At 36.5% G+C, this 72,089-nt stretch overlaps 2 protein-coding genes across 2 annotated transcripts; one reads left to right on the top strand and one right to left on the bottom strand.

Moving 5' to 3' along the window:
- Nucleotides 1-17,278: 17,278 nt before the first annotated feature.
- Nucleotides 17,279-33,409, bottom strand: LOC145823640 (uncharacterized). Its single transcript, XM_082923127.1, has 8 exons — nucleotides 33,395-33,409; nucleotides 33,116-33,297; nucleotides 25,000-25,036; nucleotides 24,793-24,862; nucleotides 24,609-24,713; nucleotides 24,265-24,415; nucleotides 23,100-23,191; nucleotides 17,279-17,367 (listed from the first exon to the last, which is right to left on the bottom strand). Exons 1-8 carry the CDS (start codon nucleotides 33,407-33,409, stop codon nucleotides 17,279-17,281), a joined length of 741 nt encoding a protein of 246 aa, XP_082779253.1.
- Nucleotides 33,410-63,162: 29,753 nt separating this feature from the next.
- On the top strand, nucleotides 63,163-67,457 carry LOC114266514 (anthocyanidin 3-O-galactosyltransferase F3GT1-like). Its single transcript, XM_082924455.1, has 2 exons — nucleotides 63,163-63,924; nucleotides 66,306-67,457. Exons 1-2 carry the CDS (start codon nucleotides 63,435-63,437, stop codon nucleotides 67,181-67,183), a joined length of 1,368 nt encoding a protein of 455 aa, XP_082780581.1. The 5' UTR covers nucleotides 63,163-63,434; the 3' UTR covers nucleotides 67,184-67,457.
- Nucleotides 67,458-72,089: the final 4,632 nt, after the last annotated feature.

Raw genomic sequence — 72,089 nt, 5'->3', positions numbered from 1 at the left:
AAAGTATTAGTGTTCTACTGTGCAACAGAGGCTCTCTGGAAGCAAAACAATGGCTTTTTTGGTGGAAATCGAGCATGTGCATGATCATTCCCCATTTCCGGAGATGGAATAATTAGAATAGCTAACTTAGCGCTTATTTCATGTTGCATTCATTAGTTCGTTTTGATTTGTAATTGTAATTTATTAATTAGTTAGCTAGATTAGTTAATTAATTAGTTTATTCGGTTTGTAATAATTAGTTAAGTAGTTTATCTATTTATTCATTTCATTTTGTAATAGTTAATTAATTAGATTAGTTTATCTAATTAGTTAGTTCATTTGGACTCTCATTCGTGAGAGCGTGTTGTAATAATGTGTATATCTTCTGACCCCACGTCTTTCTCCCTTTTATTTACTAGCTTACGATGGTTAGTTTAGGGACATCACGTTTGGTTTAACATTCTTCATGTTTGCATCCATTTGTATTGCATGCACCGAGGCTCGGTTCATCATTCTACCTGCATTGTTGTTAATTATACTTCTTTGAATATGTGCTTAGACCGCATGCTATTTAATTGATCCATATGCCATGTTAAGTAGCCTAGCCTAAGTAATTGTATATTGTATGTGTTGTATTAGTCATATCGCATAGTTAGGAATCATGCATTTTTCTAACTCATTACTCTTTTGGTTTGGACTACTAGGTGAGCCTTTACTCACTTTAGCATAATTGCATGAATGTTGATGTTGCCATGTTTAGCATGCTTGCCATGAGGCTAAGTGCTTAATTGCTATAACTGTTTGAATGCCTGTAGATGAAGGCTTGTTGCCTGAATTGGAATAATTTGAGCAATGTTCATATGCTATCACTTTTTCAAGTGTACATATTTCGAAATAATTTTCAAAACAAACATGAGATCATATGCTCTAATTCTTGCAAAATTAGTCTATACTTGTGTGTGTGCGCATCACATAGTAATGCTAGCCTAACAAACCAGAATAAGAACATATAATGTAAATAAGATTCTTATCATAATTAGTAGAGACCGATCTTTGATCGGGCGAGCGAAGGTGCTCAATTCATTCATGACCTTCCCTTCTCGTACCTAAGTGCCCGAGCCGAGACAATTTTGGTGATGACGGACACATAGCCTTTGGCACGAGTCATGGGTTTGCTAAATTTTCCCAAAACAAAATATTTAGGTGGCGACTCTGTATCTGGCAAAGCAGTTCATTTTTGGCAATTTGATTCAAAATCGATTTTCCAAAAGATTTGTCGAATTTGGACTATTTGGTGTTTATCTATTTCACATTGCACTTGTAAGATTAGATTTAGAACCGTAGGAGTCTGAATTGTAGGGCTTATTTCGAACTTCCGAAAGAGGGGGCGAAAATGTCGAGCAATAGTAGCTTAAGGAAAAAAGGACGTTTATGCCAAAATCGTTGAAATTTACCTTTTCCGTACTATCCAAAGTAACCATCCAATCCTTGGGCCTCTCAATAAGAAAAATCTCCATTTTCAGAGAAAACAAGCAAAAAGATGATGTTCTGTCAAAGAAACAACAAGAGAAGACCTTTGTAGAAGATAAAGATGTGTGAGTGGCTGACAGCTGTTGCTAGTTGTCCAGCCGCAGGTCTTGGCCGACTGGCCACTTCACCAGCTGGCTGTACATTTCATTGGCCGGCTAGCCAAGTATGCCGAGCAAATAGCATGGCAACAATATTATGTCTGCCTTTTTTTGTTTTGAGTCTTTTGTTTTAGTAAGTGTGAATAGATGTTTTTAGGTTGTTTTATTTTTGTTTTTCTTTTGTTGAGTTGTTTTTGTATTTTGGTCAGTTGTAGGCCCAATATCCAATTAAGAATTCATTCAAATACAAGCATTCTCTGTTTCAAATTCAGAAATACAATCTTTTTTATGCAAGTGTTGTGCCATTCTCAAGACGCTATGTAAAACAAAAAATTCTTTCTTTTATAAACTACAGAGCCCAACCCCAATCATAGTTTTTATAAAAGAGAAAATACAAGTTTTAATAAGCAAAAAGTAAAAGAAATTATCTGAAGCTACACAATTTTTGTACTACAAAGCAAAAGAGAAGTCCAAAATTAGTGTCAGTCAAGTCAGGTGCGTCGGGAAGCCCTCTTCGCCCTCTTTTAAGGAGGAGACTCAGGATCACTGTTGTCATCAGCACCGCTCTCACTGGAAGAATGTGACTCTGAGCTAGAATCATTATCTCCATCCTCGGACTCAGAGCACTCACTGGTGATCTCCTCAGTGTCTCTGGTCTCAATATCATCGCCGGTTAAGGTCCTCTCTGTAGATGAAGAAACCCCCTAAACCTGGGACTCACTGTCTCTACTCTAACTCTGGCTTCGACTATAGGTATCCCTACCTCTACCTCTACCTCTACCTCTACCTTTACCTCTGCCCTCCCCCCTGCCACATGGGGGGGCCCATTTGTCTCTCCTCCCTACAGTTGGAGGGGGTGCCACAGGTGCCGCTGGTATAGGTAGAGACTGAAAGTGTTTGCAAGAAACGGAGTATCAGAATAGTTTGCTGTAAGAACAGTATGAATATAGTTCAAGGAAATCAATGCATGTTAGATAAGAAAAATGAGATACCTGATGCCCGTGGTAAGCGAGCAATGCCTCTCTCCTCTGCACCATGTGGACTAAGGAGTCGACCAATTGAAGGAAGCCATCAACGTAATCTACTAGCACCTGCAAGTGAGTTTGCATATCAGTATACAAAAAAGGGAATGTGAAATAAAAATAGAAGGACAAAGTGCATACCTGCTAGACGTCAGGGTCCTTGACATACTCATGCTCCTCTGGTTGCTCGATCAAAATCTGGTGAGCTGTCCCGTTCAGCTACTAGTACGTGATCGTAATTGGGATTATGCGGAGACCGACTACATAAACGGCGGGGGCAGCACCTCCAACATCAGGCCCAACCACTAGAGCGGCGCCTCTAGTGTCAGGTACATCTGTAGCGCCACCTGGATGAGCTCTGGTTAGAGGAGGCATAAGATAGGCACCAATTGAAGGAAGCCATCAACTCCAAGAAATAGATCAGCATCCTGCCCCACCATGAATTGAATGATAGCCTTAACAAGAAGGCTATCAGCGGTCTTTATGAGGGGAAGCAGGAACAACAAGGTCGGGCAGGCCCAGTGTCTAGCATACGAAACGCTCCCCTAGGTACCAGGTTCAATAGAAGAGACCCTCTAGTAGAATCCGCAATCAGGAGGTATCCTAGGAACCGGTATACTAGTCCCTCGTCCTGGCGGGCATGACCACCCACGGCTACCACATAACCTACAAACAGAGGATTCACAGTTGTCAGTTGTCTTAGTTGTTAGAGTATGGAATGGAAGCAATAGAGATGGAATAGATTATGTATGAGTTTCGGATTACCTCGTGTGCCATCACTGTATCAAAGAAACGATGATAGTAGGTGAAGGTGGTGACACTGCGGCGATGAGGATAACACCTGCCATCATATAACCTCGAGTGAGGCAGAGCCGTTGCCACCTCATCTCTCGGAACTGGGGTAAGAGTGAGAAAGTAGGTATATACCTAAAGTTGCAAGAAGAGAACCGTTTGTAAGTTAACAGGTTACAAACAGAAATAAAGGTAGAAAATGCAAAGCATAAAACATGGTTTATAACATAAATTAAAATAAAAATACAAGACATACCTCCCAGGCTCTCTAGTAGCCACCAACCATGTTTTCGTTCTTACGGGAACCGGTGCTCTTGTAGCTGTATAGGGTGGCAAGGCTAGCACCACCCCAGTCATAGTAGCGCACCCGCGACAATACCACTAGGGCGCTTAGAAGATACAGACCCACGGTGTTCCACCTGTTCACAAACAAGGTGGTGCCGAGAAGGTAGATCAGGAATCCACGGATGTATTGCTCTATTTGCTCCTCAATCTCCGGCTGGTTCCCGTGAAAGTGGTTGTAAAACCAGCTGTACCTCACCATGGATAGCCTATACAATGGAGGCCGTGCTCCGAGAAAATGGACCTAGGTGGCCCACCACCGGCCCATGTCTAGGTCAAAGAGGATTGGATCATCCCCTACTCATAGCACCGTGATCATAGAGAAGTCGTAGGGTGTTATCGTTATCTCCCCAGTAGTGGAGAAGTGGAAGGAGTTGGTGGTGTCCCACCACCTCTCTTCCAAGGCACCGAGCAAAGGTTGGCTCGCTTGTAGTCGTGAGAGCTCAGAGCAGAATAGGCCGAAGCTTGCCTCGTCAACTATCTCTCAGACTCTAGCGGGGACCTCCTGATACCAGTCCTTCGATGTTATCGCGCCATAACCCCTCTAGGCATAGGTGTCACCCTGTGTTGAAAGAGGAATTTGTTAAGTGCATGGCAAGATGAAAAATTGTAACGAATGTCAAAACAATCAAAGTACATAAAAAGGAGCAAAGATTCTTACCTTAGAAGCATCAAGGTAGAGGTGCGAGGTGCACTCTCGCAAGAGAAAATCCTCAGGCACACCTCAGCAAAGTCCTCAAATCTCAACATACCAACCGGGGCCATCGTGGGTGTACGTGGGTGGTATGTGGCCTGGTCAAATGGCCTCACTCTCACCGGTGGTAACTCGGGCTCGGGCTCAAGCTTTGGAGGGTAAATCTCCTTCGCGATGATCTCAGCAGCAATATCCTCTGTCGCCCCGTCTGCCTCTTCTATCATCGAGTTCTCTACATCCACGACAGACGGAGGAATAAGTGCCTCGAGAGGGGCATCATCATGTTGAATATCATCGGCCATGGAGAATGTGATAGGTGATTAGAGAAAAGCACGAAAAATAAGGGAAATAGGTGAAAAATCCCAAAACCAAACCCTAGGAGAGAGAAAATATGGGACAAAGTGAAAACTTGTGAGTGAGTGCACGAAAACCAAGAAAAAAACCCATGAAAAGCAAGCTAAAAGCAATGAGAAACCCAAGAAGTCAACCAAATCAAAATCTAATCTGTTCAAAATGTAGAGGGCCAAAAGGGTTTTACGAAAAAAAGTCGCGTGGGTCGTTGGACAAATCAAATGGAGTAAAAATCTTGAGAAAGAGAGAGAGAGAGAGAGCCTAGAGAGAGAGAGAGAGAGAGAGGGTTTTCGGGTTGCATGTGTGTGAAATAAGGAGCCAAAAGTATGTTTTAAAGAGCCTCAGGTGTAAAAACCTGTAACTACCTCTGACTTTGGCACGATTGGCCGACCGGCCAAACTGTTATACAGCTGGCTCATCTTTTGGCCGACCAATTGTCAGGGTGTTTTGCTAGATTTTTGCTTAATTTGTGGGCATGGTTGTTCTTGTATTCATCTAAAAAATAAAAAATTGAAGTGTTTGAGTTTGCTTCAGTTGTAAAAAATTTCGAGATTCCATTCTGGATGCGTTGTTCTAAGTCTCTCCGAAGTGTGATTGTGCCTTGACCTCGAGCTCAAGCAGGTTTTACCCTCTTTCATTGTGAGTTGAAGGTAGAAATTTGACAAATAGAAACAGAAGAGGAAGATCCCCTGCAAACAAGGTTGTTCGTCGCCACTTCCCTCTATGAGGTGTTTTCAAAACCATCGCTTTTTGTTTATCTTTTTATGTTGCATAGAACATGCATTGCATTGTATTTCACATCAATTATAGCAATTATCTTGCATTTATCTGCAGTGTGCCTTTCACTTTATTGCATCCACCCTTATCACCGGACGATGTGATTTGGCCCGTTACATGCATTAGGCTTGCTCACCCTTTCTGTGTGAAATGTAGCTTGGTTTGCATCTCTCACCCTCTCTGCGTGAAACGTAGTTAGGCTTGCATCTTTCAGCCTCTCTGCGTGAAACATAGTTTGGTTTGCATCTCTCACCCTCTCTGTATAAAACGTAGTTTGGCTTGCATCTTTTCACCCTCTCTATGTGAAACGTAGTTTGGCTTAAACCTTTATCCCCCTTTCTCGTTAAATGTGTCAGGATTTGAAATTTACCTAGCTAAGACCTTTCCTCTCTCCGTGTGAGATATGGCTAGATACGCTTATTGGTTACACCACCTTTGTACCCCTTTCACGTGAAACGCGTTAGGATGTTGACTTACCTAGTTACAACCTTCCATCTCTCCATATGAGATGCGGTTAAATACGCCTGTTGGTTGCACCACCCTTCTCTTCTTTCGCGTGAAACATATTAGGATGATAATTTGAAGTTGGTTAAAACCTTTCCTCTCTCCATATGAGATATGGTTAGATACGCCTGTTGGTTACACCATATTTCCTCCTTTCGCATGAAATGTGTTTGGAATTGACCTTTGCTTACTCCTTTCTGTATAAAACGCGGTTGGACCTATTTTGATTTAAGCTTGCGGCTTGTTTCATATGTTGTTATCTTGCTTATTGCATATACAGTTATCTTGTTATTACTCATTGTAGTGAACTGCACAATTATGAACTCTCAAAAAATAATTGGCTTCGTGAAGTCTGTAAGTCAAATTTCTGAGTGCATTTTTAACACGTCATTTGCATCTTGCCCTTGAACTACACTGGTTTGATTCCTTTCAAATGGATACATAGGCAACTTTCGAGTTTAACTAATTGGATTTATATTTTGTTTGTTTGCCCAAGTCTTACGACCTTGTCAAATGGGTTGTCTTCAGTCTTTGACAATCACTCAAGTCATGAAATGATTACGAGCTCTGTCAAAGAGGGGCAACTGTAGACACCTCATTTTGACAGCCCTTAAGACTTGGGTGCCTCACTCTAAACACTTGATGATGAAATATTATGCTGTGCAATCGTTTGAATTTTCAGCAAAATGATTCGGTTTCAAGCTTTAAAACCTAAACCTTATTTTTTCCAGCCTGACCACTCAGAGAACAACTGGCCAGCAGATGGCCGACAAACCATTTTCATTGGGTCAGCAGTACATCCTCATGGCCAGCCGGCCATGTTCAACGTAGTAGATATTTTGACAGCTACCAACTGCTCTCATGCACATGCTTTGGACCAGTTGTATCTTTTACATATATTTTTGACGTGAGAAGTAGTTTTCTATAAATACAACACTTCCCTCATGGTTTGGCGTTAGAAAAATTCTCCAAGAGCCTATAGCTTATTCAATACATCTTCTCTACCCTCTTGCAATGTAGATACACAATAGATACACCATACAAGCTTAAACTTGAAGGTTTTGCTGAGATTTTTTAACATAATTTCATAAACTTGAGAGTGTTGATAGTAAGGTTTATCAACTAAGAAGCTCACTCTCTCTTTCAAGAGGTGAATTTTGAACTTTTTCACGATCTTTTCACTCTCTCTCTCTCTCTCTCTCTCTCTCTCTCTCTCTTCTCTATCTTTACATATTGATTTCAGAGCTATTTTAAGCTTAAAATGTGATTAAAACTTTGTTAAAAGTGAGTAAGCTAGCCACCATTTCATTGGCTAGCTCACTAGTTGTGCACCCTTTTGTTTTCTTTCATTTTTTTTTTTTTTTGCTTTCTTTTCACTTCATTTGGTTAAATTTCAGTACCTCTTAGCACTTTTTTTATAATCTTTTTGTGTGATATAAAATGAATATGGGCTTATAAAAGGGTTCTAGTTCTCCCCGCTACATGTGCTCTTACTTCTTATGCTTCGAATATCATATTTGTGTTGTTGTAAGTCCTCTCAAATTTGGCGTGTTTAGGATATAGCGGTCAATCCGTTGAGTTGATCATTTTAGCTTTCCTTATGTAACTTGGAACCTTGTGGTCATGGGAGGATTAGAGCTTAGGCTGAGCTACCCCACCACAAATTTGTTTAACTAGTGTAAATTTCTTGTTTTCATATTATTGTTGTCCACCTTGAAGCTAGGTAGTAGCTTCCATGTTCAAAGTATTGAAAAACTCTTTTATCAATCATTTTTTACACATAGAAATGAATGTCTCATCCTTGTTCCATGAATAAAGAGGAGTTGTTAACAATTTTGGCAAGTTGTGTGTTTAAGCTTAAATAGATAGCTTACTTGTTTTGTTGCTCCTAAAGAGCTTTTTATTCATAAGTATTAAAAACTCTCCTAGTTTCACTTTGAAGCATGGAAATTGAGGTTTCATACTTATTCCATGAGTAGGGAGATGAGTTGACAACAGTTTTTGAGTTGTTACTTCCTTTTTCTCTTTTTTTTTTTTCATTTCAGTTGCTCTATGATCAGCACGTACTATCTCGTGACTTGATGATTTGTGAGTGAAGCATGTCTACCTCTTCATTGATTAAGTTCATGATAGGGAGGAGGTAAGGAGCATAGCACCTTTGTTTGTGTCTAGCTAAGTCTTTTCGTATTACTTTCAAGATCATTATGCAACAAATTTGTGATGGTTGATGATTTGGGAAGCAAACCTACACCCTTCTTGACAATTTGCATGGCAGGAGGGAATATGAAGGATGAACATATTTTGGAAACCCTTTATTTTGCTCTATGCCAATTCTGCTGCAGTAGGGGATTCCTCAGAAACAATGGCCAGCCGACCATTACTCTGTACGGCCGACCATCTCATCAGGCTGGCCGACCAAGAATGTTGTATGGCAGTGGTGATTTTACAACAGAACAAAATAGATCCTGAGGCCAAAATGGAACTATTTTCTGGCTGTAAACAAGGTAGGTTCTGGCAGTAAACAGAGAGGTTTCTGGAGGACATTCTTGGTTGTGCTCATGCGATTCCCCGCCTTTCATTTAATTCCTTTAGATTAGCTCATTTGTAATTAATTAGTTACTTTCATTCAGACTTGTAATAATTAATTAGTTTATTCATTTGTATTTGTAATAATTAGGTAATTAGGCCATTTGGACCCTCTTGTGTGAGGGCAAATTTGTAATATTTGTATGTCTTCCAATCCTCATTTTTTTCTCCCTTACATGCTTATTGTGGTTGTATATAGCATCATGTTTTCGCTTCATATCATTACCATGCTTTGTATCCATTTTTTAATACACAAAGCTTCGGTTCATCATTCTTGCAAATCATTGTCATTTCCTACTTGTTTGAATACGTGTGTTATAATATTTTTTGAGTTAATCCATATGACATGTTAATAAGTTGAACCTAGTAGTTGCATTTTGTATGTGTTGCATTAGTCATGTACATCATTAGGGTCATGCATTTTCTAATTGTTTTCTTTCCTTTGGCTTGCCTCGGAGTACTAAGTGAGCGTTTTTTTTTTTTTTTTTGCTTTAGCATTACATGTGTGTTCGTGTTACCATGACAAGCATACTGCCACGAGGCTACGTGCTTATTTGAAATACCTCTTTGAATGCCTGTGGGTGAAGGCTATTTCGCTTAAGTTGGAATGACTTTGATTATTGTACATACGAGCTAGCTTTTTCTTTAAGTTGCACATATTCAAAAAAATTTCAAAAACGCATGAAATCAGAAGCATTCTAAAGTAAGTGGCGTAATCTATACTTGTTTGCTTCACATAGTAATGTTAGTATAATTAATAATTAGAAGATGAACATATAATATCTATAAAATTCATATCATGATTAGTAGAGGTTGATCTTTGATCGGATGAGTGAGGTACTTAATTTAAGACCTTTCCTTTTCATACCTAAGTTCTCCAACTGAGGCACTTTGGTTATGACAAATAAGTGGCCTTTGGCACGAGTCATGGGTTTCCTAAATTTTCCAAAAATATTTAGGTGGTGACTCTGAAATCTGGCAATACAGTCCATTTTTGGCATCTCTGATGATTAATAGATTTTCAAGGATTTGCCTAATTTGGACTCTCATTCATTTTTTTTGTTTCACATTGCACTTGTGAAACCAGATTCAGAACCGCGGGAGTCCGAACTGTAGGGCAATCGTATCCGAGGAGACTAAATCCCTCTGAGGAGCGCAAAACCAACTACAGAGTGAGACTACTCAACAACAATTATTCGAATTTAGAGTTTTTGATTCAATCTCATCTAACCACTATGGTAACACCTCAACCAATGCTCAAATATCGACTAAGAAGGTTCGCAATCATGATAATCACAGAGTCAAATATAATTCCATTATATCAAGAAGCAGAATGTGCGAAAACCTCCCCACCTTAGGAAATTTCTTTCTCGAAATTAAAAATACACGAAAGACAAGGCAAATCGATCACAAAAGAAGTACAACCACCAATCCAAGTCTAGATCCATACTTTGGATAATTTTCCGGATCCCGATCTAACACCTCAAGGCCATAAAGACACCCGAACCACAAGAATACAAGAAAGAGGTCATGAAAGATTCTTCGGCCCACATGATTCATTGGGGTCTACGAGACGAGAAAATGAACAATGGGCTCTACGTACAGCCCAAAGACGTCAACCACCACTGAGCACTTAACACCTAAGCACTAAGGAAAAGAAAACCAGCCTCATAACAAAACTCTTGGTCAACCCTCACAAAAGAAGAGGACTTACTACTAAAACACGACCCAAAAGACAAGGCTTCGATACAAAAAGCTCCAACAATGCCAAACCCTCCTCAAAACAAAACCCCTAAACACACAACTAGCAATCCAAGCTATTACACAAACCAACCATGAAAGGTGAACATAATTCACAACACATCCATGTTTCAAAAAAATAAATAAATAAATAAATAATTCGTCATTTTCTTTGAAAATCTCTCTTGTATATATATATATTTTCTAAAAAGGTGCTCAAACTTGCACCGCCTACAACCAAAATGCATTTTCAATTTCCACATAAAACTTAAAATTTTGCAACCATCCTTCGAAAACTACATAAAGTGTTATTCATAACACATAATCATTCACATTTTCATGATTTGTTGAATTTAGCTTTTATTAAATCAAATAAACTGCACATCGAAATCCTTTATCACCATTTAGATTAAATCCATAACATTATAGTTCAACACAACACAAGGAAAAATTCATTTTCTGAATTCGTTTCTCAACATAAAACAACTAGTGAATCTCAACCGTCACCTAACAACACCCATCACTCTTATAGTGATGCGATAACACTAAAAACAACATTTCTATAAAGGAAAGTACAAATAAAGTTTACATATTCATGGAAGCCTTATCCCATCACTATCTATCAGTCATAAAATGGCGTAAAAGCGCTCACAACATAAAGGCCTCAACATGTAACCCCAACCTGGTTACTACCAGCTCACACCAACTTCACATTTGACTACACGAGACTTAACAGTCATAAGTCCACACTATAGCACTTCTCAACCTTACAACCCTTTTGTTCAATTCCAAGCTACTCTCGACGTGACTATATATCAACCCACTCCCGACGACAACTAACCGACTAACCAACTCAACAATCCTCAACACTCGGCACCAAAAACCAACATGTTACCCATCACTAATTACTCCAAAATGGAGTTTCACATGTAAATCCACGTACACACATATTTCTTGAATCACATCGAATTCCTTGAGACTAGACCACACCACTCTTGCTCCCCAAACAAACTACCATTTAGAACCTCTCTCTCCCCACGTACGAAAGACCGATAAGGTTAACGACCATTCACATAACCTCATGTACACAAAACAATCATCACCAACACTACACTCATTACCTAAGAACACAACTCTTGCATCTAACAAAAAATTCCACCTTATATAGCAACGCCACCCAACACCTAAGCATCACACTCAAATTGCATCTAGACACAACTACCAAGTCTTAATGAACCACGAATAAACATTACCCTCATCATTAAGAGGCACGAGGCTCACACTCCCTCCAAATACTTTCACAATCCACTAGGTAACTCCTACCCATCTCACAAAACCCTAAGGTATCACACCACCCCAAAACAATCAAGACTAGTCAAAACAATAAACAAATCTCTGCTTCTTAAAGGCAACTCTAAATCAATCCAAGACATCACAATCTAACACCTACTTAACTTAAGAAAATAATACAAGATAATAAAACTAGGTTTTCCAATCCTTACAACATTGTTTAACACATTACAAGCAAGTTTAAGATTAATTACATACCCATACCATTTGGGTTCACAACAACACATACATACATATGCAACATATGTAGGCATAAAGCCCTAAATAAAATAACATCACATTACATTACAAAATAATAAAACTTCATTACACCATAACATCACTACCATTCCCGCTTAGACTACTGAAACTGGTTCTGCCCACGTAGATGGCAATGACGCTGAATATGGCCTGACCAACCACACCTAGAATAAGTAGGTGGTCCTATATTCCGCGATTGAAAGAAGCCTAAGTCTGATTATACCTCCCAAAAGATGAGTCTGAAGATACAAAAGTAGATTGAGGCGACGACTGCGCCTGTGCCTGAAATCTCGCCATTCTCCAATTCTTACTAGGTCTAGCAGCTCCCCGAACAGTCGAAATTACAGATATAGCCTCCTCCTCCCCATCCTGACCAACCTCAAGAATAACGGCTTCCATGTGAGCCTTTGCCTCTACAAGTGTGTGATAATCTCTATACACAGTCTCGACAACTTTTTTCCTGATATCATCACACAACCTTTCCTTAAACCCAACACAATGACGCTCCTCTATTGCGACCAACTTTAGAGCAAACCTCGACAAACCTCAAATTATGCCAAAGAAGTGTCATCCTGGCATAACTCAACAAACTATTTCCTCAATATTTCCTGAGCGGAATGAGAAAAATACTTAGCTAACAAGGCTTTAGTGAAAGCAACCCAAGCGGTGCCCAGAAAAGTCCTCACAGACTTCCACTAATAACCAGTGTCTCCCTTCAATTAGAAACTAGCTAAAACAACCATCAACTCCTCGCCCTTAACTATGAGCATTCAAGAGTCTTGGTAATTTGTTCTAACTAATATTATGCCTTCAACGATTTAGGCTCTTCCAAAAACTCAAGTGGATTGGAGCGGAGAAACTCCTTGGTAAGCTTGAGGGTACAACCATGGTCCCCCTCATTGTGAGCTAGAGCATCTCTCACTGCTTTTACAATCTCGAATGCAACTTCCTTGCCCATAGCTGATGTTGTAAAGGCAGCTGCTAACGGAGTTGCTATGCCCTTACTGACACTTCTACTCCTAACACGACCTCTACTCCTTTGTATAGACATCCTATAAACCAAAAACAAAACCAAACCTAGTGCACAACACAACGGCCTTCCCCAAGGCACACACTCACCATCGCAAAGCTACAAAACACACTAAACACCAAAATCACACAATCCTATTCACATAAAGAATTAAACATTTAATCACATAATCAAATCAAGTCCATAATGATAGCTACTCGTCCCAGAATTCTTAAGGAATTCTCATTAGAATCCATGTTGATCAAGCGTGCTTCCAATAAGACTTCAAAGCAAGTTCACCAGCTACTAGTACTATCCATGAAACTTAATCACATGCTTACATAAATGCAACACATACAGTCCTAACACTTATCCTAACTACATGTAAACGTTCTCACCAAGCATAATAAACCCATTGTAGTAAAAACCACTTCCCACGAACCCAAGGTATTCAAACTCGATTAGCGCTGATACCAAGTTGTCATGCCCTGCTTTTTATTACCCGAATAACATTACCATGTCCATTAAAATAAATCCATTTCCATTACGAACAAACAGAATTATACATATATTACCTCCATAAACAAATGGAAGTCCTCTCAGTTGTATATATATGGAATGCACCAGAAATTATATTTAAAAAAAATGCCCGTAGGCTTACATTTTTACATTAAAAGTAAGGGTTTAACCTTTTACAACAATGGTGTTCCACCAACAAGTATAGGTCCCGTGGCCAACAGTTAAGGAAGATCATCGATCTTGAATCATCTTTCAACTTACACCTGAAAATGAATAGCAACGCCGGATGAATATAAAGTTCAGTAGAGATCCCAACATGATCCTAAACACACTACAACAAAAAGAGTCACTAATGATGAAAATAAATTTTGTCACCAAAGACGAACCTTTTAGTAAAGAAAATAATATTTTGTCTCCAAATGTACCATTTTTAAAGAGAAAAATAAAATTTCGTCACCAATCTACATACATAATAAAAAAATTAGGTAACAAAATTATTTTTCGTCATTATTTTTATTTTTTTGTCACCAAAGATTTTCCTGCTAATTTTTTTGGATGGTGCCAAAATTTTGAGACTTTTGGTGAGAAAAAAATTGGTCACCAATTATAAAATTATTAGTGATGAATATATTTCGTCATCAATAATTTTTAATATTTTAATATTATTTAGTGAGAAAACTATTTTCGCGGTTAATAATTTTGTCTTTTGGTGAGAAAATAACTTTGTCACAGATTTTGGAGGGAAAATTAAGCAGTAACGAAAAACAAAATAGGCTACTAATTCTTTAATAGAACCATATGGCTTCGGAACATAGAAATTTGTAAGTCATCAAGGTATCTTACGAATTATCGAATTTAGTGCAAAATGGAAGTCATCAACTAAAAAAAAATTATCGAATTTAGTGCAAAATGGAAGTCATCAAGGTATCTTACGAGGTTCTTTACAGAAAATAAGCAAACAATGCTTCAATGGAAGCTGCGTAAATGGCCAAATTCCATAACCCCAATACACAATCTTCTTCGCTCAACACAAATTCAGTCATTAGGCCTATTTTCCAAAGGTAAGATCATATTAACACGAACAAGGAAGCAAACCCACTAAAAAGCAAGGCAAACCCAGAATTGGCAATACAACACCAATTGAATATTTGGCTTTCACAAGCCCTTACTAGCACAAATCAACCCAACAAGAAGAAAATCAAGACATGTGAATCCAAAAGAATAGTTATAAAACCCTAATAAAAAATAGCAAACAGAGATATGACAAAGCTAAACAAACATTCAGAGAGAATGAAATTCGAGTATCAAATCAGAAATTGAGAAAGGGTTTGTACCTGTGGAGAGACCAACTGAAATGGGAAAAATCTAGAGAGAGAAAGAGAGAGGTGGGGGAAAGCATGGGGCGTGTTTGGGTAGGAGTTTAGAACCATTCAAACCATTTCCACTTTGAAAGAATAAGTACCAGAATTTGATATATTAGTGATATAGTTAGATTGTATATTATTTTTCCCTTGATTAGACCTTGTAGATTCCATGAGACTTTGAAGTTATACATTATACTTGTAGTAAAAAGTACAAATTTGATTTTTTTTTTTTTTTATTTGGTAAACTGTGCATGCTAGACACCTCCTAGAGAAAAAGAAGGGTAAGTACAGACCAATCTCATTAGAAATTTAAATGAGTCATGACCTACCTACTTATACCTATTTAAAATGAATCTTTCAAAAAAAAATTGAATCTTTCATGGTGGCTAAGCACTAAACTGCCAAATAATTATCCATTAGATAACCTAACCCAACTTATTTGTTTTTTGTTCTTTGAGTCAACCCAACTATGCAGTCACCACCACTTACCTTGCCACAACCACTTCTCTACTGTCGTCATTGCCCCATCACCCTCATAGCCACTGCACCTGCATCCCAACCCAACCCATTTATAACTCGCCCAAACCTACCCAAACATGTCTATTTGAATGTGTAGTATGTGGATTCTTATGGAATGAGGGTTAATCTTGAATCATTTGGTCTCATATATATATATATATATATATGTATAGATATCTATGACCATGAATTCACCATGACGTACAATATAAATAATGTGATATTTTAATATTCAAAATATACTTATATAAGTACATTTTCTCCAAAAACATCCATTTGAACACTACAAGGTATAAAACCATTTGTTTTTCTTTCCAATTATCCAGTTTAGTTCCAAAACAATACAACCTTGGTTATTTAAACCTCCATGTTAATATAAAAGAATTTCATCTCCACATTTGTTTTGAAAGCATGTTCATAGATACAAGTCATAACCCAATCTCATAACTCAACTCACTGCACACACTTATGTAACAACACATCTATTATTTTCCCTGGCCATAGGCCCTGGGGCAATGAACACCCATAACAGAAATACCGAGAAACATATATTTCTAAATATAATTAACTAAACATAATACATACTTCTATTTCCACCAGCCAACGGCATGGATGGCAAATAATACAACCCACAAAATACATAATGCTTTACTGGCCTCACCTAGAAGGGAACAACTCCAAGGTCACACTTTACTGGGAGAAAATCGGAAGGAAGAAGAACCTATCTCAAGGGGCCATGCTTTACCGACCTCACAGAGAGAAACATACCTCAATTTCACACTTTATTGAGAGCAAACCAGAATGAAGAGGAATCTCTAGCAAGGCGTCACGCTTTACTGGCTTGACTGGAGAGAAACGGACCTCCTAAACAACATCTAAGCAATAACACAACATGATAAAATACATAAATACCGTACAAGTGCAAGGTTATGAACTACCAATCGAACCTGTTCCCTCTTTGAAGGCCTGTTTGTCATTCTGGCTGCCTTTGCCCTCCATCTAGCAACGAAGTCGATAAAGGGTTCCTTGGGATTTTGAGAGGTTGCCTCAAGTTCGTTGATCGTTACCTCTATTTGAGTATTGTAGGAATACTGATTAACAAATCTCTCAGATAGTTCTTCTTAGTTCCGCTTGGTCAAGTCTTCTAGTTTGGCATACCAGGTAGCTGCCACTTTTGATAAGGTTCTTCTGAATAATGACAATTTCTAGGCCCACGTCAAGCACATTGGTTTCAAGATATTCGATAAGAGACGGACGTAGACGATAAGATCTCCGTTTCCATCAAATTTGTCAACGTACAGCATTTTGAATTTCTCTGGTAATCTTACAGAAGCCTCACTATAACCGTCTTCATTGTCAGGGATGGAATTGAAGCCTTGAGATTTCTTAAGCATCTTCTCCAGCTTGGTGATTTTTATCATGGCAGGATCGATGTCATTGGTGTCGAAGGGAAGAAGCCCTCTGTAAGGCTATGTCGAAGGCCTGAAAGCTTGAGCTTGTGTTACCACTTCTTGGGGATCCGAAACTTGCAGGTTTTCAGCTAGTGAAGGTAGATCAAGATTTGGCTGGGTAGCCGGGACTAGATGTGTAGTAGATGCTGATGCCCCAGATGGGCTTTTCATTTCAACAATGGTCTGATTTTGCACAGCTATCCTTTAGTTCAGTGTATCCATGGCCTATTGGAATGCTGTCATCATAGTTGTAACTTCTTCCGCACCTTGCGCCATTATAGATCTAGGCAAGTCAGATACCAGTGAACTGAGCTGGTGGAAATGAACAGGTGACTAATAAGTGCTCTGTATTGGTGATACTTGTCTGGTTCTTTTCCTTCGAACAACTGGTGGAAGAGAGACTAACACTGCCTAACCGTCAACTAGATCTCGGATTTTGCAAAGCCTACCGCCATGAGTCCACAAAACATGGAGGTCTAAAACTATGATTTCCAGACTACCTAGAAAAAGAAATAAAGAAAAAGAAAATCAATAATTAAAAATCGAACAGCACTTTGGCCCAAATTTGCAACAGATATGATTGCAGCTGTATGACCGTGCTCCCTACTGATAAAACTAAATTTTGCCCCACAAACTGATACTGAACCGGTAATCTGAATTCAAAACCCCTGTATAGACGCAGAGTATAGCACATAGTGGGTAAAGAGAGCCAAAACTCCCCTATGAGGGGGTAGGGTTACCCTGTCCTAGTTTTGGCATAATCTAGAGTTTCACTACTTCAAACAAGTGGTTTTACAATATCCTAAATACGGGTGAGCATCATGTCCTATGTTGGAACATTCACTAGAGTTTTACTATATGCGTTAGGCCAATTGGTCAAAAGGGTACCTCAGCAAGGTTACCTAATATATCTCTCACATCTAACATCGAAAAGTGAAAGGAGGATCAAGTGGTACAGTGGTAACCCAAATCCAAGGGTTGTGTTCCCAACGTGACATTGCCTACGTCCGATCAGCCTTTTGGCAAACTTTTGACAAGCCTCCGGCAAATTGTCCAGGATATCAGATGGTAAACACAGTGACTTAAGAGTACCATGCAAATGCAATGCAAAGAACATATATAAGTAGATAAAATTTCACATCATAAAGTCTAATTCAAGTTCTCTAAATCCCCAGTAGAGTTGCCAAAAACTGTAGCTAGCTTTTTGTGCTCCTCGGAGGGGTTTAGTCTCCTCAGGTACAATAACCCTACCATTCGAACTCCCGTGGTTCTGAATCTGGTTTCACAAGTGCAATGTGAATTAGAAAATAAATGAGAGTCCAAATCCAGCAAATCCTAGAAAATACATTAATCATCAGAGATGCCAAAAATGGACTGCACTGCCAGATTTCAGAGTCGCCATCTAAATATTTTTGAAAAATTGAAAAAACCTATAGCTCGTGCCAAAGGCCACTTTTCCGTCATAACCAAAGTTGTCTCGGTTCAGGAACTTAGGCATGAGAGGAGAAGGTCATAGATTGAGCACCCCCTTACCCGATCAAAGATCAACCTCTACTAATCATGATGTGATTTTTATCAACATTGTATGCTCTTGTTCTAATTTTATTATGCTAACTTACTATGTGAGGCACACAAGTATAGACTATTTCACTTGCCTTAGAAATGACTTGATTTTATGTAATTTGTTTTTTTAAAAAAGAGTTTTAGGGGTGTGCACAACTCAAAAGGAAAGAAATGAGCTCGTACATACATTTGTTCAAAATCATCCCTAATGCAAGTAAAATAACCTTCATCCACAGGCATTCAAACAGTTTATTTCAAGTAAGCACATAGTCTTATGGTAAGATACTAAACATGGCAACAATTACACATATGAATATGCTAAAGCAAAAAATGTTCACCTAGTACTCCGAGGTAAGCCAAAGGAAAAAAGAAAGCAATTAGAAAAATGAAGGATCCTAACAATGCACATGACTAATGCAACACATACAAGAATGCGACTATTAGGTTCGACTTATTAACATGTCATATGGATTAACTCAAAGCATGCGATAACACACATATTCAAAAAAGTAGAAAATGACAACGATATTCAAAAATGACGAACTGAACCTTAATGCATGCAAAAATGGGTGCAAAGCATAGCAATGAGATTAAACAAAAATATGATACTACATACAACCACAATAAGCATGTAAATAAAAGGGAGAAAGGAATGGGGATTGGAAGACATACAAATATTACAAATTTTCCCTCGCACAAGAGGGTCTGAATGACCTAATTAACTAATTATTATAAACACTAATGAATGAACTAATTAATTATTACAAGTCTGAATGAAAGCAACTAATTAATTAAATAATATTGATCTTGAGGCTAATCTAATGGACTTGAATGAAAGGTGAGTCGCATGTGCATAAGCGAGAACATCCTCCTAGAACCTCTCCATTTGCTGCCAGAAATTGCCCTATTTACAGTCAGAAAATTATTTTGTTTTGTTCTAAAAAATCTGCTCTGTTTTGCTAAAAAACACCATTGTTGTACAAAATGCTTGGCCGGCCAGCCGACCTGATCAAGTGGTCGGCCGTACAGAATCATGGCTGGCTGGCCTGATTAAGTGGTTAGTCGTACAAAATAATGGCCAGCCGGCCACTGTTTATGGAGAATATCTTGCTACAGCAGAACTGAAACAGAACAAGATAAAGGGTTTTCAAAAGCTGTTCATCCTTCCTGCTCCCTCCTATCATGAGGACTTTCAAGGAGGGAGTACGTTTGTTTTCCTAGTCATCAATCATTACAAATTTGTTTCATGATGATCTTTAAAAGAAAAAGGGAAAGACTTGACTAAACACAAAACAAAGTTATTCTCCCTACTCATGGAATAAGGATAAAACATCCCTTTCCATGCTTCAAAGTGGAACTAGGAGAGAGTTTTCAACACTTCTCAATAAAGAGCTCTCTAGGAGTTACAAAGCAAGTTAAAAAAAAAAAAAAAAAAAAGGAAAGAAAGAAAAAGAGCCAAGAAAGCAAGCTATCTATCAAAGCTTAAACACACAACTAGCCAAAATTGTTGACAACTCCTCTTTTCATGGAATAAGGATGAGACATCCATTTCCATGTTTTGAAAATGATCGATAAGAGAGTTTTTCAACACTTTGAACACGGAAGTCACTACCTAGCTTCAATGTGGACAACAATAATATGAAAGCAAGAAATTTACACAAGATAAGTGAACTTGTGGCGGGGTAGCTAAGCCTAAGCTCTAATCCTTCCATGACGATAGGGTTCCAAGAGACATAATGAAAGCTAAAAAATGATCAACTCAACGGATTGGCCACTATGTCCTAAACACACCAAATTCGAGAGGACTTTCAACAACACAAATATGATATTTAAAGCATATGAACTAAGAGCACATGTAGCAGGAAGGACTAGGACCCTTTTATAAGCCCATAATGAAGTCATATCACACAAGAAAAACCTAAAACCAATGCTAAAAGCTACTAAAATTGAACCAAATGAAGTGAAAAGAAAGTAAAAAAAAAAAAAAAAAAAAAAAAAAAAAAAAAAAAAAAGAGTGCACAACAAGTGATTTAGCTAATGAAAGGGTGGCTAGCTCACTCATTTTTAGCAAATTTTTAACTACATTTTAAGCTTAAAAGAAACTCTGAAATCAGTATGAAACTACAAGAAAAAGAGAGAGAAAAGATGGTTGAAGAGTTCAAAAATCACCTCTTGAAAGAGAGGATGTTCTTCTTAGTTCACAAACCACAAGCTCAATACTCTCAAGGAGCTGGAATTGTATTCAAGAATCTCAACAAAAGCTTCAAGTTTAAGCTCGTAAGGTGTATGTATTGCGTATCTATATTGCAAGAGGGTAGAGAAGATGGTTGTGTATCTATATTGTAAGAGGGTAAAGAAGATGGTTGGGCAAGCTATAGGCATTTGGGGAATTTTTCTAACCCCAAACCATGAAGAGAGGTGTTGTATTTATAGAAAAACAGCTTCTCACATCAGAAATATCTATAAAGAAGACAGCTGGTCCAAAGCATGTGCATGAAAGCACCTGGCAGCTATCAAAATATCTGCTACGCTGAACATAGTCGGCCGGTCATAAGGATGTACGGCTAGCCCAATGAAAATGGCCTACAGGCCATTTGCTGGCCAGTTGTTCTCTAAGTGGCCGAGCTAGAAAAAATAAGGCTTTGGTGCAAAGGGGGTGCAAGGTTTAGATTTTAAAGCTTGAAACCAAATCCTTTTATTGAAGATTTTGAACGATTGCACAACGTAACATTTTATCATCCAGTGTTCAGAGTGAAGCGTCCAAGTCTTAAGAGCAGTCAAAATGGTGTGTCTACAACTATAAAAAATTTCCGCACTGTGACTATATTTTCATAGCAGTCATGTTTATGTTTAATAGCACTTTAAAAACATTGTAATATAATGCACAATTCAAACGTTTAAGCTTACATCATAAACAAACACTACTACAAATACAGATAAAGATCACACTTTTTTTGTGTGATGTATGCTTTTTAATCATACCTTTTAAGTTTTATTAAAGTGTAGTCTTTGGGAGTGTGATTAAAAGGGGTTATTTTTAATCACACTTTTTAAGTGTCATTAAAAAATGCTTTCATCACATTTTTTTAAGTGTGATTAATAATATTTAGATCACACCTTAGATCATATCTTTTAAGTGTGATTAATAACTAATAAAACCTATGATAAAAAAAAAGAATTCGACATATTTGAATAATAATCAATATTATTTTTGTACGCGCATTTGAAGAATATAATACACACTATATACTATATTTTGAATCACAACCATATATTAAATGGAATAACGTCATATATTTCATAAATGAAAGTTAAATGTTCAAAAGTATATACAAAAAAATTAATAAAAAGTTTTTAACTGTGATTACACATATTAAAAAAAAAAAAACTTGAAAAAACTAAGTTCTTGAATTCTTTGACCATATTTTGCATCTCTCCAAGAAATTTCTGACCTGAAAAATAAAAAACAAATTAATTCAGAAACCACTAGAAAATAAAAAAACACAATATTACTTTAAACCATTCTAATAAAATAAAAAACACAATATCTACCAAACTGCATTTAAAAATTGAAGGATTTTACCTCCAGATTCCTGCTGCAACATGCAAAGTCATAAAACAGAAACAACCCTGTCTAGATTCCAGCAAGACCAAATACCAGGGCAGTAACAAGTAAGAACACCGAAAAGACAATTCCAACTAGTACATGCTTAACCCACATAATAAGCTGCGAAAGAAATAGATAAAGTGAAATAATGAAAGTATCTTATACATAGGCAGAAAGAAGTACCATTTATTTGGTTATGAATTTTGAAAAAAAATTTTGAGTTGTATTTTGAAATTTTTTAGATTTACTTTTTTAAATATTTAAAAATTTTCTTAATTTTATTTTTTTAGGGTAAATATTTTATATTTTAAATATTTATTTATTATTTTAATATGCACTATATTTGATACATTTGTGTGCTGTATTTTTTAAAACATATTTTTAAAATATTAAAAATTTTACAAAAATTATTTTTTTTTAACTATATAATTTTTTATAAATATTTAATTTTATTTTATAAATATATTTTTAAATATTTTAATTTTTTTTGTTATGTGTTTAGTTACAATTTGAGTGTGGAGTTTCGAGTTATGTGTTTGGTTATGAATTTTCAAAACTCATAACAAAACAAATATTCCTTTTTAAAAACTCAACTCACAATTTCACAGTTAAATCATAACTTTACACGCAAATCATAATTCCAAAACTAAACCAAACGGAGCGTTTTTAAAGGGATTTTAATGCTCACGTAGGTTTCCAATGACAGGTTGAGAAGGATCCTCGGGAATAAAATTTTCATGTATATAATTCTACAAACTATGAATTATCAGTGAATAGGAACAACAAGCTGGTAATTACAGTAGATGTCCCAATACCAAAAAAATAGCAAATTGAAGACTCAAATTTTAAGAGCAACAGTAGAGCACTCAAAAGTTTGAGTGTACTACCAGCTTGTTGGTAATTACAGTATAATGTGTGCACCTTATAGTGCTCTTCAAAAAGTTTTCTCAAATTTTAAGCTATATGCATGAAGTTGAACAACATGTGAGAAAAGAACTTTATCATTCCCAAGAAAACTTTTTTTTTTAAAAAAAAAGGGAGTCCAAAATGCAATGTACATACAGATTCCGTGACAGAGCAAAATGGGCAAAGATGCATCACGCCTTGCAGCCTCCGGTGATCCTTCTATCTTGTTCCTCAACGTCGTGCATAAACTTGCCGTTAACTAATAAGCATGGTAATATTTTGAAGAGCACTATAAGGTGCACACATTACATCTTTACTTGCGAAAAGATTTATGAATCAACAATGAGTGAGTCCAACCTGAGATGACACTGTACAAAACTTATTAGCTATTTTGGTCACCTTGGAACTCGATATAATATTAGTTTGAAAACAATTCCAAACACTACGCCAAAACAGGGCATTAACGGCGGTTTTTTTAACGACGGTTCCGTTACCGCCGTTTAAAGATACTATTAACGGCGGCAACGAAACCGCTGTTAATACCGCCGTTAATGTATCTTTAACGGCGGTTTTTGTTACCGCCGTTAACAAAACCGCCGGTAATGACCCTTTAACAGCGGTAATGAAACCGCCGCTAAAGCCATTTTTAAACGGCGGTAATGAAACCGCATCTAAAGCCCTCTCATTACCGCCGTTAATGACGGCGATCTTTGTCGGCCAAGCTCCAGCCGAGCTCCGATAAGTGGTGACCATGTGCGGCTAAGGTTGAACATGACCATCTACAATAAAGTAAAAGTAATGTTTAAATATTTATTTAGGAAATATATTTCATGAAGAGTGGCTATGGTGGAGTGGTTGGTGTGGGTGGATGAGAGGTTGAGGGTTCAAGACTTGGGGAGTGCAAGAAGAAAGAATTATTTTTCGAAAAATTTGAACCTATTTACGGCGGTAAAGAACCGCCGTTTTTGGTCTTATATTACCGCCGTTTTTGGTCGACTTTTAACGACGATAATTTACCTTTTTATGACGGTTATACTTTTTCTGACACGCGCATAAACAGCGGTAACGAAACCGCCGTTAATACCGCCGTTAAAGGCTTTAATGGCAGTTTTACAGCCTTTAACGGCGGTAAAAAACTGCCGCTGAAGCCCAATTTTGGTGTAGTGAAATATGGCCAGAGGGAGCTATCAAATGAGATATTTCAGAATCATCTCATAAAAATCTTATTTTATTTGGTAAATTGGTTATTTTCAACATGGGAAAACAGTACATATAACAGAGGAACAAAGAGGAAATGAGAAGGAAGATATTGCATTCATACCTTGAACTAGGAAGCCAACCACTTAGACCAACAATAGCCCTTAAGTTAACAGGGTAATCGATCCTATTTCCATATTTTCCCTGGGCAAAACAAGTTGCAAAGTAGAGGGCAGTTGCAACACCCATACTAAAACCCCCGATACCAAGTTTAACTGTAAATGAGTTAATACAAAAATAAATAAATAAATGAAAAAGTATAGCATTCCTAAACAACACGATGGTCATTTATTCATGATAATTGATGAAACTTTTTATCACGGTAGATAAATGAACTACTAATTAAACACATGGAAATTAAGTAATTTAATGGCCTATAATCAATGAAGTAACAAGGCAAAAATTTACTATCAGCAGGCTCTGTTGACAACAAGTTTGCAATATGCACTACTGAAACGTCTAAACCTTCGAAATCATCAGGACTATCTTCTGAAAGTTCTATAACGTCAAACCCTAATACGAAACCACAAAAGCACTTTAGATAATTGTATCAGTATCTCAGCACTGGAAGAAATCTAAGCTTTAATCTTACATGCAGTGCGAGGGAATCCACCAAGTATAGCCACTGGGCAAGTAGGAGCAGTTGGGCATATCCACTTGATCTGCATCACAGAATTTCAGCATAAAAAAATGATAAGTACCAACTAAGTTTTGCAAAAATCAAAGAACCATATACACGTGCATGGTCACGAGGCTAAGCATAAAGTTCAAAAATATTTCAAGGGATACGTGTCCTTACATTTGGAAGAGCAAGTTTTTCCAAGAGTTGGGACCAGCTGCAATAACAAACACAGCACAGAATAAACATTCTAATTATGTGATTCCTCAACTGATTATAGCCTAAAGCATCAGATTTAGACAAATATATTGTAGCAAACTTAGAAGTTTAGATTAGCATAAAAATAGTGACTCGCACAAATCCTACTGAAAGGTAACTATATTGAAAACTCTCAAATTGAATAATTTGATACTATAATACGGAATACAGAGGCACAAAGACTTGTACGACAGGAAATGAGAAAGAAGGGAATAAAGAGGCACAAAGACTTGCATAGCTACAAATCTCTTGTGGAAGCTTCGAATGTGGATGTTTAAAATGTCAGGATATCTAGTATAAAAATGAAAAAGTTTTCCTCATCTCCTGTATTCCTTTGTCTAATGCTGTGATAATCGTCATTTTTGTATTTTTCAGACTATGCCTGAAACAAGCTTTCAAAGAGCTTCATTTGCAACAAAACTCTTCTATCTATAACAATACATGCCCAATTTTCTATTCTTTGCAAGAAAACTCTTCTATCTATAACAATACATGCCCAATTTCAACTTTCAGTCCAATATATCCCAATGAAACTACCAGATAATGTGTGGCACTTGAAAACAACCTCATTAATGAGAAGCTTCTAAAAGCACACTAGAATGATGCCCACCGATGCGTTCTAGTGCTTTGTTTTAAGTAAACACACACACAGCTTAAGACTGTCTAGAATCACTTCAATGATGGTTTTGGTATGCTTCTTGCAGAAGCCTTGAAAGCCTTTTGATTTTAACCCTAGGGTTTCAGCCATTAGCATCCATTTTGTACATTAGTGGGGTCTATGTAATTAGCTGTTGGAAGACTGGAACTACCAATTAATATTAGTTCATCTATTGTGATACACTTTGAGATCTTTCTGAAAATTGATAAAATCACAAAAGAACAAAAATAAATAAATAAATAAAATAAAATTATAATACAAAATTAATTTGAATAATGAAGGGGACAAATGTAAATTTTAATGCATTAGTAATTTTGCATACAAAAATTCAGTTCATATAACGTTCAAGATTCAATGGAATATTTATTGCTCCAATTCTCAGCAACCAAACAGAGAAAAGAACCCCACATTGACTATTTGCGTCATTTTCTCAGCAAAAAAAAAAACAAAACAAAACAAAAAACCTTTATGCAATTTTTTGGGAAACAAATAGAAAATTGGAGTGATTAAAGGAGTGCCTGAAAGGGAGGAGAGAGTCGAGTTCGTACTGGATCTCATTGCGAAGACAAAAAATCATTCCCCTTTTCCCCTTCCCCTCCCCTCACCTCTCCCTAGCAACCCCTTTGGTAACCATCCTCCAGGACCAAACTCAGTAATCTCCTTGCCTATCCTCCACTCCGACGATCCAACTACCCCTTCCCAGCCCCTCTACTATCGCAGAACCATGAGAGAGAGAGAGAGGGAGGGGGGAATCCGAAGATACCTAGATCAAAGCAAAGAGAAGAGAATAAGAAAACCCTTCCCTTTCGAATCGTTGATCGCTGCCGGCGCCGAACCAGTCTTGCTGCCGAAGAGATAGCACCGTTCTAGGTCGAAGTCTCACCGCTGCCCAACTAGTCTCCCTTTCTAACCCTTTATCTTCTCCCTCTCTTATTTGCTGAATAGGTTCAGCTTGCTTGTTTTCATTTTTCAGAAAACCCTTTTCAGAAAATTATACTTTCTTATTTTTTCGTGTTTTTTTTTTTGTTTTTATTGAATTTTTTTAATATTTTGAGTAATTTTTTTTACTTTTTAGACACACTTAACATAAATACACCTAAAAAGTAAAAAAATTGTAAAAAAAATCTTTTAAAAATTCACTAAATACCAAAAATACAAAAAAAAAAATACAAGAATTCAGTACATTTTTTGTATTTCTATGTATTTATTAATTTTTTAAAATATTTTTTCACAAATTTTTTACTTTTTAGATACATCTAACTAAGGTGCATGTAAAAAAGTAAAAAAAAAATGTTTAAAATTTAAAAAATATTCACTAAAAACAAAAGAATACGAAAATCAAAAAACTCAGTTTTCAAAAAACTTAATCTAGAAAACTAAAACCAAACACACTGAACAGAACTTTTTTTTTTTAAAATATTTTTGGTGATTGGCGCTACAACATTTTATTTTGGCGCCTATTTTTTTTTTTTTTTTTTGGATTATATCATTTAACGACACAAATTGTGCGTCGTGAAAAGTGAAAACGAAATGGTTACCAAACAGGCTTGATGGTAAAAATATCGTAAAATTAACAAATAATTAAATAAGTTACCAACGTAAGAAATGACTTATCAAAAGATTCTTAGGCTATGTATGATTTGATTTTTAGAAATTGTTTTTTAAAAATTAAAAATTAATTTGGTTAAAAAATAAAAAATAAAAAATAATTATCATTTAAGGGTAAAAAATAATTATCATTTTAACTTTTGGGCAGGTTATATACATACGTATGGCTATTTCAATTAAATTTGTAAAAAATTATTTCTAACCACTCGAAAGATAAAAATTATATTAAAATGATAATTATTTTTATTTTTTATTTCTTAACCAAATTATTTTTTAATTTTTAAAAAAAAAATTCTAAAAATCAAACTATACATAGCCTAAGAATCTTTTGATAAGTCATTTCTAACGTTGGTAACTTATTTAATTATTTGCTAATTTTACGACATTTTTACCATCATGCCTGTTTGGTAACCATTTCGTTTTCAGTTTTCAATTTATATTTATAAAAAATTTTAAAATTGTATTAAAAACTTGTTTGATAATTTTTTTAGTTTATAAAAAGTTTTCTCAGTTTGTAAATTTGAGGAAAAAACGTAAATTCAAAAAATGAGCTTACGTTGGTTTTTAAACAGAAATTTAAAACCTTTACTAACAAATTTTTTTTTCAATTAATCTTTTTTTCCAATTAATTTTATTTTCAATGAATTTTTTTTTCCCAACTAATACTAACCAATGGGGCAATTGGTAATGCTACTTTAAACCTTAGAGAGGGGATTGTAATTTCTAAAATGTGAGGGGTGTTAATGTAATTTACCCAATGAGGAAAAAATTGGTATTTAAAAAAATTAAATTGCTGAATGGGGGAATTTGTAATGAAACTTTAAACCTTAGGGAAGGAGATGCAATTTCCAAAAGGTGAGGGGGAAACTGTAATAAACATAAACCTCATGGCGGTGTCAGTGTGATTTAGCCAAAAAAAATTAATTGCAAAAAAAGTTATTTGAAAGAAAATTAATTGAAACAAAATTTGCTAGTAAAATTTTTAAATTTCTGTTTAAAAACCAACGTAAACTTATTTTTTGAATTTACGTTTTCTCCTCAAATTTACAAACTGAGACAACCATTTATAAACCAAAAAAATTATCAAACAAGTTTTTATGACAGTTTTTAAAATTTTTGTAAATATAAATTGAAAACTGAAAATGAGATGGCTAGGCTTTAGATGGTAAAATTGTTGTAAAATTAATAAATAATTAAATAAGTTACCAACGTAAGAAATGACTTACCAAAAGATTCTTAGACCATATATGGTTTGATTTTTAGAATTTTTTTTTAAAAATTAAAAATTAATTTGGTTAAGAAATAAAAAATAAGAAATAATTATCATTTAAGGATAAGAAATAATTATTATTTTAACTTTTGGGCAGGTTATATGCATACGTATGACTGTTTTAATTTAATTAGTAAAAAATTATTTCTAACCACTCAAAAGATAAAAATTATATAAAAATGATAATTATTTTTTATTTTTTAACCAAATTCATTTTTAATTTTTAATTTTTTTTTCTAAAAATCAAACCATGCATAGCTTAAGAATCTTTTAATCAGTCATTTCTTATGTTGGTAACTTATTTAATTATTTGTTAATTTTATGACATTTTTACTATCTGAAGTCTGTTTGGTAACCATTTCGTTTTCAGTTTTCAATTTATATTTACAAAAATTTTAAAAATTGTCATAAAAACTTATTTGATAATTTTTTTGATTTATAAATGGTTGTCTCAGTTTGTAAATTTGAGAAAAAAACGTAAATTCAAAAAATGAGTTTACGTTGATTTTTAAACAGAAATTTAAAAATTTTACTAACAATTTTTTTTTCAATTAATTTTTTTTTCCAATTAATTTTTTTTTCCAACTAATACTGACCGAGGGGGCAATTGGTAATGCTACTTTAAACCTTAGGGAGGGATTGTAATTTTTAAAATGTAAGGGGTGTCAATGTAATTTACCCAGTAAGGGCAAAAGTAGTATTTAAAAAAATTAAATTGCTAAGGGGGGAATCTGTAATGAAACTTTAAACCTTATGGAGGGAGATGTAATTTCCAAAACACGAGGGGAGAACTGTAATAAATATAAATCTCAGGGGGTGTCAGTGTAATTTACCCTATATATATAATCACATTTTAATTACATTGTGTGATTAAAAAATATTTAAATAATCACACTTATTTAAAAAGTGTTATTAAAAAGTAATAGTGTATATATAATCACACTTTAATTAGAATGTGTGATTAAAATATATATATATAATCACACTCATTTAAAAAGTGTGATTAAAAATTAATAATGTATATATAATCACACTTCAATTAGAAGGTGTGATTAAAAAATATATAAATAATCACACTTTAATTAAAATGTGTGATTAAAATATATATAAATAATCACACTTATTTAAAAAGTGTGATTAAAAAGTAATAGTGTATATATAATCACACTTTAATTAGAATGTGTGATTAAAAATATATATAAATAATCACACTTTAATTAGAATTTGTGATTAAAAAATATATATATAATCACACTCATTTAAAAAGTGTGATTAAAAAGTAGTAGTGTATATATAATCACACTTTAATTAGAAGGTATAATTAAAAATATATATAAATAATCACACTTTAATTAGAATATGTGATTAATATATATATATATATATATATAATCACACTTATTTAAAAAGTGTGATTAAAAAGTAATAGTGTATATGTAATCACACTTTAATTAGAAGGTGTGATTAAAAAAATGTATATATAATCACACTTAAGTGAAAAGTGACATAAAATATAAATATTATCACACTCAATCAAATTAAGTGTGATTAAAATATCAATCTAATTTTTTTTATCACGCTTTTAATAAAAGTGAGATATTTTTTTTTATCAAAATGTGATCTTTAACTATTTTTATAGTAGTGAAAAGCCAAAGAAGATGGCGCTTAAAGACCCTTCTTCTTCTTCTTCTTCTTCTTCTTCTTCTTTTTTTGAAGCTTTCACAGATTATCTCGACATTCTCTTTTTTGGCTATTTCTTTGCTATTTTTCAGTATCAACAATGCTACAGACCCCCAATACGGACGACCCCCACCGACCCCCAGTGCCACGTGTTGGCCTGGGATTGGCCGGAAACTTAAACAAAAAAAAAAAAAAAAAAAAACAATTTTTCTGCCCAATCATTGGTGACCCCCAGCACCCCCAGCTGGGGGTCCAAGTCATTTTTCTTTTCAGTATTACTGTTAGGGTTTCTACAAGTTTGAGTAGGGCAGTTATTCTATTAAGAAATTTCTCTTCCCGTAATCTCTTTATTTAATTAAATAGATATTGCAACTTCTGGATTTTCGATGAACCCCGTTGAATTTTTTTTCAATCAAATCCAAGAAAGAATTTTCACCCATAAATAAATACGTTGTATATGCCTTAATACTATCTCTATTCTTCATGTTTTATATCTGAATGTGATCAGATTGAAGTCGAATGTGCCTTCTGTGATTTATTTTCTTGATTTTTTTTTATAAATATTATATATGTAATATTGTGCATCGTTTGTGGAGTTAAAAAAAAAAGATAAATTACAAATACACTCTCTGAGATTTACTTAAAATACAAATTGTCTCATGTAGTTTAGAAAATTACAAGTACCTCCCAGTCAGAATTTTTCATTTAACATAATTAATTGAAAAAGTGAAATTTCTAACTGTTCACCTATACAATAATAAAATTATCTGAATTATTAATTAAAATAAATTTTTAACATTACTAAAAACTGTTAATTAACTTGATGATTTATTAATAGAAAGACCTATTTGTTATGAAATTAACAACCTTAAGGGGCATAATGTAATTTTTAGAATCACATGGAGTAATTTATAATTTAAGTAAATCTCAGGGAGTGTGCTTGTAATTTACTTTAAAAAAAATAATAGTGATAAGCTTTATATTTTCTTTTTTAATGTTTGTGTTTTGTGGATACTCTCTCAATCAATTTCTTCTTTTTTGTCATCCAGGTACTTTCTTTATATATATATATATATATACCACATAGATTACATATACGAAGGTAAGTTTCTTTGCTCCTCATAAATTTGAATATTCATTTATTTATTCTAAGAAGTATTTGATATAGATTCAGTTCATTCTTTTCATCTGTCTTGAGATCCTTGATTGACCTCTGATCTATGCCTTAGGAAAATTGGGTCTTCATTTATTTGTTCTAAGAACTTTTATTTGATATAGATTTAGGTTGTTCTTTTCATTAGTCTTGGGACCTTTGATTTTGAACTCTAATCTATGCTTAGAAAATTTGGGAATTCATTTATTTGTTCTGAGCAACTTCTATTGGATATAATACTTACTAGGAGAAATCTACAATATGTGTGCACCCCTAAAATGGGTATATCGTAAGAAGATTTACAATTTTTTGTTATGAAAATTATGAATATTTGTTTTATGCTAATTTGTGGTCAAAGTTATGACTAACGAATTTATGGTGTGCACTCTAAAGTGAAGGTAATACTTTTTGTGGTGAATATTATTATCTTATGTGGTGAGAAAAGTTATGTCATTTTATATTAAGTTATAAATCTTTATGGTATTATTATGAAAATCATATAATTGTTGGCTTTTTGGCTTTTGAAGGTTATTTTTGTAATTGTGAGAGTGCCAGCAAGGATCAATCAGTCCTTACAGAATTTTAATTGCCAACCAATTATCAGACGATTGTGTTGTAGTTCTTTCAGCCTCAATGAAGAGGACTTTTACTGGTGGCTTGATTTAAGAGAATTTAAGCACAAGAACAGTTAAATAAAGAGCAATTGAAGCATTTCATTAGTATGAAAAACTTACAATGATCCAAATTCAGCCTCGTAGAGGTTTACAGCGACAATCTATTTGAAACTACTCCTATGAATGAAGTGCAGTGCAGGAATTTAAAGTACAGGAATGTAAAGAACAGGAAATATAAAAACTGGAAAGAAATATGTAAAGTAAGACTAGTTTGTTGGATCTGAGTCTAGGCGTTTCTCTGGGGTCTTCCCTACTATTTATACTCCTCAAAGATGGCCATTGAACTGCACTTCAAACTGTCGAATTGCTCCTCCGTGATCACTGATCATGCTGCCTTATAAGTAGTTCCACTACGCCATCACTTGCAGTTAAGCTTCCCTCCTATATTTGAATTTGAATGTGAGTAACTGTTGAAGCCACGTCACCTTGCATCTCTTTGCTGATCCAATGTTACTCGGACCACGCAATAGACAATATCAACTGTCACGTGTACGATCAGGATCGAAGACTTGAACAGTTTTCCTATATTACCCTTACTCTGCCACGCGTCGAACTGTAACTGGTCTTTTACAAAATATGTAGCCAACATTACCCCCCGCACTAATATACCCAATACTTGGTGATATTAGTGGATCAAAGCCTTTCTCCCGCATTTCTTAAAACGTGCATGGGGTCTAGATTCTGGAAACACAACCGTCACTTATTGATGATCATTTGCATTAATTCTCTTTCAATCTTTTGAACACCCCAATACCTTAGCACTCGTACAGGCTGATACCTCTTCTATGGCCGAATCAACTTTCTTCTCTATTGATCGGGCACACGAAGAGTCATTAAATAATGCTACTTCCCCTCGAAAGAACCTCCATGCATTCATTAGCCACCTTTATCCACCCTTCTATATTCAAGTTATGGAAGCATTTGCAAATTACCAACCTTTGGATTACGAACATATCGCCCTTAATCCTTCGATTCAGAAAATTGCAGATATAGACACAAGAAGTTCTTCCTCTAACTCACCCTTACAGTTCGAACAAACTGCTCTCAAACCTTTGATTCGGAAAGTTGTAAATATGGATTTGGGAAACTCTTCTTCACAAACCTCTGTATGGGATAAAGCTGCAACTTCTTCCCCTTCTGGGGGTTCTGACTGGACAAGCTGGTCAACACCTGAGACCTGTGATTTGAGGAAGCGAATCAACCATCATTTTGTTGAGTTCACTGACCCTTTAGAGTTTCCTTCCTATGCTCGAAGTTCAGTGGTCTACCCTTACGTGCCCATTGACCATCGACGTAGTCTGGAGGAGGATCTACTTGTAGAATGGTATACATCCTCCATGCCTACAAAGATAGTGCACACTGCCCGACGCCTAGAAGAAGCACAAGGGTACAACCCATCATTCTTAGCCCAGAAGGCGAAGATTTGTTCTTCTGACTGGCTCGATTATATTAATGCCTTTGTTCCTTCTACTTCCGTGCCATCTCCCATAATAGAAGCATCCACACCTTCTTCTCCATCTCTTGAAATTGAAGCATTCACACCTTCTCCTCTACCAACTCTTTGCTGGACAGAGAGACTGAAGCTTGCCCTTTCCATGGATAACGTTTTTCCACCTTACAAACCTCTACCTTCCCCTACTCCAGCTGAGCGGAAACAAGCTCAACTTCTGCTTGCAGCTTTCTCTCACTTGCCCTTCAATGTTCTTGAGGACGAAGTCCCTCTCAAGAACCTTCGATGGGCTTGTGATATTTTGACTAGGGGCCATGTCCTTAATCCCCTTGCCCAAGCAGAACTTCATATGTTCCTGGACCAACTTCCATTGCTCCTCTACTGGCATCGAAATTCTATGGCCACTACACAATCTTTAGACCAACTTTCGTCTCTTCAAGTTCATGTCCAGTATGAAGCAGAGAACTTCATTGAAGAATTCGGTGATTTCAAGAATAAAGATTCTGTGTATTGGGATGACTTGGACATAGACGAATTGGAACAAGGATTGAGAGAGGCGACTTTCGAAATAAAGGCTGAAGAGCTCTACTATGAAATGAGAGCACATCAACTCATGCAGCCAATGTTAGAAGACATAGAAGATAGAATAAAGAAAGAACAAAAATTCATTGATCATTGTTGGACTAAATTTCATGATCTTGTTATTTATTCCATTCCTTATTTTTATGAGCTTGAGTTTGTACCCAAACAGGGCCATTCGATGTAACTGCTTTTGCTTTAATACAAGACTTCTCTTTGTTTGATATGGTTTGATCTTGTCTCTATTTGTCTTTAAAAGTAATTACAGAGCTTCGAACTGAACAATCTTTTCCTTCGAACCTGGATTCGATCGTTTAAAATGAATACTAACAACACGACCATGAACATTTCCTATTTAGGGAATGCAGATTAATCAGTTCTAAATTGATCTTTTCGTTTTGAACAACAATCCATATTTTCAAAAATATGACAGCTCCTTTTGAGGGCTGCACTGTTTTAGTTCAAAAAGTCAACTTTTCTGAATATATATATAAACCAACTATGGGTTTCGATGTTTCGAATGCCAATTTCCCTCCCCAAGGAATTTCTAATTTTACTTCGAAGAACATCACTATCATTGACAAACCTAAAACAGGTCTTTAGTCCTTTTGAAGTAAACGAATACTTGAGCATTCTTGTATCCATTGAGTACAGAATGCGTTTCGAAGCCGGCTCTTAGTTTCGAAGCTGTTGTTATTGGACTTTTGGCGCCGAAATCTAGTGTGTTATGTTTTGAACACTAATTTCCATCCTCACGGGGTCACAAGTTTCACTTCGAAGGTCATTGCTTTCATTAAGAAGCCCAAAACAGGTCTTTAATCCCCTTCTAAGTGAATGAATATTTGAGTATTCTTACATTCTTAAGCATGGAATGTGCTTCAAAGCTGGCTTCTTAATTTCGAAGCCGTTGTTATTTGACTTTTGGCGCCAAAATCTGGCTTCGAAGCCAAACATTCTACTTTGAAGTTGGTATCAACATCTGGGATATGTTTTTTACCTCCAAGAGTATCAATATCGAAGAAAATTCTTCGTATTTGTACTTTTAGTACTTAACGAATTTACGCGATCTATCTTTCAGATATAAAGGCTTTTGAAATCCTTTTATTCCATTTTTTGAAATCACTTGCTCGCTCAACATATAAAACCCTTCGCCTCTATTCGTCTCCCACTTCTTTCTACTCCTTTTTCCAGCTTCGTCCTTTGAGAAAGCGTTTTATCAATGGCTTCCTCCTCATTGAAAGTGCCAGTTGTAGAGCGTGCGAGCCCATCTGTAGCCCTAAGAAGGCTCATTGATGCAGAATGTGAAAAGTACAAAGCTGGAGAGAAAAATGCCATCGACGGACGCATCTTCATTCCTCGTCGTCATGTGCAACAAGACTATGTGCTTGGTCCCATATTCAAGGAGATTCATGTTGAGCTTCCAGCTCTATACCCTCGTCTGGAAGACCATTGTCTCCTTTACGAAGGTGGCCTTGACTGGAGGAACTAGAAGACGAATCACCCCCACCGATGCTGGCCCACGGTGAGACCGGAGTGGCAAGAATGGTATGATCGAGTTGTCCCTAGTAAGACCCCGGACCTTCAAGAACTCTGCCTCCTCAACACCCTTCGGTTATCCAGGTTAACCATTTTAGAGGACCCCTTTTTAGTTTCTGCTGCTCTGTGCTTTTGGAATTCTATTTTTAATTTCTTCCAATTCAGATGTGGGATGATGGCCCCTACTGTGCTTGACATTTGCCATCTTTTAGGATTATCTCCCATTGGAACTCCCATTGGACCAGATTATCCTGACCTAGCAGTCCCTTTTTCCCTCCCCTCTCTTAACTCATCCTATAGTGACTTTGTCAAGGCTGAGAATAGAAGGGAGGGTCTTGTGACTGATAGGGAATTCTTTTTTTTCTTATTATATTGGCTTTGCAAGTTCCTTTTCTGCACTTCTTCTCAAAGAATTATGCCTGAATTTGCCCCCCTTGCCAAAGCCCTCGTTTTACAGAAAAGGGTGGCTTTAGCCCCATACATTCTAGGTCACGTATACAGAGCCTGCTCTCTTTTTTGTGAGAAACCCTTAGATGTCAATCAAGGGGGACCGATTTGGATTCTTCAGCTTTGGCTTTTTTCCTATTTCCCCGAGTTACAATCTAAATGCCTTAAATTTTTTGAACCAGACCCTCTTACTCATGGCATGAGACTAGCCAATGCTTCTCTTTATCCTTCTACTTTTGCTTTTTACTTCTATTTTTTCCACCAACTTTCAGCTTTTCCTCTTTCCTACTGCTTTCGTCCCTTCGAACCCACTACTATTGGCCCACTTTGGTTGAAGAATTTCCTAAGTGATAGGCTCTATGCTTCACCTGTTCACAAGGATATATGGGCATCCATTTTAATTCCTAGAGAATTATTCATTGGGACCATGAACCCCAGAGCTTACAAATGCATTGTTGAGCCTTATTGTCCTACACAATTTGCTAGACAATTTGGCTTCACTCAGGGGGTCCCAATACCTCTCTGTAGTAACACCAATCTAAGTCTTACCACAAGGGATGTGAAAGTTCGAAGGTCCAGACTAGAAGAGGCAACTTCCAAATTTATACAGGACTTGATTGATTTTGAGTATATCCCCTTCCTTCCCCAAGGTAACATTTTAAAGAGATACCAAAATTGGTGGGTGACCAATATGGAAGTGCACCTGGCCATTCCCCCTCAAGACCTACTGACGGTATTAGATGTACCCAAGCCCAAAGGAGCTGGAGCTGTTACTTCTTCCACTGTTCTGACCACTCCAGTTCTTGTGTCTGCCTCTACTCCTAGAGTTACTCGGGCCACCTCGAAGAAAGGTACTCTCATCTTTTCTCTTTTACCTTATTTATAATGCTTTCAGTCTTATCTTTAGTTCTTCCTTTTGTGAAGGTGGTGTTGGTACCTCACAGGGAGATTCTCCTCAGAAGATTCAAGCTCTAAATCTCCTCAAAAGCAAATAGCAACAAAAGAAAAGGAGACTTTTACTTGAGCCTGAGAAGGAAGTTTTTGAGGTGCAAGCAGCAGAAGAAGAAGAAGTAGAAGAAGAGTTAACCCAAGAGCAAGAGTCTCCCCTAAAAAGAAGGAAAATAGTGGCTATCCCTTCTTCTGGCTTGGTTCGAGATCCCATGCATGAGACAACGGTCAGAGTGGAGGAACTTACTTCTGAAGAATCTGAATCCCAAACTGGAGAGAAAGAAGTTGAGGAAGAATATTCAATGCATGTACAAAGAAAAAAGAGAAGGAAAATGACTGTCTCTCCTTCTGATTTTGTTGAAGACCCTATACATGAGGCAGCTGCTAAGGCGGTGGAATGAGAGTACTCCAAGGCCATAATTGTCTTTGAGAGAGCTGAGAAGAGACGGCAGGAACAATTTCTGAGAGATGAAGCTGCTGCTGCTGATGCACTATAAAGGGAAACTACAAGAAGGCAACAAACTGCCAGACATTACTCCCTTCGTGGTTCTCCCATCATTGCCGACACTTCTGGAGCAAGTAATTTCTTTCATACTTCTGCTGTTTTTCCCTTGTCAGCCTTTGGTATTGAAGTTTAACATTGCTTTACATTTCTTCTTCTTGCAGCAGCAACTGCTGAGTTCATCTTTCCAATGAGGCCTCCCTCGGTTTCACTTGAGGTTGATCAGATGCAGGATATGAGGGCTATTCAGATCATACTTCCACTTCCAAGGTCTACACTTCCTGCACTTTTCCTGAGGCCAAGCATTCATGCACTTCTTTCTCTTGGTTTGACTCCACATCTTTCCCACTTGACCCTCGACTTTCCTCAATTTACTTCTCTATCAAGCCTTGCTCCTCCTCCTCCTTCCAAGGAAATTCCAACTGCTACCCCATCTCTGATGGCAGTTGATTCCCCTATTGAGGGTGCTGGCAGCTCTCCAACCCGTGGTTTATCACCTTTACCTGGCTCCAGCCCTTCTTCACTTGATTCATTGGTGGCTAGGACCATGGAGACTGCTAAAGATGCCTCACCCATTTCTCCTATCCGTATGCAGTCTTCTGTGTCTTCCATCACAACTCTTTCTGCGCCCCTTATGTCTAATGATAAGGTTGATGTCTTCGAAGCAAGACTAGCTAGTCTCTTCGACATCCCCTCTACTTCTCCAGCATTCGATGAGGAAACTGAGCCATTAGTTTTCGCTGACTCTTTGCTGGAAATTTGTGAGATCTTTTCTTTCTCCAGCAGCAAGCCTTCTGTATCTTTGATAGACTTAGACACCTGCCTGGAACTGTTAAATTCCTTTTCGAGGATTCCCTTCGAGGCTCTACAAAGGCCTATAATCAGAAATGGGTTTCTTCAGTGTTGTAAAATTGCTGAGCAGTCTGGCATGAATGTCTCAAGTCACCTATCCCAGGCAGCAATTACTATCGACTTCTACATCAGCATTTGTCATGCTGCCAAGGCTACGGATGAGAAATTGGTTAGAGACCAGAGTTTTGTTTCCCAAGTGCATACTGAAGTGTCAAAGATTAAGGAACAACACTCCTCTGCCTCTCACTTTCGAATTCAGCTACTGGAGAGGAAAGCTTAACTTGAAGAGGAGGTTTCTGCAGTGAACCAGGCCTTAGTCCGAACTGACATCAAACTGCAAATCACCAACCAAGGATTGGCCGATCAAAAGGGAGACATTGCTGCAGATATTCAACTATTTTCATCATTTACCAATAGGAAATCTGTTGTACAAAAATAATTAAAACATTGTAATGATTTTTGGGCCAATTTGTGGTACGATGTACTTGACTCTTTATGAAAAAACAAATTCTTGTTTATCATCTGAGTAATCTTGTGTTCTTGTACTTAGTGTTTATTTTATTCCTTGTGTTTCCCAAATAGTTGAAAAATAAGGCTTCAAATATCTGCCATTATTCTTTTGGGGATGCACATAACCATTCAAATTTCTCAAATGGTATGCTCCAAAAGGCAGAACTCTATGAATTTGATATGGTCCTTCCTAGTTAGGTGACCATTTGCCAAACTTATGGCTTTTAATTCCTATTGGAAGTATTGTCTTCCATACCAAATTACCTTTATCAAAGCCAATGTATTTGACTTTCTTATTATAATTTTTGGCTACTTTCTTCTTCTGAAAGAGAATGCTATTTAATGTCAGAATTCTAGCTTCATCTATGCTTTCTAACTCCAAGCACATACTCTGATGGTACTGCTCAGGATCCAACTGGTCTTGGCATCTTACCCTAAGGGACTTAACATTGATCTCCACAAGTAATACTGCATCATGCCCATAAACTAAGGCATAAGGAGTGACCCATGTGCTTGACCTTGGAGAAGTTCTGTAAGCCCACAATACATCCAACAATAAGTTATGCCAATCCCTAGGATTATTTTCCACAATCTTTTGTATTCCTTTCTTCAAGGACTTATTGGATGATTCAACTTGACCATTGGCTTGTGCATAATATGGGGTGGAATTAATAAGGCTAATTCCAAACTCGACCACAAAAGACTTCACCATTTTCCCATCAAAAACAGTCCCATTATCAATCGTTATAGTTTATGGGATGCCAAATCTATGGATCAAATCTTTAATGAACCCAATAACCTATGTCTAGTCTACAGCTTTGTATGGCTTAGCTTCGACCCACTTAGTGAAATAATCGGTGGCCACTAGAGTGAAACAATGGTGCTTCAAAGAAGGTGGGTGTATTTTTCCCATCATGTCCTTTGCCCATCCTCTAAATGGCCAAGGCTTCATTACTGCATGTAAGTCAGTTATGGGCACATGCCTTATTGCGCCATACTTTTGACATGCCTGGCATCCCTTTGCATAATCTATGCAGTCTTTAAGGATAGTTGGCCAATAGTAAGAATGCTTTCGAAACAACCATCTCATCTTTACACTAGGCTGATGAGCACCACAGATGCCTTCATGAACCTCAGTCATAGCTGTTAATGCTTCTTTTGGGCCTAAACATTCCAGCAATAAGCCATCTCCCCCTCTCTTGTAGAGGGCATTACCATATATCATATATTGCATAGACTGCAATTTAATTTTCCTGTTGGCCTTCGAAGATGGACCAGCCAAGTAATGCATTATTGGATACCTCCAATCTTGTTCTTGTAAGTCATTATCATTGACTTCCAAGACCACATTCCTTTTATTCAAAGGTGGGATTAACTTTTGGTATGTTGTTTGGCTTATGTCCCTTTGGGCATTATCCTTTCTCTTGAAATTCGAAGCTTTCTGAACCACATCATTAGCTCTATTATTCAAGAACCTTGGGACATGAGTTACATTTACTATTTGAAATTGAGAAAGCAGATGTAATGTAACAACACAGTATGGCAAAATGCTTATGCTTTGACACTTGAAAATCCCTTTCACTTGATTAACCACCAATTGAGAGTCTCCAAATATGTCGACTGCATGAACTTGTAATCCAATAAGAATTTCTAGTCCCACTATTAAGGCTTCATACTCAGCTTGGTTATTGGAACAGGTAGCTTCATCCACTCTGAAACCATGTGTGGTTTCTATTCTTTGTGGTGACACAATCACTATGCCAATTCCAGTTAGGCCATTGGTTTTCGATCCATCGAACCACATTTTTCATGGCTCGACACTAGCCATACCAAGTTCCATTATCTCTTGCCTCTCTGTTTGAGATGGATGGTCTGCCAAAAAATTGGTTAAAACTTGTCCTTTTACTGCCTTTTGGGGAACATATTCTAAGTGAAATACTGACAAGGCTAATACCCATTTGCCAATTCTTCCCCTCAACATAGGTCTAGATAACATATATTTAACCAAATCTGTGGTTGCAATTACCAAGACAGTTATAGGCAAAAGGTAATATCTTGATTTCATTACAGCAAAATACAGCGCAAGGCAAAGCTTTTCTACAGCTGAATATTTACATTCACAAGAATTTAAAAACCTACTAAGGTAATAAACAGCTTGCTCCTTGCCTTCTTCATTGTCTTGGGCTAAGAAAGCTCCCAATGAATCTTCTGCTGCAGCTATGTACAATTTCAACGGCTTAACGCCATTTTGTGGCATCAGTACTGGAGGGTTGGCCAAGTAGGCTTTGATTCCTTCGAAAGCAATTTGATGCTCCACTGTCCACACAAATTCCTCTTCATCTTTCAGCCTTAATAAGGAAGAAAATACTTTAGTTTTTCCTGCAGTGTTAGAAATGAATCTTCGAAGAAAATTAACCTGTCTAAGGAACTTTTGTAATTCTTTCTTACTTCATGAAGGTCTGGCTTCAATGATGGCTTTGGCTTTATTTTTGGTCAATCTGTATTCCTTTCTTGTGTACTACATAGCCCAAGAAGTTTCCAGATGATACGCCAAAAGCACACTTAAGAGAATTAAGCTTCAATTTGAACTTTCTCATTCTTTCAAAGGCTGCTTCTAGGTGAAATAGATGTTCCTCCATGGATTGGGATTTAACTACAATGTCATAAATATAACACTCTAAATACCCTCCAATAAGTTCATGAAAGATAGTGTTCATAGCCCTCTGATATGTGGCCCCAGCATTTTTTAGGCCAAATGGCATTTTAACCCATTCGAAGGTCCCAATATTCCCAGGACATCTGAATGCTGTCCTGTGAACATCCTCCTCCGCAATGCAGATTTGGTTGTAACCAGAGTGCCCATCCATCATTGATAAAATTTGATGCCCTGCTGAACTGTCCACCAGCAAATCTACTATAGGCATAGGATATTTATCTTTTGGAGTTGCTAGATTTAGGTTTCTAAAATCGATGCATACCTTCATTTTGCCATTCTTCTTAACTACAGGCACAATATTAGATAGCCATTCAACATACCTGGCTGTCCTGATAAAGCCTGCCTTGAGTAGTCTAAGAATTTCTTCCTTAACTTTCTGTATCACTTCTGAACCCATTTTTCTTGTTTTTGTTTGTATGGCTTGAAGTTAGGCTTTATAGGAAGCCTATGTTCCACTAATGACCTATCCAATCCTGGTAGTTCATTATAAGACCATGCGAAACAATCTTTATATCTCCTCAGTATAACCAACAACTGGTTCCTGTCAAGAGTATTCAACCGAGCACTTATATAAATGGGTTGTTGTACAGAACCTTCCCCTAAATTTATTTCTTCTAAAGGGTCTTGTATCTGAGTACTTACTGGAACTCCTTCTTTGATTCCTTCTGGCTTCAAAGCAATCTCCTTGCTGCGTTCTGGTCCCAGGTTCTTTGATTCAACCTCTTTACCCTCCTCCTCACAGACGAAGTCTGTCCATAAGGCTTCTTCTTCCTGTATTTCTTGGACTTTTGTTTCTATGTCCAATGCACAGTATTTATCAAGGGTCAAAACTCTGGCTTGTTGCTGCTCCTGTTTGTAGCTAATTATCATGACTTCTTTCTCTTGCTCCTGCACTTTCTGGACTATTGACTTTACATCCAATATTGAAAACTTAATTAAAGCCAAAGACTTGGCTTCTGGTGCTTTATCTTGCTGCCTATAACTAGGCATCGTTGTCATCTTTAATGACCACCTCTTCATCAGCACTCTCCTGGACTAAGTGCTTCTGGTGTGTCACTTCCTCATCAGCCGTTACTTCGGCCGAGCCATTAGATTTTATTAGTATACTGAGCGGAGTCACTCCCTCAATATACAACTTGGCTTCTGCGAAGTCTGCGCAGACTATGAAAGGTTGAGGATCTGCATCAATTACATCCGTCTCCCCATTGCCTAGAGCCATTATCATTTTTTGATGCAAAGAGGAAGGCACACATTTATTAGTGTGGATCCAATCTCTACCAAGTAAAGCATTGTACTTCGCATTGCTGTCGATGACGAAAAATGCCGTCATGCAGTCCCTGGTTCCCATACTCAGGTTGATGGGTAGAATTCCCTGAGCCATCTGTTTGTCCCCAACAAAACCAGCAATCGTTGTACTGGTTGGGATTAACCTAGGGTTCCTTTTCCCTAATTTCTTCAAGGAAGATTTCGGTAGTAAGTTCACCGTTGCCCCATTATCCACTAAGACTTGGTTCAACTGTATCCCATCGAAGAAGGCCTTAATATACAAAAGCTTAACATGCTGTGTCATAGAATTCGAGGGATATTCAAAAGGATACGAGAGGTTAATACTTACCACTTCTTCACTCTCATACTCAGTTTCCATTGGGGTAACCATTTCGGAATTATCTTGTACCATACTCACTTGTGAGTCTTCACTAGAGACTGGAATTACGTCAATTTCTTGACCATCTTGGTTCTCATCTCCAGCTTGGAACTCATGAGGTAGTATATGCACCATGTTTACTGATACTGAAGGAAACGAGTCAAACTGGATGGCTGGCTGTACCTGTTTCCCCTTTTGACTACCTTGGTCAGTTACCTCAGAAACATCCTGCATGCTGCATTCTGGCACTTCATTGCAAACAGGTTCTTTCGAATGGTTTTCCTCGACTGGTTTTTCAACCAAAAATGTTTGCTCGGCCATGAAGGCTTCGAACATTTCTTCTTCCACCATTTCTTTCTTTTGGCTTATGCCAATTTCTTCTTCCGTCTCGCTACCACTCTCCATCAGAGCTTTCTCCAATCCTGCTAAGCTAGCCTTCTCTCTGACTTTTAGTTCAGAATGGACCTTAGCCAACTGTTCTCTGCTGCAACCCACCTTGCTTTGTAGAGTTGGCTTTGGAGTATAGTCTGACTTTGGATTCTTCTTTCCTTCGGTCTGGATCAATGAAGAACTCTCTCCACTTTCTTTCAGGTCTTGCTGGTACTGGGTGTACCTACGCTGGATTTTCCTCCTTTGTGATCTGGAAATTACGGGGACCATATCTGGTTCCTTCGTTCTTGGGTGTTTCAGCAATACCCAATTGTTGGGGGCTACCAAAGGAGGCTTAACCATCCTACCTTGGTTTCCAACATTCTTTTGGGTAGGCACTCCCCTAGGTTTGTTCTGCATCACAAACCAATCTGGAACCCCAGGTACCCACGAACTTACTGACCCAGATGTTGAGCTGCCCTTTTCTTCCTTCGAGGCCATCTTCGAAGCTGACTATGAAGGCAATTGCTTGGCCCTGACTTCAAGCTTCGAGCCTGATTCAGGCCTTCGATGAAGGTGATCATTTTCTACCCTCCGTGAGGTTGGTCTAAGGGGCCAATCTCTGGCTTTGATCCTAAAACCTGAACTCTTCTCCAGTCTTTTTTCAGAATGATTGCTCTCTATTCTGTAGTAGTTAGGTGGCCTGGACTCATATAAGGGCCTCTTGCCTTTAGCATGCGTTCTATCAACTACAGGCTCAACCACTATTGGCTGCTGTCTAACATTAGCCGGATACGGCCTTTTATTACAAGCATTGGTTGGTTTGGGACGCCTCTGCACATCCTTGTAATATTGCTTCCCATCAACCGGAAAGCCTTTCAACCACTTATAACTCAATCTGCACCTGGGACACATCCTCTGCATTACGGCTGCCTCTAGGGAGTCGTCATCCAGTGCTTCTTCATCAGAGTCTTCCCTCTGGTGTGAGAAATCTTGTCCAATAGCTGGCAGATTTTTGATGTCCTTATTGGTAGTTGTCTGGTTGGCAATATGCATCTGCACATTGACCTCTTCCAATTCTAAATTCTGGAAGTTTGGTACAACAACATTAGCTGCGCTTTCTCCAACCTCTGGAAATGGATTACTGTCGATTCCCATGGCCTTTTCTGTTTTGGCTGGGAATTTCAAACTTCATTTCTGAATTTGTTCTTGGATCCTGTCTCGAAAAACAATGTAGTTTTTAGCCGAGTGAGACCAAGAGTTATGCCATTTACAATAGACTTTTCCCTTAAGTTCATCAGGAGATAAAAGTTTTACTCCTTTTGGTAACTTAAGAAAGTTGGCCGTAAGTAAATGATCAAAAATGTCATCTGCTTTAGTTAAATCGAAAGAGTACTTCCTATGAAGGTCTTTCTTTTTAAACTATTGGTCAATTGTTATATCCTTATGAATTAATGCTTCACAGATTACAGGTTCTTTCCCCCACAATCTCTGCTGCATCAATCTCATAATTAGGATCTCTATAGTACGTCTTGTACGATGCATTATTTTGATCTTGTTCCTCCTCTAGTAATGTTTCATATCTAGACACCTTATAGGTCAGTTCCACCAGGTCTCTGAATTCGGTTGAGTCAAACTTCTTTCGAAGCCAGAACTCTAAGCCATTTTGGGCCAATCTTACGAATTCTGGCTCTGGCAAGATAACCCTACATTTATTTTAAGCCCTTTTAAATCTGGCAATAAACTGAGTAGCCTTCTCTTCAGGCCTTTGACTCAATCTTGCCAAGTCTGCCATGGAAACTTCTGGTTCTGATTGGAAGAATTGGGCATGAAATGTCTCTTCCATTTGTTGCCAAGTCTGGATGGAACCAGGTGTAAGGTTAATGTACCATACAAATGCTCCCTCAGTTAGACAGTTTGGGAATAGTCTCAACTTCATATAGTCATGATTGGTAAATTCACCACATTGAGCAGCAAACCTAGCAATATGCTCTACTGTTGATTGGTTTCCGTTCCCATAAAAAAGGACAAAATCTGGTATCCTAAAATCCCTTGGGTATTCATGTACCCTGTCGACCCATTCTAGGTATGGTTTTCTGTACACAAGAGTTTGGACCCCCCGAGCCATTAGTCCACACATCTCCCTAACAATATCAGTAATTTGGTCCCTAGGGACCATATTTTGTGCCTGCTGAACCACTACTGGGGGAACAAACACAGGATTTGGTGGACAAACTTGTGCTTGTGGTCCTCTTAGTCCATAGGGTGGTATATTTGGGACTGGTTGTCCCTGTGGTGCAGGTTGCTGTTGGGGGTGTGGGTAACCTCTTTGAGCCTGTCCTGCGAAGGGACCTGCGAAAGGTGTTGGAACAGGTGTTGTATCCCTTCCATTTGTGGGAAAACCTTCCAATCCCCCGGGTATAAACTCAAATAAGGGATTATTGTACCCCCTAGTGCCAGGTATGGCTTCGAACGTGGGATTTGGAACCATTCTTATGCCATTTTCTTGTACTGGGCCAGATCCACCAACTTGCATGGCTTCACTGTTAAATATTGAGGCATTTTGGCCTGCTATAGGCCTCGAAATGGGTTCCTACCAAGACTGAGGTGGTGGTCTTTCGTGACTCTGATTATTAGTTTGACCATTAGAATGTCCATTAACTTGCATAGGCTGTTTATTTCTAGCCAATCTTTGCTGAGGGACATTTACTTCCTCTATGTGTCTTGCATTTGTTGGTTGGTGGTTATTCATTCGATCCAAAAAGGATGTTGCCCACCTTTCCATTGTGTTCATTAATTACTGTCCCATGGCATCTACTAGGCCATCCCATGGATTTATTGGCTGAGTAGATGGCACAGTGGACGGTCCAATTCCTTGGTTTCGTCCAATACTATGAACATGTGGTTCTTGATCCGAAGTGCTGGCCTGTTCGACCAAAGGTTCTGATAAAATAGGAGTTTCCACAGGATGTGTTATCACATTATTCCTTGGATTAGGTATTTCTATCTCTCCTTCCACGCCTTCTTCCAAGCGTTCATTTTCTCCTTGTCTCCTATGTCTAGCCATTTCAATTGGTCCCACTGGGCGTGCCAAAAATATATGTTGGCTTTTTGGCTTTTTGAAGGTTATTTTTGTAATTGTGAGCGTGCCAGCAAGGATCAATCAGTCCTTACAGAATTTTAATTGCTAACCAATATTAGACGATTGTGTTGTAGTTCTTTCAGCCTCAATGAAGAGGACTTTTACTGGTGGCTTGATTTAAGAGAATTTAAGCACAAGAACAGTTAAATAAAGAGCGATTGAAGCATTTCATTAGTATGAAAAACTTACAATGATCCAAATCCAGCCTCGTAGAGGTTTATAGCGACAATCTATTTGAAACTACTCCTATGAATGAAGTGTAGTGCAGGAATTTAAAGTACAGGAATGTAAAGAACAGGAAATATAAAAACTGGAAAGAAATATGTAAAGTAAGACTAGTTTGTTGGATTTGAGTCTAGGCGTTTTTCTGGGGTCTTCCCTGCTATTTATACTCCTCAAAGATGACCATCGAACTGCATTTCAAACTGTCAAACTGCTCCTCCGTGATCACTGATCATGCTGCCTTATAAGTAGTTCCACTACGCCATCACTTGCAGTTAAGCTTCCCTCTTATATTTGAATTTGAATGTGAGTAACTGTTGAAGCCACGTCACCTTGCATCTCTTTGCTGATCCAATGTTACTCGGACCACGCAATAGTCAACTGCCACGTGTACGATCAGGATCGAAGACTTGAACAGTCTTCCTATATTACCCTTACTCTGCCACGCGTCGAATTGTAACTGGTCTTTTACCAAATATGTAGCCAACAATAATATACACCTTTTAAGAGTGCACATAATATTATCTTCCATTATGATTTTGTTTTTGAGTGTGATTTTGATGATATATATATATATATATTTGTATTTATTTGGGAATTGATAGTAATTCCTATGATGTGATCACACACATTACATGTGCTTTCACCTTCTTACATGCTAATGACGGCTAGTAATAAAAAAAATTTGAGTTATATAATGTGAGAAACTTGCAAGCCTTATAAACCTTAGAATAGAATTTTGTTAAAGAACCTCTATATTATATCAACTATTCTTGGTCTAAAGGTTTTAGTCTTTTATAAACCTTGCTTGGGTCATGATTAGGCTACATGTTGCCTGCAGCGCTAGGTAGGAATATTTTATTTTGTCACGTAATTTTCTTTTCTTTTTTTTCTCTATTCTTTTAAGAGTTAAATCGCTTTGTTTATGAATTGTTTAATGATATCAACCCTTTCTATTGTAAACTAATTCTGCCTACTGAGAGATTTTATTATCGTTTTGCAGTTATTTGCTTTTAGAAATGGAGTTGACCAAACTTATCATGGAACTAAGCTCGAAGATTAGAAGTTTTTGTAGGTGAATAATTTGTATATTTGAAAGAGTTAGATATTATGACTTGTATGCACTACAAGAAATTATACTTTTGGCGATTAAAGCTTTTTTAGTCGCCAAAAGTTGTGGAATTGGTGACCAAGAATTATATTAGTTGGCAAAAGTACAAGATTAATGATGCAAATTGAATTTTAGAAAATAAGTATTTTTATTTTATTATTTTAAAATTAATATTGTTATGGAATTATTTAGTTATTTAGTTTCCTTATTTCCGTATTGCATTATGGTAGTTGCCAATTCTGGTTGTTTTCTAATTAAGTTAGGTCTATATTTTGGTAGTTGCTAATTCTAGTTGTTTCTTAGTTAAGTTAGGTCTATATTTTGCTTATAAATAATGGGTGTAAGCCTTAGGGCTCTTCAGTTTTAAAGTTTTAAACTCTTTTGATCCAACTTTGTGTATTCTTGCGAATCAACCATTGTTGAGCCTTTATTCTCGGTATTCTTTGAGAATCAACAAGTCTAGAGAAAAATCTTACTTTCGGTATTCTTGTTTGAATCAACGGATTTTAAGATTGTTACTATTTCACATTTTGCGCTGCATCAGTTGGTATCAAGGCTTGCTATGTTCTTGCTTCATTCTAACCTGCTGAGTTTTCATAGTGAAAGATCGATGAGAGATCATGCATTCAAAATTTATAAAGATCGCGTGAACCAAATCACTAAACAGGATGATCTGATTAAATGGCCTTTCACGTCAAAATTTATTCCGGATCCGATTGTGGATTAGAGTAAGCCACAGATTTTTGATGATGAACCATTCATTGATGGAACTAATAATATGTTTAATCATCTTTTGTCTGTTGGAAGCATAAATCAGAGTTATGGAAAGGTTGATGTTAATTTTATTTTTTGTGGAAGATCATATACTTGGTTTACATGAGTTTAATGAGCATTCAAAATCGATTTACAGTATGGAGAATATTTTCTATGATCAGTTTGAAGAGAAATTTCATGAAGAGTTTACAATTTTGAGTTTGAACCGTTCAAATTTGGGCTTTGACGAAGATGTGTTAAATTTGTTAAAGAAAGTTGTTCCTTTAATTTTAGGAAACTCTTCTTTGAAGTTTAGATTTACAAAAATTAACCTCAAATACAAGGTTGATGCGGATAAATGCAAACATGCCAAGTTATTTCAAGCAATAGAAACTTGAGGACGAGTTTTCTCAAGCGGGGAAGAATGATGCAGATTGAATTTAAGAAAATAAGTATTTTTATATTATTATTTTAAAATTAATATTGTTATGGAATTATTTAGTTATTTAGTTTTCTTATTTCCGTATTGCATTATGGTAGTTGCCAATTCTGGTTGTTTCTTAATTAAGTTAGGTCTATATTTTGGTAGTTGCTAATTCTGGTTGTTTCCTAGTTAAGTTAGGTCTATATTTTGCTTATAAATAATGGGTGTAAGCCTTAAGGCTCTTTAGTTTTTTGATAATTAATATATTTTGAATTTTATACTCTTTTAATCCAACTTTGGGTATTCTTGCGAATCAACCATTGTTGAGCCTTATTCTCGGTATTCTTTGTGAATCAACAAGTCTAGGGAGGAATCTTCCTTTTGGTATTCTTGTTTGAATCAACGGATTTTAAGATTGTTACTATTTCACGTTTCGCGTTGCATCAGTTGGTATCAAAGCTTGCTACGTTCTTGCTTCATGCCAGGGAATCGCAGTGATGCTCAGGAGGTTCCTGTGGAAGAGAATGAGGTAATAGATGATGATTCTGACCTGCTGAGTTTTCATAGTGAAAGATCGAGGAGAGATCATGCATTCAAAATTTATAAAGATCGCGTGAACCAAATCACTAAACAGGATGATCTGATTAAATGGCCTTTCACGTCAAAATTTATTCCAGATCCGATTGTGGATTGGAGTAACCCACAGATTTTTGATGATGAACCATTCATTGATGGAACTAATAATATGTTTAATCATCTTTTGTCTGTTGGAAGCATAAATCAGAGTTATGGAAAGGTTGGTGTTAATTTTATTTTTGTGGAAGATCATATACTTGGTTTACATGAGTTTAATGAGCATTCAAAATCGATTTACAGTATGGAGAATATTTTCTATGATCAGTTTGAAGAGAAATTTCATGAAGAGTTTACAATTTTGAGTTTGAACTGTTCAAATTTGGGCTTTGACAAAGATGTGTTAAATTTGTTAAAGAAAGTTGTTCCTTTAATTTTAGGAAACTCTTCTTTAAAGTTTAGATTTACAAAAATTAACCTCAAATACAAGGTTGATGCGGATAAATGCAAACATGGCAAGTTATTTCAAGCAATAGAAACTCGAGGACGAGTTTTCTCAAGTGGGGAAGAATGATGCAGATTGAATTTAAGAAAATAAGTATTTTTATTTTATTATTTTAAAATTAATATTGTTATGGAATTATTTAGTTATTTAGTTTTCTTATTTCCGTATTGCATTATGGTAGTTGCCAATTCTGGTTGTTTCTTTATTAAGTTAGGTCTATATTTTGGTAGTTGCTAATTTTGGTTGTTTCCTAGTTAAGTTAGGTATATATTTTGCTTATAAATAATGGGTGTAAGCCTTAAGGCTCTTTAGTTTTTTGATAATTAATATATTTTGAGTTTTATACTCTTTTGATCCACCTTTGGGTATTCTTGCGAATCAACCATTGTTGAGCCTTTATTCTCGGTATTCTTTGTGAATCAACGAATCTAGAGAGGAATCTTACTTCCGGTATTCTTGTTTGAATCAACGGATTTTAAGATTATTCTTATTACACGTTTCACGCTACATCAATTTAGCTACTAATTTTTTTTTGTCGGGGTATATTGATTGTTGGCGACTAAAAAAAATTTACCCCATTGACTTGAATGTGAACTTCTACCACATTGCATCTCCTATCTTTGGATTTGCTAATGATATATTGGAAACCGGCAGGTTTGATGTCGCGTCTATGATTTCGGTTTCCAAATCCCCCTTCTCGTTCTGGTGAAGGTTATCTGTAAGATCGGCTCTTTGTATTTCTTCTGACATTGTGCTAGCGCAGCGGACTGTTTGAATTGTCAGACACACAATTCTCTAATGCCGTATGAATGCCTAATACATATTCTTATATATCCGAGTTGATAGAGTTGGGAGAATAATTAATTTAAAACGACGTCGCATTGGGCATATGTGAGAAAGATGTTCTTGTTTTGAACTCTAAAACGACGTCGCATTGTGGCCATAACTCACTCTCAATGACATCACTCACTCTCTCGGATGACGCAAGTCACTCTCCAAAAACTTTACTGGTCTTAGAGAGTGAGGGAGTGAGTTATATAGGTGCCCAGGAGCGTCCCACTAATATTACCTGGGACGCTCCCCCCCCGCGCCACGTGTCGTCCCCCGATTGGTGCTCCCTTCCGCATTTTGTGGCGTGTTGTCGGCTAGTGTCTCTGTTCCGCACCTAGATCTACGGCCAGGATTAAAAATCTAAAAAGGCAAGCGCAAGTGGAAAATTTAAATTTAGAGAGTGGGCACATTTGGGGCTGTGTTGATGCATCTTGTACCATTTGTTTGTAGCCGTTTATTTTAATTGTTCTTCCAAATGAAATACTGTTAAGGTTGACCCATTCACGGTCAACATTTTATGCCTATAAAATAAAATCGATATGCTCCATTTAATTGCTGGATTTCACCATCGATTATGGCTACTACTTTCCGATTTTTACAACGTCGTCCATATACTTCCAGAACAAAATTAAATTTTAGTTGCCGCTAGACCACATCCAGTAGATCCGGTGTTTCCGGACGACGTTATTTTAAGTGAAAATGGAGTTATTTAAAAAAAAAATGATTCACGTCTAAATCGTTTTGTGATTCCATCTGGAGGATTGAGGATTTTCAACCGTTTGATGAGCCGCACTTTTTCCATTTTGACTTGCCCGAAGTTGGTACTGAACAAGATGAACGCCTTGGGGGAAAATTAAAGCTTGTAGGATTGTATATACAGGGTGTAGTTTTACGTCAAACTGGCGGGCTCTCTGAGGTTGCCGCCGATACGCCTGGCTTGGAAAGCGACATGCGTGATGCTCCAACTCAAATTGTGGATTTTGATACATCTGGTATATTTGACAACGGACAATGTGAATTTGTCGTTGTGTTGGATCACTTTCCTAATCCTGCCTATATGCCTAAATTTGAAGATGTTTTCCAGTGGTCCAGTGGTGACCCACGAACTGGTTGTATGGTCAGGGGCACAGAAACAAATCGTTTTGTTGTATTGCGGCGTGTGCTCGTTTCAATGCCGCCGTAAACTAATGAATATGCAGCCATTAGCCGTCAAGGCGTTAAAACATTTATCAACATGGAAAACAATATTGTATCTGAATTCCAGGATAGTGGCGGACTTCTGATAGGCGCATATAATAATATTGTAAAAAACGCAATTATTTGTTATTTTGTGTGGGAATGTCGCACAAAATCATTTGTAAAGGCGCATTTGAATTGTAGATTGAAATATTGTTATTAATAAAATAATTTATTACAGTTTATTTTACATTGGCCTCCGTTGTACATTATGTTTCCGGGCTGATGCGGATCCTTCCACTACGGCCTTTACAGCCTCTGAAATTAATTTAGACACCTCATCCGTATTTAGTCGTGATGATTCGGAGTTATTAGATCCAGTCTCACTTACTGATGGGCCTATGTCAACTGGGTCGCTAGGCTGATTAATTGGCCCAGTGTTGATTATTGATGGGCCACGGGTCGATATAATCATGTCTCGCCGACTGAATGATTCGAGCCCATCCCGAATAGAACTTGATGACAATCGTGCCGCCATTATCCTTTGGGCCGAAGAACCATATTGGTCCATTGGTGCTGACAATGTCATTGTGGATCGAAAATGTGATTCGGAATTACAGCGTGTTAGTCTTGCCTTCGCCACTTTCTGCTCCACGTGCCAAATATTCACGTGGCTGTTGTTTAATACTTTGGACAAAACAGTTATTAATGGCGGCCGATAAGTAATTTCATTTGGAAAAGATGATGTTTGGAAAGCCAATGTGGCTTTCATTTTGCAATATTTCACACCTTCGTTGATGTTTGTTTGTAGCAATCTGTACAACGCTGTCCATGGTCATCCGTTCTTATCTGCGGCAGCATACGCGTTTCTATAATATGTGATGTCCACTGGGCATGTAACTGGAAAAGTAAAGCAAGCCTGTAATTGATCATCCACTCGTAACCGTGTGTCCCGTATTTCGACTTCGACGTGACCAGTAGAATTAAATGGACATTGTGGCCTGTAGCTTAGCTTGCATTTGTCAATTATCATTGACTTGAATATGAACTTCTGCCACATTGTATCTCCTATCTTTGGATTTTCTATTGATATATTGGAAACCGGAAGGTTTGATGTTGCGTCTATGATTTCGGTTTCCAAATCCCCCTCCTCGTTCTGGTGAAGGTTATCTGTAAGATCGGCTTGTTGTATTTCTTCTGACATTGTGCTAGCGCAGCGGTCTGTTTGAATTGTCAGACACACAATTCTCTTATGTCGTATGAATGCCTAATACATATTCTTATATAGCTGAGTTGATAGAGTTGGGAGAATAATTAATTTAAAACGACGTCGCATTGGTCATATGTGAGGAAGATGTTCTTGTTTTGAACTCTAAAACGACGTCGCATAAGAGAATATGTATTAAAACAGACCGCTGATTATCTGGTTAGCACAGCGGCCCAGTGGTCTACAACCTATTGCTGTATGGCTGTTGGAACGATCCATATTGTGTCTGTAAATGGATGAACATACGACAATGGTGGATTAAATGAAATCCGATCATAATTGGATGACAACTTGTCATAATTTAACCAGAAACATTTTGGGTCGCTATTTTCGTACCAGTGCTAGTGCTTCGTCCTTGGTGTCAGCAGCCAGTGCGTCGCCATATATATTTTCTTTGTTACTCTGGTTAGCACAGCGACCCCTCTCACAGAATTCACCCCATTTCGTGTAATCCCTGTGTTTGGAGATGTATTCCAGCACATTCTGATGGTTGTAGGCCCCTTGTACATTCGGATAGAAATGGCGACTAGTTCGATCATGCGTAACGTCGAAGAATCATTTATCCTGCGTCTAAAAACGGTATGAGAATTGGACAAGAGCATGGAGATGTGGTTGCCCATCCTCATGTAATTCATGTGCAACCCTCAAATAATTTGGTGGCCTGGTTATGAACGGCGCTCTAATTTTCTCTAACAATCTCTCTTTAGGTATAGAACATTGGGCATATGTAAGAAAGATGTTCTTGTTTTGAACTCTAAAACGACGTCACATTGAGGCCATAACTCACTCTGATCCATACTGTGTCTGTAAATGGATGAACATACGACAATGGTGGATTAAATGAAATCCGATCATAATTGGATGACAACTTGTCATAATTTAACCAGAAACATTTTGGGTCGCCATTTCGTACCAGTGCTAGTGCTTTGTCCTTGGTGCCGGTGGCCAGTGCGTCGTTCATATGGAATATCGAACAGCCGCATTAGAAGTGGAATATCTTCCTGCGTTGGACCTTCTTCTTGGCATTACGATGCCTCTTCTTGATTGGTTCTGCCACACAGGGGCTGATCGACTGTATAGAATTCTGTGTTTCTGATCGTCCACGCTTTGAGCCCGGCGTGTTCATTTTTTTCCAAAAACTATTTGTAGCTAGAATCGACTCCAGGGTTGCTTAATATAATACTTGGAATCCCGCCCTTTATTTTCCTTGGGCGGGTATATTTACAATTTTAAAAAAATTCCCGTTGCGCTCCAATAAACTCTCGCCAATGTTTCAAAAATTGTGGGCCACATCATCAATTATGTTGTAGAAAGCGTCGTCCTTGTGGTCCCTCAAGTCGATGTGGCCAGAATAATAATTATGCGGTCCCGAAGACCAGGCCCAACATGTTTTCCCAATTCTAGATGAGCCTTCAATTATAATGCTCTTGGGCCTGTGCGGTCTTTGGGCTTCGTCTCTTATATTGTCTGCAACCCATTGCTGTATGGCTGTTGGAACGATCCATACTGTGTCTGTAAATGGATGAACATACGGCAATGGTGGATTAAATGAAATCCGATCATAATTGGATGACAACTTGTCATAATTTAACCAGAAACATTTTGGGTCGCCATTTCGTACCAGTGCTAGTGCTTTGTCCTTGGTGCCGGCGGCCAATGCGTCGCGATATATATTTTCTTTGTTACTCTGGTTAGTGCAACGGCCCCTCTCACGGAATTCACCTCATTCCATGTAATCCCCGTGTTTGGAGATGCATTCCAGCACATTCTGATGGTTGTAGGCCACTTATACATTCGGATGGAAATGGCGACTAGTTCGATCGTGCGTAACGTCGAAGAATCGTTCATCCTACGTCTGAAAATGGTATGGGAATTGGACAAGAGCATGGAGATGTGGTTGCTCGTCCTTATGTAATTCATGTGCAACCCTCATGCCGCAATACAACAAAACGATTTGTTTTCGTGCCCCTGACCATACAACCAGTTCATGGGTCACCACTGGACCACTGGAAAACATCTTCAAATTTAGGCGTATAGGCAGGATTAGGAAAGCAATCCAACACAACAACAAATTCACATTGTCCGTTGTCAAATATACCAGATGATCGAAATCCACAATTTGAGTTGGAGCATCACGCATGTCGCTTTCCAAGCCGAGCGTATCGACAGTAACCTCAGAGAGCCCGCCAGTTTGACATAAAACTACACCCTGTATATACAATTCTACAAGCTTTAATTTTCCCCCAAGGCGTTCATCTTGTTCAGTACCAACTTCGAGCATGTCAAAATGGAAAAAGTGCGGCTCATCAAACGGTTGAAAATCCTCAATCCTCCAGATGGAATCACAAAACGATTTAGACGTGAATCGTTTTTTTTTTTTTTTTTTGAAATAACTCCATTTTCGCTTAAAATAACGTCGTCCGGAAACACCGAATCTACTGGATGTGGTCCAGCGACGACTAAAATTTAATTTTGTTCTGGAAGTATATGGACGACGTTGCGAAAATCGGAACGTAGTAGCCATAATCGATGGTGAAATCCAGCAATTAAATGGAGCACATCGATTTTATTTATAGGCATAAAATGTTGACCATGAATGGGTCGACCTTAACAGTATTTCATTTGGAAGAACAATTAAAATAAATGGCTACAAAAAGGGAATGTTCTGCTGGTAGAAGAAAGGGTGCTAGAAGTTAAAAAGGCTACCAAGGACAGATGCATCAGACTTGAGCAGAGCAGGAGAGAACCCCATTCCATCAGCAGACCTCCTCATCCTATCAGTTATAGAGCTCAAGTTCCATATTCAGGCCAAAGATCATTCGCTGAAGTATTGAAAGGAGTCACACTCATTGTGGCTAGGAAAGAAAGTTTGTCCATAAAAACCAATGAAGAGGATCTTGGATGGCTCCATGGTAGTGTAATAGTCAGATTTAATTCTGAATTCTCTACTATTAACATTGGAAATATCTTGAAGGAGAAAGGTTCGGATCATGTAATGGTCATAAAAAGGGGTGGTCGAGATCTAGTTCTAACATTCGAATCTCAAGAGGAGCTGAAATCAAATCTTTGCAATATCAAAGAATGGTTTAAGGAATGGAGTTAGTTTGTAATGGAATGGAAGCCAGGATTTTATCTTGAACAAGAAAGATGTGTGTGGTTGAGGTGTTATGGCATTCCCTTAAACCTTTGGAATAGAGGCACACTCAACAACATTGGAAGCATGTGGGATAATGTCCTTAGCTTGGATGGTGATATTTGTCAACCTAAGTCCTTCTCCCACACCAGAATCAAAGTGGCTATATCTTGTATGGTGTTTATTAACAAAACTATATCTTTGGATTGTAAGGGTATATTACACCCCATTCTCGTGTGTGAAGATCTTTCAGCAGAATTTAGTAGCTTGAAGCGTAATGGGTTGGAAGAGTACAGCTCTAACGAAATCTGTGCCAGTGTTGTGGAAAGAACAAGTCCAGAGGAGTGTTTTAGGGAGAAGGAGGCAGACCATGTGATACAGGTAAACACAGTTGTTGAGGAGTCAAAGTGGGATGAAGGGTTCATCAGAGAAAAGGAAGTATGTACCAAGGAGGTAGATCAGAGGACAGGGTCTAATGATTGTCATTTGGGCGATGAGGTAAACACAGTTATCGAGGAGACCATATTAATATTGGAGGAGTCAGTGCACAACCCAAATTTTACTATTCAGTAAGTATCTACTCTTGGTTTCATCAAAAGCTTCAGTGGATCTCGCGATGGAAGTGGTTTTGGTATCAATCTTGAAGTGGATTTGTCACAAGCTCTTAGGAAGAATCTAAATATGAAAGGTCTTCTGACCCTTAATTAGTCAGGCTTAGTTAGGCAACCTACTTCTGTCCCAAAACTCCGGCGGACTGAGAAGAGGAAAAGAAAGATGAAGGTTTAGCTAGGGGGGTTCACCAGCTTTGCTAGACTTCATGGGCAGAAAGCTGCAGCAGTCAGCAAGCACATTTCTAAGTCTGTCATTTTCAGACCGGCGACAGCTGCGATTGCACGTTCAGATCTGTCTGAGGGTATTACTAGTCTGAACAATCTTCTCCTCAATGAAGCTAAAGCCACTATACAATTAGGTAAATCTCTTGGCATCAATTTCAATGAGGAAGAAGATGATGTGCTAAACAAGATTATTGACCTAGAGCTAAAGGACAAAGAGAGATCCAAATAGGAGGGTCTAGTCTCAAAAGGTTGAAGGATGGCATCAAGTAAGCTTAGCTGAAGTTTTCTCAGTGGGTTTAAGCTTTGTTAGCTAGTTTTTGGGTTTTGGCTTCAAGTGTATGTGGTCTTGTGAGCTAGTGTTGGTTTCTCACCAACACTATGCTCGGTTTCTTTTCTTGTACTTTTTTCTTTTTCTTCCTTGTTGACACTACAAGAAAAAGCACCTTTGGCGATTAAATTTTTAGTCGCCAAAAGTCCATTTTTAGTCGCCAAAAGTTAACTTTTTAGTTTCCCCGACTAAATTTTTTAGTCGCTGGTTTTGTCGCGAAAACATGGTTGCCGAAGGTATTGGCGACTAAAAAAGTTTTAGTCGGCAAAAAACAGGTCTTTAGCAACCAAAGTTTTGGTTGCCAATAGTCAATTACATTTTTTTAAATTATACATTCAGCGACTAATCTTTTAGTCGCCAATAGTCAATGAATCGCTGACTAAACCATTTAGTTGCCAAAAAATAGGTCTTTAGCGACCAATAATTTTAGTCGCCAAAGGTTGTTCCGTGAAAAAAAAAAATACTAACTTTTTTGCTTTTTTTGAGATTCAAACCACCAACCTTCCACATTCTAAACCTTAGCAACACGCTCTCTCCACTATGCCACTACAACACCACATGAATATATATACAACATATATTATTTATATACTATATTGACTCGTATTAATATAAAACTATATATATAAACATAATTATTTTTATTCAATACAATTTATGTAAAAAATAAATTATTTACTAAAAAAAATGAGAGCACTTTTGGCGACTAAATTTGTTTTTTAGTCGTCAATTCTATAGTTTTGGCTACTAATTATTTTTTAATCGCTAAAAAAATTAATTCCCGCCTAAAAATAACCACTTTTGGCGACTAAACTTATTTTTAGTCACCAAAACCTCCACTTTTGGCAACTAAACTAAATTTTAATCGCCAATTATATACTTTTAGCTACTAAATTTTTTTAGTAGCCAAAAAGCTTCACTTTTGGCTACAAAATTTATTTTTGTCGGTAAAACACGTATAATCGGCGACCAAACTATTTTTTAGTTGCCAAAACCTATACTTTTGGCTACTAAATTTTTTTAGTCGCCAAAAACCTTCACTTTTGGCTACTAAAATTTTTTTAGTCGCTAAAACCCATATAATCGGCGACTAAACTGATTTTTAGTCGTCAATAACTACACATTTGGCTACTAAACTGTTTTAGTCGCTACTAATTCCATTTTAGTCGCCAATTCTGCTACTTTCAGCCACTAAAATTCTATTTTTAGTCGTCAATTCTGCTTTTTCTTGTAGTGTGATGTTATCTTATATATAATGTATGTTTTCTTTCATCAATAAATGATTTTCTTTGCGGATAAAAAAAAAAAAGTGTTTCAGAAAATATATTGGCATTCTTTGTTATAACATTTTTGAATCGCCATGACATGGATATTTGATAATGTTGCTAGATTGTTATAAAATCGATTTCATAGCATGCACAAATTGCAACGGTTGGATGCTTTTAGTTACTTGCAACTATTTCATAGCATTCATGGATTGTTACAATATATTTTTCATAGCATTCATTGATAGTCGATAGGATTTTATGAATGTTACAAAAAATGATACACTGTTCATAACATGGGCTAACATAGCATTCCAACGAATACCATTATTACTTTTTATAGCATTCATCGCATGCTATAAAAGTTGATATTTGTTGTAGTGTATGTCAAATATTGGAACACTACCCCGACGACACAGTTGGATGAAAATATAAACGACATTAACATAAACCGCCACCACACTCTCATCGTTGAGAAAAATGTCTACACATTTCAACCACCATATACAAGAAAATAACATTACACACAAAATCGAAGAGTACATTAGCATCAAACCTGACATCAGCGGAAAAAAAAATGAACACCGACCTCAAAGAAGATGCATAGTCCATGAAACGCACAAACCCAGAAACAACTGCACAAAAAAATGAACCACACCCAACTCCTCACCAAAAAACACAACGATTCCACAATAGTAATGAAACATTAGCTAGGAAACGTCATTCACAGAAAATCCTCCTTTAAAAAAAATAGTAATGTTAGAACATACACATCCCATATTAGGGAAAAATCAAAAAGAAATCACAAAAGAAGGGCAAACAAGTAAAGTCTAAATCAATAAATCAACCAAATACAATATACCAAAAATAAACAGGACTAACTGGTCTAAAAGAAAACACCTAGGACTAAATGGAGTAACATTTCTTTATATGAGATTTATGAGTAATTTTTCTTTTTTTAATTTGTATATTGTTATTCAACCTTTTTTCGTCATCATGGCTAAGGCTATCACTACAAGAAAATCGAGCTTTGGCGACTAAAAAATGAATTTTCGTCGCTGAAAGTAGGACAATCGGCGACTAAAATGGAATTAGTCGCCAAAAGTGAACACTTTTGGCGACTAAGACAATTTAGTAGCCAAATGCATAGTTATTGGCGACTAAAATCAATTTCGTAGCCAAAAGTAAGGGTTTTGGCGACTAAAATTCAGTTTAGTCGCCAAAAGTGCAGATTTTTTGCTACTAAAAAAAATTAGTAGCTAAAAGGAGGGGTTTTGCCGACTAAACCCGACTTTAGTCGCCAAAAGTGCTGTTTTTGGCTACTAAAAAAAATTAGTAGCTAAAAGGAGGAGTTTTGGCTACTAAACCTGACTTTAGTCGCCAAAAGTGGCTGTTTTTGGCTACTAAAAAAAAATTAGTAGCTAAAAGGAGGAGTTTTGGCTACTAAACCCGACTTTAGTCGCCAAAAGTGCTGTTTTTGGCTACTAAAAAAAATTAGTAGCTAAAAGGAGGAGTTTTGGCTACTAAACCTGACTTTAGTCGCCAAAAGTGGCTGTTTTTGGCTACTAAAAAAAATTAGTAGCTAAAAGTAGAGGTTTTGCCGACTAAAACTGACTTTAGTCGCCAAAAGTGCTTACCCTATTTTTTTTTGTAAATATTTTATTTTTTACATAAAATATATTAAATAAAAAAAATTATTTTCATATATACAATTTTGTATTAATGCCAGTGAATATAGTATATAAATAATATTTGTTGCAATAATATTCATATGAATTGGGAGTGGCGTAGTGGGGGAGCAATCCTTGGGAAGGTGTAGTGGGGTGCAAGTTGGGAACACAGGTTCGAACCTTGGGACATCCAGCAGAGGCAATATTTTTTTTTTTTGAAATATGGTTTTGGCGACTAAAGGCGTTGGTCGCCGAAAGGTATACCTTTTGGCTACGAAAATCTTAGTCGGGAAATGTTTAAATAATAAATAAAAAAAATTACTATTGGCGACTAAAAATTTAGTCGCTAAATGTATGATTTCAAAAAATGGAATTGCATTTGGCGACAAAAAAATTCGTCGCTGAAGACCTGTGAATTGGCGACTAACAGGTTTTTAGTCGCCAAAGGAATGGGCGACCATGAATTCGCGACAACAGTGGCGACTAAAAGTTTTTGTCGGGAAAAGTGAAAATTCGACCTTTGGCGACTAAAAAAGGACCTTTGACGACTAAAAATTTAGTCGCCAAAGGTGTATTTTCTTGAAGTGTATTAAAATTCAAGGGTAAGAGTGAAAAAAAAAATAAAAAATTACAGAATTATAAAAAAGTATAACATTTTAATTATTAAAGTTTATAAATTTTATCGTTAATTTATATTTTTTTTCTAAACTTAATAAAGGAAATTACAAAAATAAGTGGTACTTTTCTCAAAATAAATACAGATTTATTAAAAAGTTTATAACTTTAATTATTATAATTTATAAAATTTACCATGAAACTGTAATTGTTTTTCAACAGTATGACTAATTTGTTATTTCTCCTTTTTAATATGATTTTTACTATGTTAAGATCGTTAAGAAAGAATAGATTTTAGCCAAATAAATAAATAAAAGTCAGAAAAAAAAATTAAATTTTATTTTTATTTCTATATTTTTTAAGCATTTTTTTCATAAAAAAATTTAAAAAACCATTTCCTAACACTTTTTCTACTTTCATCTCATATTTTAACCACAATCCAAAAAAGGGCCACAAAATAAATCATTTTCCAAACCAACCCATTCCACTGTTTCCACTACAAGAAAACAATCTGCCTTTCTGTGACCGGAGTTGTCTTCGTGCCAACCCCCTTCCAAGTCCAACTCCCCATTCCCACATCTCACCTTGTTTTGTTTATCCTCTTTAAATACAAATACAAACACAAATCACTCTCTCTTTCTCTCTCTCTCATTCATGCAACCCAGCAACCCCCAAGCCACTTCCCAACCACCATTCTCATTTCCAAGGTTGTTAAGATCGGGATCCTACACGGGATCGTTTTAGAGGTCTGTCGGATCGGATCGGATCGTAGGATCGGATCGAGAATCGTAAGATCCTACTAAAATGATAAAAAAATACAATAATTTTTATATGACTAAATAATAATATCAAAATATATATAGAATAAGCCCCCAAAAGAAATATAACAACTCTTAAATGCAACAAATGCTCTGAATCTTTATTTTGGTTACTTGAATTTGATTCAACAATTGCTCTGAAGCACTGATTCAATTATATGCTCTGTTTCATTCAGTGGTTACTCTTAAATAATTAAATATCCTATTAAAGATTCACTCAGAACCAAAAATAAATAAATAAATAAATTAGAACCAAAAATAAAATAAATAAATCAGAACCAAAAATAAATTAAATAATTAAATATCCTATTAAAGATTCACTCAGAATCAAAAATAAATAAATAAATAAATAAATCAGAACCAAAAATAAAATAAATAAATCAGAACCAAAAATAAATTAAATAATTAAATATCCTATTAAAGATTCACTCAGAATCAAAATAAATAAATAAATAAATCAGAACCAAAAATAAAATAAATAAATAAGAGCCCAAAAAAAAAAAAAAATCACCGAAGGAAAGAAGTGATTCATTGAAGAAAGAAGGAGAGATCAGATCAATGAAGAAAGAAAGAAGAGCTGCTGAGCAGCGAAGAAAGAAGAAGAGTCTTCGAATTCGAAGAAAAAAAAACAGAGCAGCAGACACCTGGAGTGGAGTCGCAGCGAAGAAGAGAGAGGGAGAAGAAGAAGAAGAGAAAGCAGCGTACCTAGAGTCGTTTGCCCAGGTCAGGCTTCATTTGATGTTGAATGATTGAATCTCTTTCCCCAGGTCAGTCTTCTTTCTTCGTTTGCCCTAATCTGCTTTGCTTCTCTCATTTTAGGTCCCGATTTGGCCTTTAAGTTGCCCAGAAAATGCTTCAAATCTGGATCGCATGGAGTCGCGATCCAGATGCGATCCTACCAATCCCGTCGATCCCACCACGATCCTGCTCTGGGGTCGATCCAATGTACGATCCGGATCGAATAGAGTATAATGAGAACGATCCTACGATCCGGATCGCGATCTTAACAACCTTGCTCATTTCCCTCTTCCTTTTAATCAAAACCCCCAAAGCCTATCACCATTCCTAACCTTAAACCAATCCAACACACCATGCCAATCACCAACTCATCACCGGACCGACACGCTGCCGTCCTCGTCTTCCCATTTTCCTCCCACCCCGTCCTAATCCTCGGCCTCGTCCGCCGTCTAGCCACCGCGGCTCCCAACGTGACCTTCTCTTTTTATAGCACTGCAAAGTCTATTCAGTATTTACTCTCATCGTCGCCAATCCCTGAGAACATAAAAGCTTGCCATGTTTCGGATGGAGTACCAGATGGGTATGTGTTGGCGGGGAAGCATCAGGAGGACATTAACTTGTTTTTGAAGGTGGCGGAGGAGAACTTTAAGAGAGCTATGGTGGTGGCGAAGGAGGAGACCGGGCGGAGGATTAGCTGCTTGGTGGCGGATGCTTTTCTGTGGTTTTCCGGCGACATGGCGGAGGAGATGCGAGTTCCGTGGGTTCCACTTTGGACGTCGGCTGCATGCTCCCTGTCAACCCATTGCCACACTGATCTCATTAGGGGGACTGTTGGAATCCATGGTATGAAAATTAAAATTATGACAAATTAAACTAATAGTCTCTATATGATTTTGTGTTACTTTGATCCTTATAATTTTAATTGACTTGATTTTGATCATAAATTTATTATTAGTATTATTTATGCAAAATATGTAAATAACTAATATATACTATATTTCTAGAAGTAAAATTATAAATTTATTTAATTCAGTGGATTGACTTTAATCAATCAATCCCCTTATGCTGTGTTTGGTTGAGGGATTTGGGGAGGAATTTGAAAAGGGAAATGGAAAAGGTAGGTGAAATGTAAATAAAACATGCCTATATTTCACCTACTTTCACACACTTTTTCCCTTTCCCTTTCCAAATCTCTCCCCAAATCCCGTAACCAAACACAGCATTAATGATTATTTTTTGTCAAAAATTTCAATGACTTTATCAATTTGATCAAATTGACATAAAATTAAAAATTAAAATTAAGTCCATTGATAATATAAGGATAAAAACTAGGACTACCGTTAACTTGTCCTTAAAATTACTACTAGATGCCAATACTTCAATTCTCTCTCCCGTTATAAGTTTATTTATTTTAATATTTCTAAAAATAATGTCACATAAATAGAACCTCTGTATCTTGTATGTATATAGCTTATTGAAAAATTCGGTTAGGGGTACATTATTTTTTATCATATATTTTATCGCCTATTCATATTGGGGGTAGAGTGCATACTATGATGCTGAATGCAAAATTTACTTCAAAGCTTTTGGTTTGGGTCTTTTCTATTTCACTGTCTAGTTTTTCTCTAGTCGAGTTGGATATTGTCAGGTACATCACATTTCTCGTTTTGATAATTTAAACTATTTATTTTATAAAATTTTATATTTAAATTATTCATACAAAATTATATTAATTTAATAATCATGGCTATATAATTTTACTATATTTGTCTTTTAAAAAATAATATCTATAATTTTGGAAATGGATCATAATATCTATAATTTTATAGATATGGATCATTCATTCACTTTTTTTTGTGGATGATCTATACATAAAATTTGAAAGAAAATGAACGGATCAAATTGTTGAAACAAACCTATGGTAAGCCCATGAGGCCCAACAGTAACCTTCAGTCTAAATCTCTTATGTTTAAATAGTAGATTGAGAGTGTTTATTTTATATGATTTTGGACTAAAATACAAATTATTAAGGTCAAACTATTTTTGTTTCTTGCTACTCTTATTTACTCTCTCTCTCTCTCTCTCCTTCGTTAATACTCTTTCTTTGTTAAATTTTCACCTAATTTCAAATGTAATTAAAATATTAGCTCGATTAAACTTAAATATAAGTCAAATACTAAACTAATTTATAATTTAATTTTTGTAATAATATGTTAACTAAAATATATGTATTACTAAATGGGTATTAATTATATGCAAAATAATGTGTGTATTTAACTAAATTTTTAGTTATGTGTATAATTATAGCTTTAGTCAGGGGTATAGATGAAAAAGATGAAGAAATAAGACATTTTTGTTTGACATCTGACTTTTGACTTTTTTTGTAATGCGCACGTTAAACACTTTTGGGTAACTTAGAAATATTGGAGAATTCTACTATACATATTTTATACCACATTCTTCTTTAATTATATTGGTTTTTTTAGTTAGGACCAAACTTTTTTTTTAATTTTGATATTATTTTGAGGCTTTGGTTATGACTTCTTTTAATTTTTTATTTATTTATTATGAGTCAGAAAATATGAATCCAAACTGTTCACTGGATGCCCTCAAATTACATGGGTAGTAGAGTAGGACATGGATATGAGATAATAGAAAAAAAGTGATTGATTTATATATATATATATATATATATATATTTAAGAAAAAAAAAGAAAACAGAAAAGGTGAGATGAGAGAGAAAAAAAAAACAATTTTGAAAGATTGTAAGCCAAACAAGTGTTTGGATTTTTCAATCCAAAAGTTAAATTAAAAACTAAACCAAACAATGCTTAACTTTTTAGGTGTTCATATAGAAGTTATAATTTAATTTAATATTAATTGTCTCTCATTATAATATTTAATTTTATTTCAATATTATATTTGTTACAATCATTATGGTGGTTTTTGGTTACAACCAAAGTAGTATTCGTTTATGTTTCAATGATATTAGTTACAATCCAAATTATTTGTCCTACAAATGAAATGAAATTTTATTTTATTTTTATTATAAATTTGTTGGAAGCCTTATAAGGTTATGTTAGTTACTTTTTTTTTATTAGCGTAAGGTCATGTCACTATGATCCTATTTTCAGCTGATTTTGTGCCAAAACAGAGCAATATTATTTGATTTAACTATTTTTTTTATTCATCTTATAAACAACTTAATATTGATTCAATCACAGGCATCGTAGGACGTGAAAATGAAATCTTGAAATTCATCCCAGGACTTCCAGAGCTACGTCTCGGCGACTTGCCCGGTGGAATCCTGTTTGGGAACTTAGAGTCACCTTTCTCAATCATGCTGCATAAAATGGGACATGCATTGCCTAAATCAACAGCTGTTGTAATCAATTCCTTTGAGGAAATAGAGCCCGAAATCAACAAAGACCTTAAATCCAAGCCCTCCAAATTCCTCAATGTCGGCCCCTTTAATCCTTCAAACCTAACATCATCGTATTCAGACAAGTATGGCTGCATATCGTGGCTAGACAAGCAAAAACCCGAGTCTGTAGCATACATTGGCTTTGGAACGGTAGCGAAATTGACACCTAATGAGGTGGTGGCATTGGCTGAAGCATTAGAAGCAACCGGTACTCCATTTCTTTGGTCCTTGGGAGACGACTTGAAAGAGCATTTACCAGAAGGATTCTTGAAACATACAAGCGAGCAAGGGCAAGTCGTGGCGTGGGCACCACAGGTACAAATTTTGGCACATGCTTCAACCGGGGTTTTCATGACTCATTGTGGGTGGACCTCGGTGTTGGAGAGCATTGCAGCTAGTGTACCAATGATATCTAGGCCGTTCTTTGGGGATCAACATATCAACACATTGATGTTGGAAAATGTGTGGAAAATCGGTGTTAGAGTTGAGGGTGGAGTCTTCACAAAAAATGGGACAGTGAATGCCCTCGAGCTAGTTTTGTTGCACGAAAAAGGGAGAAAACTGAAGGCACAAATTGGTCACTTCAAAGAGCTTGCTCTCAAGTCTATTGGACCTAATGGGAGCTCATCTCAAAATTTCAATACTCTGCCAGAGGTGATTACAGGCCTCAACCTTTGAAAATGCTTGGAAGAACTTACTTGGGGCATTATTACTATTTTGCTTTTGGGAGAAACTATTGTATTGTATTAGAGGTGTTCATTCTATCATCATCATCATCTTCATATGATTATTAGTTATGGAGTTTGTAATAATAATGGGTCAGAATCTTTATGGTATAAGCTCCAAAAGTTTGTATTACAAACAAAATAGAGCTTTGAGGTTTAATAATTAGACACCAAAATTTGTGGTTTTTTGATTATGGAGATTTGTGATATGATTTGTTACAAGACTTTGTGGCGGCGTTGTTATAACTTTTTGTGGTTTTAGTTACGAACTATTCCGATGAAGTTAATAGTTATGTCATAACCTAGTAGTTATGATGTAGTATTATTTTGTGGTGTAAGATTGTGAATTCAATTCCTATGGAGAAGAATTTGATATTTATGATGTTTATTGGATTATTTAAATGAAGACTCCTAAACTGTTGAAAAATATTATTTTGACCTCTAAATTATGAAAATGTACAAATGAACATTGAAAAATATCACTTTGTCTCATAAATTATAAAAGCATACAATTTGATCTTCTAACGGAAGGGGTTAAAGTGAAACACGCCAATAGTAGGGGGTCGATTTGTACATTTTTATAGTTTAGAAGGTAAAACGATATTTCTCAATAGTTTAGGGGATGTATTTGTACGTTTTTATAATTTAAAAAGTCTATTACTTTTCAATAGTTTATGAAATTTCCATGTAAATAATCAATTATTTTTTCTTTCATTATGGGTTGTATGTAATTGGTGGTATTTGTTGGGTTTAGACTTGGTGATTGGTTGTTGGGCTAGTTGTTATTGGGATAGTGGTTAGATTGATATAATATCTTTCATATTCGTAATTACAAAAAAAAAAAAAAAAGTCTTCCTCAAACATTAAGGGTCTGTTTGGTAACGCTTATGTTTTTAATTTATATTTACAAAAATTTTATAAATTGATTTTTATTTATTTTTAGAAAAACATAAACTACAAACGTGTTTAGTAATTGACAAAATATTTAAAAAAATTTAAAAATATACAAAAGAGTGCGAAATGGCAAGTAGTGGCAAGTAGCGGCAGAAGACGATAGTGGAAAGTAGTGACGGTGGGTGGTGGGTAGCGAGTGGTGGGTGGTGGTGGTGGGTGGGTGGATGGGTGACGGTGGTGAGTGGTAGCGAGTGATGGTGGTGGTGGCGATGGCGGTGGCGGGTGGTGGGTGGCGGTGGCGGTGGCGGGTGGTAGGTGGTGGAGGCAGGTGGGTGGCGGATGGTGGGTGGTGGTGACGTGTGGTGGTGGTGGGTGGGTGGGTGACGGTGGCGGGTGGTGGGTGGTAGCGAGCGGGTGGCGGTGGTGGCGGGTGGTGGTGGCAAGTGTGTGGCGGATGGCAGGTGGTGGTCAGTGGTAGTGGCGTGTGGTGATGGTGGGTGGGTAGGTGACGGTGGCGGGTGATAGGTGGCAGCAAGTGGGTGGTGGTGACAGGTGCGTGGCAGATGGCGGGTGGTGATCGGTGGTGGCGGGTAGGTGACAGGTGGTGGTGGTGAGTGGGTGGGTGACGGTAGCGAGTGGTGGGTGGTAGCGAGTGGGTGGTGGGTGATGGTGGCAGGTGGGTGGCAGATGGCGGGTGGTGGTGGTGATGGGTGGGTGGGTGACGGTGGCGAGTGGTAGCGAGTGGGTGGTGGTGGTGGTGGGTAGTGGGTGGTGGTGGCAGGTGGGTGGCGGGTGGTGGCGGGTGGGTGGCAAGTGGCTGGTGGTTGGTGGTGGTGGGTGGCTGGTGGTGGCGGATGATGGATGGTGGTGGCAGGTGGCTGGTGAGTGGTGGTGGCGAGTAGGTGGCGGGCGGCGGGCGGTTGTAGTGGTGGCAGGTAGTGGTGGGGGGTGGGTGGTGGCAGGTGGTGGCGGAAGATGGTGGTGGAAATTGGTGGCAGGTGGTGGCTAGTGTTGGATGGTAAAAAAAAATTTGAAAATTCAAAATGGAAACACATTTTTTGAGTTTATATTTTTTGACTAAATTTATAAACTGAGACCACTGATTTATAAATCAAAAATTTATCAAACAAGTTTTTATTTAAATTTTTAAAATTTTTATAAATATAAATAGAAAACTGAAAACGTAAGTATTACCAAACGGCACTTAAACAATATTTAATCATTTTACACAAGAGAATGGTTTAGATGATTGTTTAGAAATCTGCAACTTGCATTTAATAAAAAATGAAAAAATAAAAAAAATTAAATATTATAGGAAAGTTATAATTTTTTTTGATTAAATTTGTAAATGTTTTGAGGAATGATTTTTTAAAAGTTATGTTATGAAATTTTGTGGTTCGAGTAATTTTGTATGCGGATAAGGTATATGTCATGTGATATCCTCTACTATTGTGATTGACTTTAACAGTAGAATCCATTACATTTACATTGATTATTTGAAAAATAATAAAAGATATACATTTATAAATAGTGAAAAATAATGCTACGTAATACCCTATTAACATACAAAAACTTCTCATCCTAGAAATAAACAATCACCAATGTCCATAAAATTAGAGAATTTTCTTTTTTAAGTAAATGAAATTTAATTTAGTCAGAGAACATTAATCACTCTGTATGGGCAGTACACAGTCGTCCATTTTTTAATACGCAGACAAAAGCTGTAAATTGGATAGTCTACAATTATCATATCTATTTATTTATATGAATGATATATACAAGATATTTGATAAAATAAATATTTTAAATTATTAAAATAGGACTTGTGATGAGTCTAATAGGCCCAAGCAACGTTGTTTAATTCAAATTATGGACTGAAGGGAATCTACCACCAACTATTGTAACAGTAGTACACTTATGCTGTGTTTGGTTGAGAGATTTGAGGAGGAATTTAGAAAGGAAAAGAGAAAAATTAAGTAAAATGTGAATAAAATGTACCTACATTTTATCTAGTTTCACATACCTTTTCTCTTTTCATTTCCAAATTCCTTCCCAAATTTCCAAACCAAACACGGCTTTATATAATGTTTGGTTCATTAGAATTAAACGTAGTAGTATGAATATTTCACACAAATATCTATTTTCATGTTTAGTTTATTAAAAAAATAATAAATAATGTATTACAAATTTAATAATTATTTACTATTATAAGTGAATAATCATGTAATAAAAAAATTAAATAAATTATTGTTACATTTTATTTTAATTCATTTCAATAAACCAAATCAAACCTTATAGTGGGCTCGTTTAGGAAGTTAATTATTTTAATTGGCTTTTTAGTTTTTAACTATTTTAGTCTGATTAAAAATGTTATATTTAAGAAATTGATTGGCTTTTTTTTGATAGTTGATTTGATGAGTGTAAGAAAAAAAAAAATAATTACAATTTAAATATAATATTTAATCTTATTAACTATTAAAAAACAAAAAAAATTCTCAGTGTTGGCTGGGTTTTGGTTGCCCAGGCTTGGCCTTCAACGCATGGGAGAATGGTGGTTGGGTGTTGGCTGGGTTTTGGTTGCCTAGGCTTGGCCTTCAACGCATGGGAGAATGGTGGTTGGGTTTGGAAGTGGCGTGGTGGTAGCTGAAGCACGTGCATCTATATTATATATATCTTATACTATAAGAATTGCTTTGGGTTAATGTCGATTGTTTTTTTGCCCATTTCTGTCGGAAATACCCTCTGTTTTCAAGTCCAAAAATGTTTTGAAATAATAAGGTTAGGTTTGACATCTTTTAAAAAAATTAAAAAATTATTATTTTATTTAAGTCGTATCATTTTATTTAAGTTATATCACTTTTTTATCACATCATTTCAAACCCAACTTATATTTTATAAAAAGTTCAAAAATACATTTATTTAGAACATTTCAAACAACTTAGAGAGAGTTTTAATAAGCTAGCCCACTATGATGTGAAAGTTGTATTTGTGTTTTTTTTCTTTTTTTCTTCACATTTTCAATTCATTAGAGTTGGGTAGTCCTCTTTTTTTTAAAAAAAAAAACCTCTGAATCAGCTCTCTTTTCAAGTCTGACTTTATTGTTCTGAAAAATGATTAACACCTCTAAAAAGAATTAAATTATCTTGTTTCTTTCTATGTTTTATCTTTATCTTTTCTTTTTATTTTAATATACATAATGGCAACTCACTTGTTTGGAAACTTAGGGGAGAAAAGAAAAGAAATAATTATTTAAATTATAAGAGAAAATAAAATAAAAGAAATGATTGTGATTTCTCTCCTTCTTATTTGGTTAGATTTCATTAAGAGAAAAGAAAAGAAATTATTTATGTTATATTACTAAAATAACATTTTTATATTTTCAATCATTTTATTTCTTTTATTTTTATAGGAACAAAAATAGTATTATGAAAATAGTGGCTTTTTTTCTCTCTCGATCTCTCCACTTTTGGGAAGTTTGAAAATGAGACTTATAAGAGAAATGAGTTTCTCTCCATTTCTCTTTATTTCTTCTCATTTCTCTTCATTTAAGTTATCCAAACAAGTAAGAGAAATATATTTCTTTCAATTTCTTTTCTTTTTCTCTCCAAATCACTCAATCCATACACACACCTCTTAGAACAGTTCTATTAGAGCTGGCTATCAGGACTGTATTGTTCCAGGCCCTTCAATGGAATTCAGTTATTTTTCCTTTCAGTGTTCATGTGGCTCGTTTTTGTCCTTATGTTCTTCTCTTTATTTAGTTTACCGAAATTGCCCTGTATTTGTTTTTTTTTTCTTTTTGACTACTTAGGGTTGTTTTCGGAAGATGGTAAAAAGTGACTTTTTGACTTTTAACCAAGCTTTTAACTTTTTTAGACAAATGATTTGGGAAGTTGGTAAAAAGTGACTTTTTGACTTTTTTAGTTAATAATTTTTTATGTTGCCATATCATCATGGCATAGTGT

This window comes from Camellia sinensis, chromosome 4 (genome assembly GCF_055761805.1).
Source record: "Camellia sinensis isolate YWXY chromosome 4, ASM5576180v1, whole genome shotgun sequence".
NCBI lineage: Eukaryota > Viridiplantae > Streptophyta > Magnoliopsida > Ericales > Theaceae > Camellia > Camellia sinensis.
Note: the sequence above shows the minus strand (reverse complement) of the source record. Positions and strands in the feature narration are given on the sequence as shown.

Coding starts and splice junctions, on each gene's coding strand:
- LOC145823640 (XM_082923127.1), bottom strand. Junction 24,863..24,999: donor AAAAACTTGCTCTTCCAAAT/GTAAGGACACGT, acceptor TCTGTGATGCAG/ATCAAGTGGATATGCCCAAC. Junction 24,714..24,792: donor TGGATTCCCTCGCACTGCAT/GTAAGATTAAAG, acceptor GTTTCGTATTAG/GGTTTGACGTTATAGAACTT.
- LOC114266514 (XM_082924455.1), top strand. CDS start 63,435: ATGCCAATCACCAACTCATCACCGGACCGACACGCTGCCGTCCTCGTC. Junction 63,925..66,305: donor GGGGACTGTTGGAATCCATG/GTATGAAAATTA, acceptor ATTCAATCACAG/GCATCGTAGGACGTGAAAAT.